Source organism: Centroberyx affinis, unplaced genomic scaffold (assembly GCF_046629955.1).
Source record: "Centroberyx affinis isolate AG114_WGS23_722 - 3 ecotype Tasmania unplaced genomic scaffold, CSIRO-AGI_Caff_v1 ptg007582l_1, whole genome shotgun sequence".
NCBI lineage: Eukaryota > Metazoa > Chordata > Actinopteri > Beryciformes > Berycidae > Centroberyx > Centroberyx affinis.
Window position 1 is genome coordinate 27,834 of NW_027283826.1, and position 71,749 is coordinate 99,582.

At 42.9% G+C, this 71,749-nt stretch overlaps 5 protein-coding genes and 1 pseudogene across 5 annotated transcripts; all 6 read right to left on the minus strand.

The window, feature by feature from the left end:
* Positions 1–1,285: 1,285 nt before the first annotated feature.
* LOC139639703 (olfactory receptor 52N5-like) lies at positions 1,286–10,163 on the minus strand. The gene is made up of 2 exons (XM_071513851.1): positions 10,137–10,163; positions 1,286–2,230 (listed from the first exon to the last, which is right to left on the minus strand). The coding sequence occupies exons 1-2, from the start codon at positions 10,155–10,157 to the stop codon at positions 1,286–1,288; spliced, it is 966 nt and encodes a 321-aa protein (XP_071369952.1). The 5' UTR covers positions 10,158–10,163.
* Positions 10,164–25,899: 15,736 nt separating this feature from the next.
* Positions 25,900–26,844, minus strand: LOC139639709 (putative olfactory receptor 52L2). The gene is made up of 2 exons (XM_071513858.1): positions 26,493–26,844; positions 25,900–26,363 (listed from the first exon to the last, which is right to left on the minus strand). The coding sequence occupies exons 1-2, from the start codon at positions 26,842–26,844 to the stop codon at positions 25,900–25,902; spliced, it is 816 nt and encodes a 271-aa protein (XP_071369959.1).
* Positions 26,844–38,930, minus strand: LOC139639710 (olfactory receptor 8G17-like). The gene is made up of 4 exons (XM_071513859.1): positions 38,579–38,930; positions 38,039–38,449; positions 27,846–28,055; positions 26,844–26,848 (listed from the first exon to the last, which is right to left on the minus strand). The coding sequence occupies exons 1-4, from the start codon at positions 38,928–38,930 to the stop codon at positions 26,844–26,846; spliced, it is 978 nt and encodes a 325-aa protein (XP_071369960.1).
* Positions 38,931–47,362: 8,432 nt separating this feature from the next.
* Positions 47,363–48,308, minus strand: LOC139639711 (olfactory receptor 8G17-like; annotated as a pseudogene).
* A 3,467-nt stretch (positions 48,309–51,775) lies between these two features.
* Positions 51,776–54,424, minus strand: LOC139639712 (olfactory receptor 52K2-like). Its single transcript, XM_071513860.1, has 3 exons — positions 53,988–54,424; positions 53,108–53,334; positions 51,776–52,155 (listed from the first exon to the last, which is right to left on the minus strand). Exons 1-3 carry the CDS (start codon positions 54,422–54,424, stop codon positions 51,776–51,778), a joined length of 1,044 nt encoding a protein of 347 aa, XP_071369961.1.
* A 7,795-nt stretch (positions 54,425–62,219) lies between these two features.
* LOC139639713 (olfactory receptor 2K2-like) lies at positions 62,220–64,890 on the minus strand. Its single transcript, XM_071513861.1, has 3 exons — positions 64,454–64,890; positions 63,575–63,801; positions 62,220–62,599 (listed from the first exon to the last, which is right to left on the minus strand). The coding sequence occupies exons 1-3, from the start codon at positions 64,888–64,890 to the stop codon at positions 62,220–62,222; spliced, it is 1,044 nt and encodes a 347-aa protein (XP_071369962.1).
* Positions 64,891–71,749: the final 6,859 nt, after the last annotated feature.

The window sequence follows — 71,749 nt, forward strand, 5'->3', positions numbered from 1 at the left end:
CTGACAGCCCAACTGTGTCCTGGCAACCCAGCATTCTTTGTGTGTCATTCATAATGTGCTACAAAAACACATCAATACATTAACAAAACACTAAATATTTTGGGATTTTGTGTTTGTGTTTTGTATATGTTTTTTTGATATTGTAATATAATAAGCTCACTGATGGGTCAGTTGTCTGGCTACTGCAGATTTCTTAGACACATTCACACTCATGGAAGGCCACAACCAGAGTGTGGACTCTACCAGACGGCTCAGATACGCCTTGTAAGAGTTTAGAGAAATGGATGAATGCTGATTCTTTGGAATAATTGCTATGATGACACAAGAAATACAGTAGCTCCTATAAACTGGGGCCAAACCATTTATTGCTCAAAGGGGGACTATCCTGGAGAGTAGCATTTTCCCAGTATTTGGTATATTTTTTTGTATTCTGAGATATACAGAAGTAACAGTGAAAGTTTGAAATATGTATTCATTACCATTTTGTCATAGTTCCTAACCGCGTAAATCAACTCTTTTTATCAGCCATGTAGACTTTGCTCCAGTGTTTGTGTAGACATTAGATATAAGTGAAATCAAACAATCAGCTATAAGTGAAATCAACCAATCAATTTGTCTATCCTGGCTCTAAGAGCCGCCCCATGGTCCAACTCGGTGTCATAAAATTTCATGAAATGAGCATGTTCTCTGAAACGCAGTGTTGTAAACATGACTTCTGTTCAGATCAGATTCCTCCACCATGAAAGGATTATGTGACAGCAGGAATTGGAAACAACATTTTCAGCTGTTGGTCACATGAAAATGTTAGCTAACACTTCAGTTTAACAGCTAAAACAGTTTGGTTAGGGTTTGGGTGGAAGTTAGGGTCACGCAACTAAAACTATGGTCAATGTTAGGTAACTCAAACAATTCACTTCAGGTAGAAAACTTGTTGCCATGAGTTGGGAATTGAACCTGAGTCTTCCATTGGTGGCCAATTGATTCAATTGGTGAAATATGATTTCATAACTTTCACGTGGATTCATCTCGTCGGTGCAGGTGTTCCTTATTTTCTGCACTCACTGTATATCAAAGTTAATATTATATTAATCTATACAAATTTCTATGCACAACTGTGCTTACAAGGCAAACACCTAGTGGGACTGCAAAAGGACATTCGCCCAGTGTAACCTCAAGAAAAGCAGAGAAAGGCAAAAACAAAATTACGATAAGACTCACCGAGATCAGCAATACCAAGAAATTCCAGATATTTTTTTTCCAAAAATATCTGGAATATAGGCCTATATTAAAATAATGGCAAAACCTTTCTGAATCGGAATACATTTGACAAGGATTTGCGGATCTCTTGGGACTGCACCCCATAGATGATGGGGTTGAGGCTGCCAGGGACAATGTTAAAGAGAATGGCAGAAATCTTCCTATAGTCTGAGTATTGGGGGAAGCGATGGAGGGCAATGAGAATCATTCCACTGACAAGCATGATCAGATACAGGCACAGATGAGTGCTGCAAGTTTTTAAGGCTTTACTGTTCAAAGACTTGTTCTTACTAGTCAGGCAGACAGCCGTGATCTTTGTATAGGTGAGGAGTATACTGCCTATAGAGGTGGTCAGCAAGACTACAGTGAAAGTGAGGCCATAGATGTTATTGATTAACACATTCTCACAGGAGAGTTTAAACAACGAGGGATTGTCACAGTAAGGGTTTGTGATCACAGTTCTGCATCGGTTCAGCCGTATGGTCAGGCCGAGGAGAATAGCCACCAAAACAAAGGCCACCCCCCAGGCAGAAATAGTCAACTTGATCACCATTTTGTTACTCATGATAGTGGTGTAGTGGAAGGGGTTGCAGATGGCCACATATCTGTCAAAAGCCATGATCATGAGTACTGTGTGTGCATTGGTGCCGAACATATGTGTGGTGAAGGCCTGCATCAAACACTCATAGTAGTTGATGAGACGCTCAGAAGGAGGCACCAAGATGTCAGCAATCACCCGGGGAACCAAGAGAGAGTTGCCCATAACATCATTGATTGACAGGTTACAGAAGAGGAAATACATTGGCTGGTGAAGGTTCCTTTCTGTGCATATCAGAACTACAATGCTCACATTGGCAACTAAGATGAATACATAGGCAAGGAGCAGGAATAAGAAGACAGGGTACTTAGTAGTCTTTGTGACCTTCAACCCCTCAAGCTGAAGTGTGAGGCTGTTGTACGTGTAGTTTTCCATCTGATAAAAGGGAAATAAAAAGACATGGGGAAAAAAAATGATGAATGACTTATTGCACACAAGTTACAGTAATCTAGTAAAGACGTGCCAAGATCATTTTGTTGAATAAAATAAATTAGTAATGGGGTTACTGTGGATTTACTTACTTTGCTGCTATATGAATTTAATCTCTCATTCTAGCCATTACTTTCAGCGGGACTGACATCCATCTATTCTAGTTGATATACATGTAACACTAGACAAACCACTGGCTAAATATATATGTTGATAGCTTTAGGGAAAACAAGTTTGATTTTCTTGTAAATATAAGCCAAAAGCTATCCAGTTGCAGCTGAATTTTATTTCCCTTTTTTTTTAATGTAAATTGTTGCAAAAAAAAAAAAAAAAGAACCAGCTGACTACCCCAGACATTTCTGTTTTGAGTAGTATTATCAAAAAGCATGACATGATCTACTGGTAATAATTCGATAATGATCAACTTGCTTACCTCACCCATCTTCAGTCCCCTCTCGTGGTGGACAATCTCTTTGTCTTCTTCTATTTTATGAGCATGACTTTATCCTCAGAGGACAAAGATCTTTATCCTCACCTAAGAAACCATGATGTAATGTTAATGGAGTTAGTGGAAACTGTCAACAGGCTTACTAAGTAGAAGTGAATGAAAAACCCCTTGTGTTTTCATCATATTAGAATATGAGGGCCACATACCACCAATGGAGGTCTGTAGTGGCTAAAAATAGTCAAGGGGCCCCACAGAAAATATTTTATATATTACAATAGTGATAATGTCAAAAGCGGTGGTTTTATAATTGCAATTATATTTAACACTAATAATTATGAAATAGCTACTATTTCAAGGTTGAAGGTTATCTTTATTATCCCCGAGGGGCAATTTGTTGTACAGCCAGCAGTAACCACATAACCATCACAAACAACAATAAATAGACAACAAATACAATACAAAAGTCACATTGAGTTAATTAAAAGGCCAATGGCAGCAGGGACAAATAAGTTCTTAAGTCTATTGGTCCTGCATCTTGGCAGATTGTATCTGCGGCCAGACGGAAGCAACTTGAACTCCTTGGACAGGGGGTGGTTAGGATCAGCCAGGATTGACTGGGCCTTCTTCAAAGTCCTAACCTTGTACAGATGAGGAAGGTCATTCAAGGCAGTGCCTGCAATTTTGCTGCACACTTTGACGATACCCTGCAATCTGTTTCTATTTTTGAGGATAAGTGACCCGTACCAGCTGACAAAGGAGAATGTGAGGACTGATTCAATAAAACAGGAATAAAACATTTTCATGAAGGTACTGTCAACATTAAAACTTTGACGCTTACGATAAAAGTACATGCACTGATGGGCTTTTCCACACACAGCATCCACATGAAGCTCGAAGGTCAGCTTGTCATCAATTACAGTGCCAAGATATTTGTAGTGCTGTACAACCTCAACAGCCTGATCATTAATCACCACAGGAGAGGTGACCGTAGAATTCTTACTAAAATCTATTGTCATCTCTTTGGTTTTGGACACACTGATGTCCAAGAAGGACGACTTGCACCAGTATGTGAATTCCGCCACTACAGGGCCATGATCAGGGTCATCAATGCTGAGAAGAGACACCATGACAGAATCGTCGGCGAACTTAATGATATGACGCCTCACATATTGGCTTTGGCATGCGTTAGTGTACAAGACAAATAAAAGAGGCGAGAGGACGCACCCCTGGTAAATCTGATAAAACGCCATTAACCTTCACACGTTGCGACCTTACAGTTAAGAAGTCCATCAGCCAACATATCAGGCCAGGATCAATGTTGTGGATGCTCTCTAACCTTTCTCCTAAATTGAAGCTTACCTAGCGAGTTTCAGGAGCAGGACCACACCTCAACCGCGCCTCTTCCGGCACCCCTTAAATATACCATCCTAACCCTCTGTTCCCCTTTCGCTCTCGTATTCTGCGCCAGTACAGAGAACAAGCAACTTCGCTCTAAAGCACTTCCACGGCGTACGAGCAACTTAATTCATCCACTCACCTCATTCAGGGAATGGATTTCATCTCCCTCTCCCCGTCGGACGATGACCTTTTCAACAGGAACCAGGACGGCCCAGCCCAAAGCTCCCTCCAGCCCACTGCATCAGCACCGGCAACAGAAGCCGACAACTTCCCCGTCGCCACGGTGCCTGAAACCCCGCTTACTACGGCCCGAAAGCTGGCCAGGTCGCGGGCGAGCTCGGCTGGTTCAGTCCCTTCCATGGTCCACATCCCGCCCGGTTCATCGCTCCTCAACATACGAGACTACTACAGTTCACCGGATGAATCCACGCGTCTCCCAGCCCACCACCTTCCTCAGGAAAAAGAGGACGCGGCGATTCAAGGCCAATCCATCGCCGTCGCCGCAGTTCTCCAACTCCTTCGCCCTCGAGGATAACTCCAGCCCCCTGCCGTCGTTCCGCTCATGTCGGCCTCACAACTCGGAGCCGGTCGCAGCGTCACCACGCTCCAGCGAGGTCCCCCGTCGGCCAGCCTCCATCTAAGATCTCCGACTGGACCGTTGCCACCCTCCAAAAAACTCTCAAGGATAAAGGAATTCCTTTCCATCGCACAGACAACAAAGCAAAACTATTCAACAACCTCATGTCTGCCTGCCGTGCCCACCGCTCCGTCAACACCAGCGCTCTTCCGGGTGACGTCATCACGCGCACCCCAACGACACGTCACGACGTCAGCCTTCCAGCTCGAAGGCAGCAAAAAGTGCAGCAACAAATCGGGTCATCAGCAAGACCACACAACACCAGGGCTTCAGCAACCACCTCCCGTCAATACTTCGCACAATCAGCCACGTCAGTTGGAGCGCCTGACACCGAAGTTCCAGGACCCTCCACCTCCCACCTAGGTTCTCATCACCAGCACCGGCAGCCTACACCATCCAGGGCAAATGACACAGCACCCCCCGCCATCCAGTTCCAGCATTTGCAACAGCTCGCTCTAGCCGGGGCTTCCGGCACCGGGATGCCGGCGCCCCCCGCCGCCTACTTCCAGCAACCGCAGCAGCTCGCTCCAGCCGGGGCTTCCGGCACCGGGATGCCGGCGCCCCCCGCCGCCTACTACCAGCAACCGCAGCAGCTCGCTCCAGCCGGGGCTTCCGGCACCGGGATGCCGGCGCCCCCCGCCGCCTACTTCCAGCAACCGCAGCAGCTCGCTCCAGCCGGGGCTTCCGGCACCGGGATGCCGGCGCCCCCCGCCGCCTACTTCCAGCAACCGCAGCAGCTCGCTCCAGCCGGGGCTTCCGGCACCGGGATGCCGGCGCCCCCCGCAGCCTACTTCCAGCAACCGCAGCAGCTCGCTCCAGCCGGGGCTTCCGGCACCGGGATGCCGGCGCCCCCCGCCGCCTACTACCAGCAACCGCAGCAGCTCGCTCCAGCCGGGGGTTCCGGCACCGGGTTGCCGGCGCCCCCCGCCGCCTACTACCAGCAACCGCAGCAGCTCGCTCTAGCCGGGGCTTCCGGCACCGGGATGCCGGCACCCAGCTTTCCTCCACAGCTCTCGCTGCAGCAAGTTCCTGCTGCACCTAACTCCGGTCTTCTCTCCCAACCCATTCCAGCCCAGCAGGCAACCGTCAACTTCACCCTGTCTACAGCTAATCCTCCCATTCGTCCTCCTTACACTTTCGCCTCCCGTCCTTCTCTGGTTCCCACTAATCTACGTAAACAAATCATCGACGGTAATTACATAGATCTCGCACGCCTTCTCATGCCTTCCCTCCACCAACCACCCGTTGATAGATTCCTCGAAGGACACGAAGGCACCCTTCTCCGCCTGAAAGAGGGAACACCCGCCCGTTCCAGAGAACTTACACCCGCCGAGTTCGCATACGCCTTCTCTCTCTACAGAGACGTTCTCTGCTCTCAATTTCCCACCCGCCACCAGGAACTTGACGACTACATGGCCACCGTCCTTAATCTGGCCCTCCGTTTTGGAGGCAATGGTTTTTACCAGTACCACATCCACTTCGCCTCCGAAGCCGCCGCCCGCCTTCAACAGTTCAACGAGGCCACATACTGGGGCGTTCTCGACACAGAAACCTACTGCCGTATCTTCGCGGCCCGTGCAGCCCTTACATGCCCCCTTTGTGGAGCCCCGTCTCACCCAGCCTCTTCCTGTTCCATCCCCGCTCCCGCCGAGCCAAATCAAAACCGAACCAGGGCTTCAGCGTTCTCTCGCCTGTCATCAGCGGCCCCACCAGCACCCATACCTCCAAAGCCTGTTTCATCTGCCCCATCCGTCACCTTCCCCATAACCAAGGGCATTGATAAAAAAGGCAGGCCCGTCATGCACCAAGGAGGTCGCACCATATGCAACAACTTCAATGATGCCGGTTGCAACATGTCCCAGTGCCGCTTCCTCCACGTCTGCTCCTTCTGCGGTGGTGGCCACGCTCGCCCTGCATGCCCGCACAACCCCACTCCGCAGAAGCTAGGTAGGCACCTTTCGACACCTATTAACATCCCTGCCTTGGCAGCAGCTCTTCGCAACCACCCCGATCTAGCTTTCGTCAAGTTCCTCCTAAACGGATTTAAAGAAGGTTTCCACCCCGGAATTTCCGCACAACCTTCCATTACTTTCGAGGCCAAAAATCTTCTGTCGGCCTCAAACGAGCCAGAGTTAGTCGATAGTCTGCTCGCCAAGGAAGTTAAAGAAGGCTTCATGATCGGCCCATTCGCTCATCCTCCTTTTCCTAACTTCCGCATCAGCCCCCTCGGTATCGCAACCAGGAAATACTCCGGAAAGAAACGCATCATCATCGATCTTTCAGCACCCCACGGCAGTTCCATCCCTAGCATCAACAGCTTGATTCCGAGCGAGGACTTCTCCCTTAACTACGCCACCATCAACCATGCCATTGCCCTCATTAAACTCGCCGGCAAAGGGTCGTGGCTCTCAAAAGCGGACATCACCAGTGCCTTCAAGGTTCTCCCTATTCACCCCGACTTCTGGCGGTTCTTCGGTGTCCGCTGGCGAGGTGCATACTACTTCGCGGTCAGGCTCACTTTCGGGTGCAAAAGCAGCCCCAAAATCTTCGACACCCTGTCCGAAGCCCTCTGCTGGATCCTGTCCAACAACCATAAAATTCCGTTCCTCGTCCATCTCTTGGACGATTTCCTTATCATTTCCCCTCCCTCATCGCCACCCGCTTCTGGCCTGGTCACTCTGACTTCAGTTTTCTCCGACCTCGGGGTTCCCCTGTCTGCAGAGAAAACAGAGGGCCCCTCCACATCCCTCGAGTTCCTCGGAATCACTCTCGACACAATCCTGTTTCAGGCTTCTCTCCCAGTCGAAAAGCTTAATCGAATCAGCCTTCTGATCTCAAATTTCCTGCTTGCCCCGTGCTGCTCCAAACGCCAACTTCTCTCCCTCCTAGGCCATCTCAACTTCGCCCTTCGCATCATTCCTCAAGGGCGGGCCTTTATCTCTCACCTGCTATCCATCGCTTCTTCCGCCCCATCTCTCTTGACCTCCATCTCCCTGGACAGTCCAAGCCGCGCCAAACTCCGTCTGTGGCTCAACCTCCTCGCCAACTGGAACGGGATCACCTTCTTTTATGATGACCATCTGACTCACCCGCATGACATCAACCTGTACACGGATGCAGCTCCTTCCGCCGGTTTTGGGGGTTTCTACAACGGCAGATGGTTCGCAACAGAATGGCCCCCAGAGCTTGCAAACGAATGCCAGGTCGCTTCCTCCGCTCTCTTCGAGATCTACCCCATAATAGCCGCTGCTATTCTGTGGGGTCACGAATGGTCCCGCAAGGCCATCCTCATCTACTCAGACAACCTCGCAGTCGTTGACATAATCAACAAAGGACGCTCCAACTCTCCATCCATCATGCCGTTCATGCGCCGCCTCGTCTGGCACTCCGTTACTCACCAATATATTCTCCGCGCAGCTCACGTTCCTGGTCATTCCAACGCCATCGCTGACTCTCTTTCTCGTTTCTCGTTTCAGAAGTTCAGAAGCTTGGCACCTCATGCAGATCCCTTCCCAACACCGGTTCCTCCATATTCAGCACTGACTTTCAACTTGTAAATCCTGTCCTAATACCCCTGATCGTCGAATCCCAGAACTCCATCATCAACAGCCTATCACCCACAACCCTATCATCCTACTGGACAGCTTGGAAACGTTTCCGCTACTTTCACGTACAGCATAATATAACCTTCCCGTCATTCGATCTCATCACCCTGACTAGCTTCATCACCTACGCCCATTCCGTGATGGCCATCAAAACACACACCATCAAAGATCCTCGCCGCCTTCCTCTAACTGCCGACTTACTGTCGGCCTGCATCCACACCATCCGCTCCGGATACGGCACTCCCCACGTAGCTCGAACCCTAGAAGCCATGTTCCTACTCGCTTTCTTCGGTTTCCTCAGATGCTCTGAATTCACCACCTCAACCATCCACTTCGACTTACGTCGCCACGCTTGCATTTCAGACTTGTCTCATTTTTCAGAAGACACCATGGTATTCTACCTAAAACAAACCAAAACCAACCAATCCGGTCCGCCTACACCCATCTTCTACTTCCAAGCCCAATCGCCACTGAATCCCTTCCAGACCCTCGCAGACTACTCCGCGTTCCGGAAATCCCAGAACGCAACACCTTCAGATCCTCTCTTCATCTCCGAATCCGGACAAGTGGCTACTCGATTCTGGTTCCACCATCACCTCCGCCACGTACTCTCCTTGTCCGCCATTTCTCCCGTCCACTACTCCGGACACTCCTTCCGGATCGGAGCCGCCACTTCAGCCTCCCGCAATGGCGTCCCAGAACACTTCATTCAACTCATGGGCCGCTGGTCTTCCCAAATATATCACCGCTACATCCGTTCAGATCTCAAAGATCTCAGATCCGCCCAATCTCATCTCCTTAAGTAACTGGAGGTTTTTGGGGGTCTGTCATTGCCCGGGCGCTGCGGCGGATTCCCCAAGAAGCCTCCCCACAACGCATGCGACTACCAGAACCACGCTCATCATCGTCCTCAATAAATCATTTAAATACATCTTGTTGATGGTGTGGTCCTTGCTAGTGAATTGAAGCTTACCTAGCGAGTTTCAGGAGCAGGACCACACCTCAACCGCGCCTCTTCCGGCACCCCTTAAATATACCATCCTAACCCTCTGTTCCCCTTTCGCTCTCGTATTCTGCGCCCCTCCCCCCGCCCTATTCTTTCTTCCTCTCCTTCCTCCTTCTTATAGGGTCCTGAGGGGGTCCGTCATTGCCCGGGCGCTGCGGCGGATTCCTCAAGAAGCCTCCCCACAACGCATGCGACTACCAGAACCACGCTCATCATCGTCCTCAATAAATCATTTAAATACATCTTGTTGATGGTGTGGTCCTTGCTAGTGAAATGTGAGGCTGGATACAATTAAAAGCTGAGGAGAAATCAATAAAACCTAGTCGCACTAAAGTCTTTGCACCCTCTAGGTGTGCCAGAATCATGTTTAATAGGGTGCCCGTCGCATCGTCAACACCCCTGCCTGACCTGCAAGCAAATTGAAGCGGGTCCAAATTTGAATGAACCGTGGTCAGAAGCACATCCTCAAATCATCTTCTCAAATTATTTCATAATAAGAGAGGTAAGCGCCACAGGCCTGTAGTCATTAAGTGACTTTGGAGCTTTATTTTTTGGCACAGGTACAATGATGGAATCCTTCCAAAGACAAGGAACCCTATGGAGTTGGAGTGTCAACATGAAGATAAAGCAGAATATATCTGCCAACTGTTCGGCACAATTCTTAACTATACAACTTCCAATGCCATCAGGGCCGGGACTTTTCCTTTCCTTTACACCCCGGAAAGGTTTCAGGACCTTGCCCCTATCAACATGCATACTGTTCTGCTCGGGAACAACATTTTTGAAGACTGACAGCTCCTCACTATAATCATGGACATTAAAACGATTATAAAAAGTGTTCAGTTCATTAGAAAGGTCAAGGTCAGGCTTGCCATTAAGGGAAATTGGACACTTCTTGGACTGCATCCCCATCATAGACTTCACACCCTCCCATGCAGGGCGTGAATTTTGAGTAGTATTATCTAAAAGCGTGAGTTTTTGTTTACAATACATCATACCTTCAATTCTAAGTTTCATTATTTAATTTAATTCCAACACAAAAAATAAAGGCATGTGGCCTATTTTCCATGTGTATGAGGAAATTATTTTGTTACTATAATAGTAGACAAGAAAGAAAAAAAAATCAACACACTTGCAGTGAGCAGATCATATGAAGTGCCATTGTTAACTGTTATGCTTATCCACTGAAGCTTCATGCAAGTTACTACATTTACCATTAGCATTTTAGAAAGTAGAACTGTAATGTGTGCTAACAAAATTCTCAGTCAGTGCAATTAAGCTAAGTGCAGTTCTATGTCCCATTTTATGCAGCATCACTTTTCGCAATGCCATCAGAAGGCAAAACTGTTGCAGTCATGTTACTCACTCAAGTCAGTGTGATTGCTGTGACTGAATACTGTCTGCGAGTGCTTTCATCTGTGAGGTGTCTGTCAGTAAAGCGGCTCCTGTACTTTGATTTGATTATTTTCATCTGTGAAAATGCCATTTCACAGAGGTAAGTGGATCCAAAGTAGGCACTCACTCTTAGTGCACATGCGGTGAGGAGAGGAAACTTCTCTCTGCTGACAAGTCCCCAAAAGTCACTGTCCCTTGATCTGGCTTTCAGCTCTATGTCATTTTGCAAAACCATCTCCATGTCAACTCCACTTGGCAAAGCAAATACTTGCTGGAATTTGGCTGCTACCTGTTCTATATCAATGGGCAGGAATGGGTTTGAGACGAATGCAGCAATATCTTCCGTGACGTCTAACTCACCAAAACGCCGATTGAACTCTGTTGCCACTTTGTCCAGGTGAGCACAGTACTGCCCAGGGTGAAAAGTATCCTTGTCTTTGATGGCCTGTGACATTTTCTCCAGGTTGGGAAAGTGTGTCAGCCTCCCGTTCTTTAGATGTGTGGTCCAAACACCGAGCTTGGCCTTGAACGCATTCACTGCACTTATCATGTGGGGCAGGTGTTGGTCTTTTCCCTGGAGCTTGTTGTTGAGTGCATTCAGTTTTGCCGTTAGGTCTGTCAGAAACCCCAGGTCCAGTAGCCACGCATCATCCTCGTGCTGCTCATTCCTTGTCGACAGAAAAGTCTTTATCTCAGGCAACAAGTCAACAAATCGCTGCAGCACTTTGCCGCGACTCAACCACCGGACATCAGCATGGAGAAGTAGCTCTCCGTAAGCGGCATCGAGCTCATCCAATAACGCCTTGAATAAGCGGTGCTGAAGCGCTTTTGCTCGAATCGAGTTTATCAGTTTGACCACCAGTGTCATTACATGAGAAAAGTCCACGACCTTCCCAGCCAAGGCCTGCTGATGAATCACACAGTGATAATTCACGAAGTCGGGAAAATCAGGGTCATTACGGCACAGTGCTATAAAACCAGCGCGCACACTGCATTGCCGGGGCCCCATCAGTAGTAATTGCTACCAGTTTATGAATGAGGATGTTATTTTCACTGGCATATTTTTTAAACTCATTGTAAATATCCTCACCTCTCGTTCTCTCCTTTAAGTGCAAAAGAGTGAGGAAGTCCTCCTTTCTGGTAGAATCCTGGAAAGCCATTCTGACAAATACAACAAGCTGAGCTGTGTCCATTATATCCAGGGATTCATCGAACTGTAGTGAAAAATATTCACAGAGTGACAAGTCCTTTACCACTTGTCGATCCACGTCCTCTGACAGTGACTCGACCCTCCCTGTTACTGTTGTAGGGCCAAGCTGTACACCACGGAGTGCGGTTTTGATGTCGTCTTTGTTTTTGAAGCCGTTGAAAACAGTCTCTGTGGTAATGGCCATTGCTTCCTTGAATAAATCACCATCTGTAAAAGGCTTCTTGTGTTTAGCCAAAAGGTGACTTACACGAAATGATGCTTCAGTAGCAGCCTTATTTTGAGCAGCAGGTTTTGTGAAAAGCGATTGCTGGGCCTTCAACCCCGATTTCAGCTCGTCAACATTCCTTGCACGGATTGCGCTCTTTGGGGGATAGCTGTCTTTGAATTTCTGGTGGTTGGTGTAGTGGTGCCGCTCCAGATTTCCTCTTTTAGACAGTGCTTGTGTTTGGTGGTACAACATACATACACACTTGTCTTTCACCAAGGTAAAAAGAAATTCCTCTTCCCATTCTGGATGGAAATTGTACGTTTTCGCCTTCTTTCGTGGAGCCTCCGCCATGCTAGCTAGCTACCTCACTGGCTATCACCAGCGAGTGCCGTATATTGACGTTTGCGACAGTTAACGTACCGGCGGTACTCTTCTCTTATCTCATTGGTCACTTTAATGCAGCACCTGCTATGCTGAAAAAAATACAACAGCTGGATCAAGAGAGAGAGGCGCTCGCAAAACTGAACATTAATCAGGCATAATGTATTTGTGTATTTATTTTTCTATTATTTTCGGGAGCTACAGGGAAAGTCTCAAAGATCTACCAGTCGATCGCGATCGACGGGTTGGCGACCACTGCAGTAGACCTACAACTTCCACATACCACATACCACATCCATATACTCAATATTTCCTCAAAATTGGCTCAACTTCCTCCTGCTAGAGGAAACATGACATGACAAAAAACTTGATTCTGATTGGCTGGAGGGGTATTAATTTCAGATAACCATATGGCTCTGACATAGGCTAGTAGTGCTTATCACTGGTCTAAATGAATGCACCATGTTGAGACTTGCTTACACATTGAATATTATTGGGAAGTCAGCTGCTGTTGTTGTTGGAGCTACCCGTCTGTCTCTGGTCTCGCCCTCACGATCACTGGCAAATCGCCTTTTTTCTGTCTCCTTTCTGCAATCAAATCCACGGGATATTCAGCATTTTTCTGTGGATTTTACCGCGATTTTGAACCAACCCTGCGTGAGTAGTCTTTGTACTTTGCTCATCGTGGTTGGTTGTACAGAATTTTTGCTGAAGCGCGGTGGCTGGGTGGTGCAGCCGAGGCGGGCTACAAACCCTCATCTCGATAGCAATCAAGCATCTTTTATGTGATCTTACATTACGAAGACACCTCCGGAAAATTCTGTTGACTACACTCTCAGACCTTGCACATCCAACTCTGCTAGCCTGCCATGCTAACTTGCACTAGCCTACAAGCCTGGAGCCTGGAGCCTACTCTGTTTACACCTGCAGTATGGCAGGGCAAGTCCGGAGAAGGAGAAGGTTTTAAAATGTGAACTCTGCGACATGTTTACCATAGTTTTAGAAGAGGATTTTATCGATTGTGTTTTTACCTGCAGTAAATGCATCAAATACTCAGATATGCAAAATAGGCTAATTGATGCTATGGGACTTGTCAAAACACTCAAGGAAAGTAATGCAATTCTTAAGGAACAGTCCAGACTGCAGGACAATTTTAATACAACTGGCCCCCCGGCCTGCTGGGCATCCTGGGAGACTCCACCGCTGCACTCTTCTATCCTCTCCACCAAGCATACAGCTCACCAACCGTTTCCGTTTCTTACAAAGTCCACTGTTTCCCTGGTGTGCGGGTGCGGGACATTCACCGCAGGCTACCCCACATCCTGGCCAACTACAACAACATTCATCATCAATCATCATCCATGTGGGCGCCAATAACATTAAAGCGCGACAGTCAGAGGTCTTAAAGGCAGACTTCCAAACACTAATTGCTGCTCTTCTTGATACAGGAAAGCAAATCCTCATCTCAGGCCCTCTCCCCACCCACCAGAGAGGTATAGAGAGATGGTCAAGACTGTTTGGACTTCATTCATAGCTAAAGGACCACTGTGCCTCCATTGGGCTCCCTTACATTAATAACTTTGACCTGTTCTGGGCAAGACCTATATTACTTCAGCATGGTGGTCTTCACCCAAACAGGAGGGGGGCCCTCAAGCTGTCTGATAACATGGACTCCTGCCTCACAGCATGACGTGTTGGTGTGGTAGGACCAGCCATTGTTTTCATTACCTATATTCCCCATCGATACTGTCATTTCCTACCATAGATTCAGAGCAGCTCCCTGTGCAATAAAACCGACAGCTGCCAATGTATCTGATTCATATTCGTGCTTATACTCCCACCTCCGACCTAGTTGTCAGGTTTGGACTTCTGAATGTTAGATCTCTCTCTAACAAGTCTTATCTGTAATGATTTTATTAATTCTTTTAATTTCGATTTTTTTATGATTACTGAAACTTGGTTGAGTCTAGTAGGAGATTCCACTCCATTGATTGAAGCTACACCCCCTGGTTTTATTCATTTCCATCAACCCAGGCTGATCGTGGTGTTGGGGTAGCTGTTATTCACAAAAATCATATAAAATGTTCCCCTATCTGTATTGGCACTTTTCACACTTTTGAATCACCATCAATAGTTTCCTAGTCAATGGTAAGGCTCCCTTGCTATGTGTCCTAGTCTACAGACCCCCTAAATTGAACCATGATTTCATCCAGGAATTCTTTGACCTTCTGTCTCTTATCATGCCTAACTATGATAAAATTTTAATACTTGGTGATTTTAACATCATTGTGTGTTGCCCATCACATGCACTTGTCACTGATTTTATGCAGCTTATTGAGTCTTTTAACCTTATTCAATTTGTTAGTGAGCCTACTCATGTAAAGGGCCATACTCTTGACCTTGTACTGTACATTGGTTTGCCCCTAAATCTTGAGACAAAGGATATGTGTGTGTCTGACCACAAGACAATTGCATTTGATGCATGGCTACTTCCTTCTACCTCTGCAAGAAACCTCTGCAACCAAATTATCTGAGGCTTTCTTGGCGACTTGCAGTGATATATCTGTCATGACATCTCACAGTCACACTGATGAGCTAGTCACTCATTTCAATCAAACCTGTTTGGTAGCACTCGACTCCATTGCTCCTCTCAAAAACAAGAGGTCAAAACCTCGAGCTCTTCCCTGGCTCAATGATACAACTCGGGCTTCTCTAAGAGAATGCAGAAAAGCTGAGCGTAAATGGAAAGCTAATAAATTATACATCTTCCATGACATTTTGAGAAATTGAATGCTCACATATCAGAAAATGGTTAAGGATGCAAAAGCTTTTCTCAGACCTTATATCTAAAAACTGTTACGGTTTGTTTTCTTGGACCCAAATGCAGACACAGACAAAAGGTGGATGGCAAAGGAAAAAGGTTTATTGGAAGGTAGGTGGTTGGTTTGGGTGAATGAGACGAATAGAAGGGTTGTGGCAGAAGGCAGCGAGGTGGAGTGATGTAGGTGATTCGGACCGAGCTGGCTGGCAGGCAGATGAGCAGATGAGCAGGCAGGCAAACAGATGAGCTGACAGGCTGGCTGGTAGACAAGCAGATGAGCAGGCACGCGGACAAGCAGATGAGCTGACAGGCTGGCTAGAGTGGCGTGGGCAGGCGGAGAGACACACAGAGAAATCCACGACTTAGGCAGAACAATCTGGTGGATGGCAAACTGGGGATGATATACTGTGGGCTGAGGAGATGATGGGAAGCAGGTGAGCAGACTGGAGACGAGCTGATTGCAGGCAGGTGTGTAGGACGAGCTGGGAGCCAGGATAACAAGGGGAGACCATGCCCACACACAAACAAGACAGAGAGAGAGACAGACAAGGGAGCACTGGGAACACAGGGAAGGGAAACACAAGGGCTAGGCTGGGACCATGACAGTATCCCCCCCCCCTCAAGGGACGCTCCTGATGTCCCATCAAGCCGATCAGGAACACCGAGCAGGGTGGGTGCAGGGGGCCCAGAGGAGGGACTCGGAGGCAAGTGGACCGGGGGCTGGACAGGGGAAACCTCAGGCAGACGGCCTGGAGGCAGGACGGAGGCCGAGCAGGACGCCTCAGGCAGATGGCCTGGAGGCAGGACAGAGGCTGAGCAGGAAGCCTCAGGCGGACGGCCTGGAGGCAGGACATAGGCTGAGCAGGAAACCTCAGGCGGATGACCAGAGTGGCACAGGAACAGGAGACAACTGCGGCTCAGGAACAGGGGACTGCTGCGACTCAGGCTCAGGGGACTTTTGCAGCTCAGGAACAGAAGACTGCTGCAGATCAGCAGGGACAGGAGATTGCTGCAGCTCAGCAGGGACAGGAGGTTGCGGCAGCTCAGCAGGGACAGGCGACGGCTGTAGCTCAGGAACAGAAGGCTTTTGCAGCTCAGGAACAGAAGACTGATGCAGCTCAGCAGGAACAGGAGACTGCTGCAGCTCAGCAGAGACAGGAGATTGCTGCAGCTCAGCAGGAACAGGTGACTGCTGCAGCTCAGCAGGAACTGGAGACTGCTGCAGCTCAGCAGGAACTGGAGACTGCTGCAGCTCAGCTTGAACAGGAGATTGCTGCAGCTTAACAGGGACAGGAGGCTGCTGCAGTTCAGCAGGGACAGGAGGTTGCTGCAGCTCAGCAGGGACAGGAAGCTTTCGCGGCGCTGGAACAGCGGACCGCTGCAGATCAGGAAGAACAGGGGATTGCTGCAGCCCAGCCGACTGGAGTGCAGGCTGGTAGCGAGCAGTCCGAAGTGCAGGCTGAAGGCTAGCAGGTCCAAAGCTAGCAAACTGGGAGACAGGCTGGTGGCTAGCAGGCTCAAAGCTAGCAAACTGGGAGGCAGGCTGAAGGCTAGGAGGCCCAAAGCTAGCAGACTGGGAGACAGGCTGTTGGCTAGTAGGCCCAAAGCTAGCTGACAGAGAGGCTGGCTGGTGACTAGCAGGCCCAGCACAGGCTGCTAAATGGGCAAGGTACGCAGGCAGGGAAAGGGGCTGAAACCTCCCGGAGCTTTCTTCCACTGCCGGGACACGAGAGGGTTGGGGCTTGAGTGCGCTGGGGATTGAGAGCACAGGAGAGACAGACAAGCGGGCAGGGAAAGGGGCTGAAACCCCCCAGAACCCCCCGGAGCTTTCTTCCTCTGCCGGGACATGATGGGGTAGGGGCTTGAGTGCGCTGGGGAGCCCTGGAGGTAAATGACCGCAAAGTCTTGATCACGTCGCGGAAAGTGTCAGTGTCTGCTGGGTCCATTACTCCACTGAGTGACTCAAACAACTTCCTTTTAGGATAACAAGAGAGAAGTTCACTTATCTAGGAATTGTGATAACTAAGAAATACACCTCCCTATTTGAAGCTAATTTCACTCCCCTAATAGACAAACTCAAAAACAACATTGAGTTTTGAAGGACACTTCCAATCTCTTTATTATATAAAGTAAATATGATTGTGTTCCTCCCACAGTTGCTGTATCTTTTCCAAAGTATACCCATATATCTCACTAAATAATGTCTCACTAATGTCCTTCTTGTTACCCATATCATCAAACCCCTCTTTTACTCCTTGGAATCTGGAGGTTTGATTTACGCCATTTTCGCTCTGCTTTCCGGCACTCCCTTTTCTGTGCCCTTACAGAATGAGTGTTTCTCCATGGTGCCTTTTGCTTACTAGCATTCATTTTAACCTTAGCAGGAGCAATGGCATCAATTACATTCAAAATTTTAGAATTGAAGGTATTCAGTAGATCATCAACATGATTTGAAGCTGGGGCAGTTCCAGATTTGATGGCTTCCATAAAAAGTGTTCTGGTATTCTCATTAATGTACCTTTTTTTAACAGTTTCAGATCTAATGTTAATTTTTGGTGTAATAGACAGATCAAAGAATACACAGAAATGATCTGATAGAGCAACGACAAGCACAGTGACATTTGAAATGTTAACACCCTTAGTAATAACCAGATCTAGAGTGTGTCCTCTAGTATGGGTCGGCCCTTTCACATGTTGAGACAGATCAGACGTGTCAAGTATGGATGAAAGTTCTTTGGCATTTTTGTAACGCTGTAGCATAACCTATGCTCAGTTTGCATTAGTTATTTCTTCATTCTGAGCGTTGTTGTATTGCCAGCCTTTAGGAATATCATTAATTAATTTTACTTCAGTCACAGATGCTGAAACCCTTGCCTTAATAAAGGCCTGTATCAGCCATAACAACTTTAGCTATTATATGCATAGGCTTATAATCAGATCATAATCAGCATATTAACCATAACACAGAAGTCTGTCTGTCAAGAAAAAGGGATATGAGACGTTTTTAGCCAGATGATGTTTTTAATTCAACATGTTTGAAACTTAAGAATGATGATATGTACAGTAGTAGATTTGTAGGCCTAACATGTTATGCCTTGCATCTTGCATGAATTTAACAATTATTTTCATACAATCATACTAATTGGGATTCATGTCGATAAATATGAGATATGAGTGGACAGGAGGGTGAGCGTGAGCAACCATTCTCAATGTGACAACCATTTTGTTTCACTTTTGTGACTGGTAGCCTATATTCCTGTTTTATTTCAATTCCAACCTTGGTGATGAAGCAATATTTTTCACTGGGTTGTCCACGTTTATATAGCCTGCATGAAACAACATGGTAAGAACGCACGGGGCGAAGTATCTAAGATGCGCTTTTAGTAGTCCATCTTCGGAACATTGTAGTTTCACCACGGCAGACCCACGTCATTGACATCCACCGTCGCATAATTACATAGCCTAGTGTAAGTGCAGTCAGATTCTCTTAGCACCGCGGTTGTCTTTTCCTAAGCTCTTATGAATTCTCCTTCACATCTTTCCTTGACCTCATGACGTTTTCCAACAGGGTCAAGGAAAAGTGGTTAGGAATAGGAGTTAGGACGTATTTTTTTGACTATTCGACCGCAGCCCCTGTCTCTGCCTTGGGGCATTGGGGATATTATTCATGAGACCAGAGGGAAGAGCACCTCCTACTGGTCCTCCAACACCACTTCCAGCACCAGGTGGTCTCCCATCGAAGGACTAACCACAGCCAAACCTGCTCAGCTTCCCAGGCAAGCTAGCGATGTGATGCAGGAGCTATGGTGCTGGCAGGTGTTGAAGAAGCAGACAGGGAACACAGCCAATCTGCAATTTAAAAAAAAGGCAACACTCATGTTCACTTTGTTTTTGAACGGGCCTTGTCTGCTGCATCTTTAGCTTTGCTGTTTTTTTTTTCTTACTGCTTGTTGTTGCTATGATTTTCCTGTGCTAGCCACAACCCAGCTCACTGCTGGTCGCACCGATATGACAAACCCACATTGTATATGTCCAAAAACAATTTCAGGCAAACATGGGATTTTGGCATGAATACACAGGGTTACAGACTGATAAGGTATAATATAACCTGTTTTTAGAGGATTCAATCCGCAGAGCTGAAACCCTAATGTTTGTTAAGATTCTTCTTCTTCTTCCTCTTCTTTTTCTGCCCTAAAACGATCTATACCTCAGAGACCTTAAGGCCTAGAGCAACAAAATTTGGTGGATACATTTCAAATCTCCCCCACTACTCAGGCATAAAAATTACACTGATCAGCCAAATGGTGATGCTGTAACAAGCAACTTTATATTTTGGTCAATAACTCCTAAACTGTATGGGCTAGAATAAATTTTTACCTTCGCCAATGGCGTTGGACTGGGGTTATGTTTTTGCCCCCTTCCGTCTGTCTGTTTGTCTGTTAGCAGGATGACTCCAAAACTTATGAATGGATTTGCATGAAACTTTGTGGAAAGTTTAGTCGGGGAGCAAGGAAGAACTGACTTTTCACACCGTTTGGCCGCAGGGAGGCATGGCTTCTCATAAATAGGCACGTAACTTACAAATGGATTCATGTAACACCATGAAACTTTGTGTGCCTATCAGCTGACATAAAAAGATGGGGGTACTGGGGAGCTCATTTCCTGTTTAGACATATCCACCCAGCAAATTTTTCCAAAACTTGGTCCAGTGGTAGAAGGGCAGCCGTAATGGCCACTGAACAGATATGGTGCTGATTGGCCACGTGGTGTTGAGATAATCAGACAAAATGCTTAAAAGTGGCTATAATTTGAACAGGCAGATCTCATTGGCGGAGGTATGCGCTCTAGTGAGTGCTATCTAGTTTTTCTGAGATTCATCGGCTCAATCCAAATACATTGAACATATAGGTTGTCATTTGCACCATGATAGTTTTTCCGTCAGAATTTTTTGCAAAACCTATTATTTGCTATTTCTCCTGTATAGTTGATCCAATCTCAACAAGGTTTTGTGCACAACATACTGTGTATGGACTTAATTCCTAAACACTTGATGCTAGAGCAACCAAACCACATTTGGTCACACTCCATAGTGTCACCTTCAGGCAAAACTATTTTTTCAAATTTGTCCCATAAATTTGACTCAATCTCAACCAAATGGTACACAGAACATAGTTCAGTTGCCTACATTATGTCTTACACCATGCAGTTACCCGACTCTCACCAAATGTTTATGTTTAAGATGCAGAACCTTTCCATAATGATGAAGAAATCTTCTCTTCTCATTGTGAAATTATTTGCCCCAAAGGCTTGGACCCCACTACTGTCTGCTGCTTACACGCAATAACAGAGAGGTTACTAACCTCAAAGAAGATATCCGTAGGCTCTCTGCGGAGCTGCGGAAGAAGGACTCCATGCTTTCCAGTTATATGGACACGGCAGCCGCTCAGGCTAGGAGGATTTCGGCATGAACTCCGCCATCTCGGATACCATTCTGTGGGATCCAGTACGCCCTCGGCCATCCTCTTGCTCGACCCCCAATCCACAGGCCACCTGGTCGGAGGTGGTGGTCAGGGGAGGTAGGAAAGGGGGGCGGGCGGTCGTTTCTCCCCCACCACTCCACCTGTCAAATCGCTACGCAACGCTGCCAGACGAAGCTCCGGACCACCCAGGTGATGCTGGTGTAACCTGCCCAGCTCCAGACCGTGTCTCCACTGGAGCGTCTCCCGATCCTGCTAACTGTCCAGCGGCGTCTGCTCCTGCTTCTGCTCCTGCTAGATCCAGCGGTGGCAGATCCTCTGTCAAAGCTGCGTCGCACACCTCCGCTGTCACTGCCCCTGCGGCGATAAACATTCAGCCGCGCTCTCAAGATCGTGGCCAGCAGTGTCCACCGTTGGGCAGGACTGGAAGGTCCTCCAGTTGTTGTTCCGGTGTCGACAGCTCCTCCCATCCACCTGGTAGACCAGAGCCATCCAGTCAGGCAGCACGACAGTCTCCCCCCAAACCCGAGGGGCGTGAAACACGGAAGGGGCCCAGACGTCGCCCTCGCTCCCGGGAGACTCACCACCAACCACCGGCTGTTCAGCTCGGACCTCCATCTGTGCTCGTTGTCGGCTCATCTATTGTTCGACACATCACCCTGCCTGCGGCTAAAACCTTCTGCTACCCGGGTGCCCGAGTCCAGGATATAGACTCCAAAATCCCACAGCTGCTGGATCAAAACCCATCTGCTTCAACCGTTGTCATCCATGTGGGAATTAACGACCTCCGGAATAAACAGTCGGAGACACTTAAAGACGACTTCACGAACCTTATTGACAGCCTTTTACAATCAGACCGCCGGTTCATCATCTCCGGCCCACTGCCCTGTCCCAGCTTTGGAGACGTCAAATTCAGCCGTGTCCGACAACTTCATACATGGCTCAAGGGATACTGCTGCTCGCTCAGCGTACCGTTTGTAGACAACTTTATTACCCTCTTCAACCGCCCATACCTCTTCAGACACGATGGAGTACATCCAAATTCTCACGGATCACGTCTTCTCGCCATGAACATGGAACTTGCATTAAACTCCTCCAACGCACTACGAAACTGATGTTTGGTGAGTCCGATTCATTATACTAATGACTGTCACTCTGCTACACAAATTCCTGTAATTATAAGTCATAGACACAGACCCCGTAATCTCTCTGTAACATACAGGAATCTAAACAATTTATTACTGGTTCGGACTCCAATTATCAGTCCCCCACAAAGCCATGCACCTCGAACAATAAAAATGGCTTTATTAAACGTCAGGTCGCTAACGAATAAGTCATTTTTAGTTAATGATCTTATAAGTACACATAACCTAGACTTCACCCTACTGACCGAGACCTGGCTGATAGACCTATCAGCCAGGTCTCGGTCAGTAGGGTCAATGAGCGCGACTGCGCCATATCTATATGGCGCAGTCGCGCTCATTGAGACTGCACCTCCTAACTTCAAGTTCATCCATACCACTAGATCTGATAAGAGGGGCGGTGGAATAGCTACTGTCTTCTCTGATATATATAACTGCAAGGAAATCTCCCTCGGGGAATTCACGTCTTTTGAATACCTTGCTGTATCTATACACTGTAGTGCTGCGATTTTAATAATTACTGTCTATCGGCCACCAAAATCTAAATGTGGCTTTCTTGATGAACTCTCTGAGCTACTGTCCAAGGTCTCCACTGACTACGATTGTTTAATTATCTCAGGTGATTTTAATATTCACGTTGACAATCAAACAGACCCTGATGCCAGAAACTTAATAAGCCTACTGGAGGCATTTGACCTCACTCAGCATGTTTCTGGCCCCACCCACAATAAGGGGCATACTCTGGACTTGGTCATATCAAAAGGACTTAATATTTCCGTACCCTGTGTCATGGATGTTGCTATCTCAGATCACTGTTGCATATTTTTTGATGTGTCTGCTTTTCCTGTACAACAGAAGAGTACTCGAACAATCAAAAAACGTACCATTGATAATGACACAATTGAAACCTTTAAGAAAACTGTAAATGAGTTACCGTTGTTCATGGCATCACCAACTGAGGATCCTGTGAACAACTTCAACTCAAAAGTACGAAATATCATTGACAGCATTGCACCTGTTAAAACTAAAAACATAAAAAAACAAAAAGCCCCCTGGAGAAATGGAGTGGTTGTTAGGCAGTTTAAGAGAAAGTGTCGCCAGGCAGAACGACAGTGGAGAAAGACAAAACTTCAGGTTCACTATGAAATCTACAAGGATAGACTGAGTTACTACAACAAAGAAATTAAACAGGCCAGAGAATCCTTCTTCTCTAAAATCATTAATGAAAATATCAACAATAGTAAAGTGCTCTTCTCTACTGTTGATCGACTTATTAATCCACCATGTCCAACCCCATCAGAGATGCTGTCCACTAAAAAATGTGAGCAATTCGCCACATTCTTCAATAACAAAATTATTGCCATCAGACAGAACATTAGTGCCTCAAGTTCTATAAATGAACCTACCCTCCAGTTCTCCAGGAATATTACTTGTGCCATGTCTCATTTTGACCCTCTAGACCTACAACAACTACACAATTTTGTTGGGCAGCTCAGGTCCTCCACCTGCTGCTTGGATCCTCTCCCTACCACATTTTTTAAAACTGTTTTTGACTGCTTAGCACCTGAGGTATTGGAAATGATTAACTGCTCTCTTCAGTCAGGTATATTTCCTGCAGCGCTTAAAACAGCTGTCATTAAACCACTTCTGAAGAAGAGTAACCTTGATGCAACAGTTATTGCTAACTACAGGCCCATCTCCAACTTACCTTTCCTCAGCAAAATACTTGAAAAAACAGTTTATTCTCAGCTTAATAACTATCTAACATCAAACAGCCTTCTAGACACTTATCAATCTGGTTTTTGATCCCACCATAGCACAGAAACAGCACTTATCAAAGTTGTGAATGATCTGCATATAAACACAGACTCCAATAAACTATCTGTTCTTGTGCTTCTGGATCTCAGTGCCGCTTTCGACACTGTTGACCATGACATTTTACTACAGAGGTTAGAAAAATGGGTCGGCCTATCCGGCCCGGTTCTAAACTGGTTCAGATCCTACCTACAGGACAGGCAGTTCTTTGTGTCCATTGGTGACTTTGCCTCGGAAAGAGTGAGTATTATGTGTGGAGTACCCCAAGGTTCGATTCTTGGACCACTACCGTTTAATCTGTATATGCTCCCACTCGCACATGTCATACAGAAACACAAAATAAACTACCATAATTATGCAGATGATTCACAACTGTACATATCCCTGTCCCACGAGGACCTAGATCCCATACATTCCCTAACTCAGTGTATTGATGATATTAATCTATGGATGTCACAGAACTTTTTACAACTGAACAAAGACAAAACAGAAATACTCATCTTTGGTGCAAAGGCTCAGAGACAGAAAATTGCAGCTCATCTCAGTTCTCTGTCTCTGGAGAGCAAAAGTGAAGCTAGAAATCTGGGTGTAATCATAGACGGCGATCTAAATTTTAAGAGCCATATCAATCAACTCACAAGATCAGCCTTCTACCATCTAAAAAACATTTCAAAACTGAGGGGCTTTCTATCAAAATCAGACTCTGCGAAATTAATTCATGCATTTATAACAAGTAGACTAGACTACTGTAATGGTCTTTTCACCGGCCTCCCAAAATCAGCTGTGCGGCGACTACAGTTAATTCAAAATGCAGCTGCACGCGTTCTCACCGGAACTAAAAAGTCTGAACACATTACGCCGGTTCTTAGATCCCTGCATTGGCTCCCTGTCAAAACTAGAATCGATTTTAAAATTCTACTACTTGTTTACAAAGCTCTAAATGGCCTTGCACCTCAGTATATAACAGACATGCTAATTAGATACAAACCAGCAAGAACTCTCAGGTCCACAGGCAGCGGTCTTTTAACTGTCCCTCGTACTAACTCCAAAGCAGGGGATGCTGCCTTTTGTATTTATGCCCCAAGTAGATGGAACGCCCTGCCTGAGGACCTGAGAGAGGCCCCCACACTGAACACCTTTAAAACCAGGTTAAAAACCTTTCTTTTCACAACAATCTATGGCTAAGTTCTTAATGTGTATGTGTGTGTGTGTGTGTGTGTGTGTGTGTGAGTCTGTGTGTGTGTGTTTTGTATATTTTGCCATTGGCATATTCTGCACTGATTCTTGTGTAACTGCACTAACACTTGTTGATGCATATTGCATATGCATACTGTATTGTCTTTTTATGTAAAGCACATTGTGTTGCCCTGTGTATGAAATGTGCTGTATAAATAAATTTGACTTGACTTGACTTGACTAATGGCCACTTGCTGCTGTATTTAATTGTTATTTAAATGTCACAAAAGTTTAAGATGTATTACTACTATCATCTTTTATATGCATTTAGCTCTATTAATGGGATTAAAATAGATTATGAAACACCTAATGAAGCTGTGTTGTAACCTCTCAATAAGGTTAAAGCTTTACAGCATGCCTCCATCAATGATGATAAACAAAATTCTTTTAAGATACTAAATACTGATCAAAAAAAGTTAAAAACACAGCAGTATCTCAAAATGAAAGAAACAAATCACAATTGCCAAATATGCCTCAGTCTGAAAACCGAGAGAAGATAGCGAAGCTCAAACTGAAGCTCAAGCTGAGGGTGGAATCTGTCATATGTTAGGCCTGTCAAGTACATTAAAGACTTACACAGTGAGATGAACTAGAAGGGTTTCCAAAATGCTTCCATTTTTAGAAAAAGTCAAGTTTATTTATATCGCCCTTAATCACAGTTAGAGTCTCACTGGGTTTCACAATGCCCACATTATGAAACAATAAATGAAAACAATCCCCCAACCTCTACACATTAATTTACATATTTACAGGCACTTACATACTGTATATACAAACACAAAACTTGTGGATTGTTAAAAGGTTGGTCTGGTTTAGGTTTTATGTGACCTATCATGTTATAGTAATAGTACATTTTTTTTCAACTGGAATATATTTGATAATAATTTGCGTATCTCTTTGGACTGTACACCATAAATAATAGGGTTGAGACTGCCAGGGATTATGTGAAACAGAATACTTGAGACTTTCCTTTCATATATATACTGTGGGAAACGATGGAGGATAATGGGAATCATTCCACTGAAAAACATGATCAGATACAGGCAGAGATGAGTGCTGCAAGTCGTCAAGGCTTTACTGTTCAAAGACTTGTTCTTACTAGTCAGGCAGACAGCTGTAATCTTAATATAGGTGAGAACCATACTGCCTATAGAGGCAGTAAGCAGAACCACACTGAAGGTGAGGCCATAGACGTTATTGATAAAGACACTCTCACAGGAGAGTTTAAACAATGATGCATTGTCACAGAAAGGGTTTGTGATCAGAGTCCTGCATCGGCTCAGCCGTATGGTCAGGCCGAGCAGAATAGCCACCAAAACAAAGGCCACCCCCCAGGCAGAAACAGTTAATTTTATCACCATTTTAATACTCATGATGGTAGCATAGCGCAGAGGATTGCAGATGGCCACATATCTGTCAAAGGCCATGATCATGAGTATCGTGTGAGAGGCGGTAGCGAACATGTGTGTGGTGAAAGCCTGGACCACACACTCATAATAGCTGATGAGGCGTTCAGAGGGAGGCACCAACATGTCTGTAAGCAGCCGGGGCAGCATGTTGGAATTGCCAAGGATGTCATTGATTGAAAGATTACAAAATAGGAGATACATAGGCTGGTGAAGGCTCTTCTCAATGCACACCAGGACTACAATGCCCACGTTGGCAAATATAATAAATAAGTAGGAGAACAAGAAAAATAGAAAGACAGGGTACATGGAATCCTGTGCGACCTTTAAGCCCTCCAGCTGGAGTGTGAAGCTGTTGTAGGTGTAGTTTTCCATCAACCTGAAACAAGAAACACAAGAGTGGATATTGTTATGTCACATATAAAGTCTAAGCAGTCTAGTAATATCAGTGATATGTTCTATGACAAAGTATTTCCTGTAAATATATATTTTTTAAGTTTTTGTCAGACAAGCTCAAAAATGACTAGACAAAGTCAGTAGATGATAAAAAACATACTGCTTAATAAGAAAAACTGAAGAGCTATATGACTTTCTGGCATGATTTGACCTGTATTTCTAATTATTCAAAGGAACTTTTAGAAAGACCAATTATGGTTAGTACAATAGTGCCCACCTTGCCTCTTTCAGCTCATTCAGTTCTCAGTCTTATCCTTGTTGTCTCTTCGGTTACCTAATATTCACCAGCCTACCTTCAGTGAGAATGAAGAGCTCTCTCTCTGTCACTGGTTTTGTAGATGCGATTTTATCACCAGGGGAAGCATTTAAATTTACATCAGATAATGGATGATGTAACTTTGTCATAAATACATACCTGCCAACATTAGGCTGTGGAAAAGAGGGAGATTTTCTTACGAATGGATAGGCTATACATTGTCTGTTGTCGGGGGGGGGGGGGGAATCAAAATCTGCCTTTAACAACTATTTTCTGGTGCGTTTTGTACATTTATTGTACATTATTGTACAATATAGTTGCATTTGTGACCTCCCACAGAGATTAATAGCCTATGTAATCCAATCTAGAAATAACAGAATGAAATGCAGTATGAAATGTAAAAAAAAAACAGCACTTAAAATATCAAATATGACCCTACCAAAGTAGTTTGTTTGTTTACCATGGTAGTTTCCATTTCCATTTTCCAGTAACTAAGAAAAAATCTGTTTCTATACCAGATAAGCAAGCATTCAGTCAGTGTTGATATTTCTAGATTATGTCACTTGGTTTATACAAAATAGTTCGTAAATAGCTAGTACATTTACAAGTTTGCTGATGTGGCTCGCGGTTAGAAAGGGGAAGGTCTCGCACCAAGTGGACTGACGTGTGGAAGTGTATTTCTTCTTCTTGGGACCTGGTTTCAGTGGCAAACTGAGCGGAGCGGAGCGGGGGGGCTTGAGCGAGCGCAGTGACGAGTGACACACGTCAGGCAGGGTCGTCCGCGCACGCTCACCTCTGCCTCTGGGCTGGGTTGCCAGGTACCACGACACATATCCCCCACAGAAACTGAGAAACACCCATTTGATTTGTATCACTATGGAATCGGGAGATTAACGGGAGAAATTACCAATCAGGAGCACAGCGGGAGAAAGGGTTAAAAATAGGGAGACTCCCGCGAAAATCGGGAGTGTTGGCAGGTATGTAAATATGAGGTTGACAACAGGCTAAAGTCAGAGTCACATTTATTTGTAGAGCACATTTTATACAAGAAAGCAACACAATGTGCTTCACAAGGCCAAGAGCAATACATTTATAATAAAATAAAATATGAACATACACGTCATCATACATAAAAACATACATACATACACACGCACACATGCGGAGGACAAAAACAATTTAAAGTGCATATAAATTCAGGTAAAACAGGAGCAGACATTTGCTCTAAAACGCAACATTAGTGTGTTTTGAACACACTTCCATGCAGGCTGATCACCTGGGAGGAAGAGCGCTGGAAAACGCCGAGGGAGGTGGACCTGAACTGGGCCTAGTGGGAGCAACGCCATCCCACAGGGAGTACGTTGCGGGACAGGCTGAAAAACAGGGACCATACCTGCCCTTGGTATGGACGCCTTCGGATGATTCAGATTCATGCCTGGATGTTATGAGCGTGGACTCGCTTTTCTCCAAGAGGGGACTGCATCTGCTTCATTTGAATATCAGAAGCCTTCTACCTAAGAACGAAATACGACTCATCTGCAAAAGCAACCGGTTAGGACTTCTATGCATTAGCAAGTCCTGGCTGGATAACTCAATTAAGGACGCTGAAATTGAAATTGAGAATTATGTTTTAGTCAGGAAAGATCGTAATCGCAAAGGCGGAGGAGTGTGTTTTTATATAAGAGCGGATATTGGTTTTAATCAGAGAGAAGACCTAATAGATGACCAAATTGAAGCGGTGTGGCTAGATATTCTTTTACCGAAGAGCAAGCCTATTTTAGTTGGAACTTGTTACAGGCCTCCTGATCAGAGAAACTTTTATGAGCTTTTGGAAGATGTTTGTACAAAGTGTGAAGACTTTGTTAAATCTGAAGTGATCATGATTGGTGATTTTAATACTGACATTAAGAAGACAGATCTTTCGGGGTACAAAGCTCTAATTAATTTCTGTCGCCTGTTTGGTCTTCACCAACTGATTAATGAACCGACATGTGTCTGTTCTTCCACTCAAACTATTATTGACCTTGTTTTAGTGTCCGACAAGGCTAGGATAGCAAATAGTGGTGTTTTACATTATGGGTTGAGTGATCATTCCTTTGTTTTCTGTACAAGGAAGATTAAGAAAAATGTGCTGAACTGCCACAACTCTATAAAAATCAGATCTCTGAAAAACTATAGCAAAGAAGCACTCACCCATGAACTGGTCCCTTGTATTGCATTGTACTGACATGGATAAAGCATGGTGTTTTTTTAAATGTATGTTTTTAGAAGCTATAGACAAACTGGCCCCATTAAGAGAGGTAAGAATAAAACAGAGGACAGAGCCCTGGATGAATGGTGATATTCTAGAGGCTATTAAGATGAGAAATATACAATATTTTAAATACAGGAAAAACAGGGATGATCAGAGTTCGGCACAATACAAAAAGTTAAGGAATGAAGCGAGAAGATTAACGGATAGTACCAAAAAGGCTTATTTTAATGAGAAGATTGTTGAACATAGGGATGACTCAGGTAAGCTATGGAAATCTCTTAAGCAGCTTGGCTTCAGTAAAAGGCCAAAAACAAAAACCAGTAACATCAGTTTAAATATTGAGAAAAGGGTTACAGATAAAAAGGAGGTGGCGGATAGTCTCAATAATTATTTTACATCAGTTGCCAGAAGGCTTGTGGAAAAGCTACCGGGCCAGACAGGACAATGTAGGGAGAGTCATGTCCATCAGTACTACTCTCAGCAAAGGGTTCAAGCTGATGGCTTCTCCTTGACACAGGTGTCTGAGGCAGTTGTGCTTGAGATGCTCAACAAGCTCAACTGCTCCAAAGCAACTGGTTTTGATAATATTTCAGCCAGATTCTTAAGAGATGCGGCTGAAATCATTACTCCATGCATCACCCATATTGTGAATCTGTCTATTGAGCAAGGTCTTTTCCCCAGTGATCTTAATCTTGCTAGAGTGATTCCTCTCTACAAGAAAGGGAGTAAACTGGATCATGGAAACTATAGGCCTGTTTCTATTTTGTGTACTCTGTCTAAGATCATTGAGAAGATCATTTTTAATCAGATTGACAACTACCTGTCCTCACACAATTTACTATATGAATTTTAGTCTGGCTTTCGAAAATCCTACTCCACCGACACCTGTTTATTGTATTTAATTGACTACATCAGGAGGGAGGTTGACAAAGGGAATTTTTGTGGTATGGCAATGTTAGATCTACAGAAGGCATTTGATACGGTGGATCATGCTATTTTATTGCCCAAACTGAAAGCCATTGGTTTTAATGATGCAGCAGTCAGATGGGTTAGCTCTTATCTTAAAGATAGGAAGCAGGTGGTAGATGTTGGCGGGACAATGTCTCATCCTATGTCTATAGATTGTGGGGTCCCACAAGGGAGTGTACTCGGACCACTCTTTTTCCTTTTATTTATAAATAAATGTACCTTAAAAACAGACTTCAGACTTCTCAAAACAAGATAGTTAGGGTTATTCTGAAACTTCCCATGAGAACTCATCTTGACCCTTTTCATTTTGAGAGCCTTGGGTGGTTGAAAGTACAGGAAAGAGTCTCTCAGATCGAGTTGTGCATGGTACATAAGATTGTGCATGGTGCTGTCCCTCAACACCTAAAAAATTATTTAATCCAGGTGAGGGATATTCACAGCTATTCCACTAGGGGCAGTTCCACTGATTTTGTTCCTCCCAGGTTTAAGAGTAACCTGGGGAAGGAAACTTTTTTGTACATGGCAGTTAATCTGTGGAATAGATTGCCAGGAAATCTTAAAATCATAAGCAGCTTGGGAGGTTTCAAGCTGGCACTTAAGAATTGGCTCAGAGGTTATTTATAGTATGATATTATGTCTGATAATAGGGTGTCTTTCTATGTTTTATTTTCTTGGTTTGTTTTTGATGTAGCTTATTTATTTTTATTATTATGGACAGACCCAGACTTGCATATAATCTGCTGAGGGGGCTGCATTATAATGTTATATTGATGTATTTATCTCTGATGTACAAAGTTTTTAATTAGTTTTATTAACAGAGTGGCGAGTGGGGCCAAGCATTGTCTAAAGCAGCACTGAGGTAGTGTTTGATGCTGTTAATACTGTGAATAACTTGCTGAGTCTATTGTATTATTGTTTTGATTAATGTTTTGTGTCATTCTTGCCAGGTCAGATCTGCCGTCCTGACCCCTCCCCTACACACACCCCATCCCCAAATCGACCACAATGGAAATAAGCCTCTGGGCTTTATTGTGTTATCCTGACTTTTTCCTTTTATGTATGCACTCAATGCCTTGGCAGAGCCGGTGTTTTTAAAAAAAAAAATGAAACTGTCAAATAAAATCAATCAATCAATCAATCATCGGGAGAGAGGGAGATGTAAAGTTGTGTGTCGTCCGCGTAATTATGTTATTGTATATTGTGTTTCTGTATGATATGTCCAAGTGGAAGCATATATAAATTGAACAGAAGAGGGCCAAGGATTGAGCCCTGTGGAACCCACAGGTCACAGCGACTTTATCACATGCAAAATTTTTCAATAGAGACAAAAAAATCCCTGTCTAGTAGGTAGGTCCTGAACCAATTTAGAACAGGACCAGACAGTCCTACCCTGTTTTGTAGTCTGTCCACAGTGTCGAACGCAGCACTGAGATCTAAGTGTACGAGGATTGAGAGTTTACCGGAGTCAGTGTTCATGTGGAGATCATTTACAACTTTAACAAGGGCAGTTTCTGTGCTGTGGTGAGATCTAAATCCAGACTGAAAAACATCAAACAGGCCATTTGTTATTAGGTAGCTATTCAATTGATTAAACACAATTTTTTTCAAGAATCTTACTGAGAAACGGGAGATTTGAGATTGGTCTGTATCAAAGGATCTAGATTGTTCTTTTTTAGCTAAGGTTTTATGACAGCAGTTTTGCACTGTGGAAAACACCGGGCTGGAGGGAGCAGTTAACAACTTGTAGTACCTCCGTATTTAAACAGTTGAGTACAGTTTTAAAAAAGGTTGTAGGAAGTGGGTCCATGCAGCAGGTGGAGGATTTGAGCTTCAGCACAGTATCCTCCAGTGCCGTGGAGTCCACAGTAGTGAAATGTGACATACCACAAGTCCTATTCTTGTGAGTAGGTAACACCTCTTCCTTGCCAAAACTCAAAGAACTTATATTTTTTTCTGAGGAAAGTGATTTTGCTATTGAAAAATGTTGCAAATTCCTTGCATTTTGTGGTAGAAAGTAGCTCAGGGTGGGTTGAAGATGATGGATTAATGACCCGATCAACAGTGGAGAAAAGCACTTTTCAGGTTTATTCAGCATTATTCACGTTATTGTTTATGATTTTAGAGAAAAACGATTGTCTGGCACTTTCTATTACCTTGTTATATTTGTTGAGGCAGTCTTTGTAAATCTGAAGCTTAGTTTTTCTACGTTTATGTTTTGCCTGTCTACTTTGTTTTTTTAGTTGTTTTACAGAAATGTAATTTGTCCAAGGAGCTTTTTGTTTCCAGAGATTATTTTTGTTTCAAGGGTGCAATACTGTCATTAAGACTTTTTACTTTCGAGTTAAAATTGTCGACCAGAACATCTGGTGATGATGAAGTAGACAGTACCTGATCGGACATTGAGTTAGCAAAGGCTTCAGCAGTGTCATTATCAATATGCCGTTTTTTCACAGTTTTCATCCTCATTCATTTTTCGGGAGTAAAACAAACATCAAAACAAATACAAAAATGGTCTGATACCGTGATATCCTTGATTAAGGTTACAGTAACATTAAGTCCCTTGGCAATAATCAGATCCAAAGTGTGGCCTCGATTGTGGGTGGGTCCAGAAACATGCTGAGAGAAGTCCAAAGCTTCTAGTAGGCTTATGAACTCTCTCGAATCATGGTCAGTTGGGTTATCAACATGGATATTAAAGTCACCTGATATGATGATATGATCAAAGTCTGTAGAAATTTTTAGCAGTAGCTCGAAAAACTCTTCATGGAAAGCATTTTTACATTTTGGCGGACGGTATGACAATACAAAGAACAGAGCTCGTAGTACAAATAATCTTAAAAGCAAGTATTTCAAAAGTGGAGAAAGCACCAAAATTTACAGAGCTACATTTGAAGTGGCTCCTAAAAACAACAGCGAGACCACCACCACGGCCATAGGATCTGGGAGAGTTAATGAACTTGTAGCTTTGGGGGCATAGTTCAATCAACTGACTGTGTTCGTCACATTTCAGCCAAGTTTCTGTCAGTAATAAAAAGTCCAAGTTAAAAGAGGCAACAATGTCATTAAAAATGAAAGTTTTGTTTGAAAGTGATCTAGCATTAATCAATGCCATTTTAACACTGATATCACGAGAAGCAGCACGAGAAGCAGCACGAGAATCTTATCTGAAGGAGCTAGAATAACATTATGGTTCAGAGAGTTAACACCTCTAGTTCTGCAAGGTCTAGAGGGCCTGATAGTTAATATGGTCTGAATGGGGAATGAAGTGGGCGAAGCAAACATGGGACATTGTCTGATTTTCAGCAAGTGAGGCTTTGATTGATTGATTGATTGACTATTGGATACAGACAATAGTACATCCCAGAGGATAACAAGTAAAACTTAAACACTTAAACACTTGTTTCCAATATGGTCCTCGATGGAGAACAACAAAGAAAAACAGTACACAGAACATACAATATTACAATAACAATACAATTAGATATTTAGTACAAATAGAAGAAATTTCACACTACACACCTAAACACCTAAAACTAAACTATCAAGTGTGAGAGTATATGAAGTATATGTGGAAGTGTGTGTATTATGGTGAGTGTAGTCATGCACACCTGTTTAAAAAAAAGAACTCCTAGCGGCAGCACTATTCACTGTAGCCACCGTGCAAGAGCATACACTGGCTCTATGCTGGGAGTGGACCATCCTAACTTGGCTGCTCAGATAAGCTGGGGCAGTCCCGTTTATATCACAACCTCCACTGGCTCCCGGTTAAATACAGGATTGACTTTAAAATACTACTCATCACCTACAAAGCCATAAACAACCTGGCCCCTCCCTACCTCTCCGACCTCCTCCCCCGCCACATCCCTACCCGATGCCTCAGGTCTGCAGCCGCAACTACTCTCAAGACCACCAGGACCAAGCTCCGGACCTGGGGCGACAGGGCCTTTTCAGTTGCTGCACCCTCCCTCTGGAACGCCCTCCCCAACCATATCCGACAGGCTAACACCCTACCATCTTTCAAACAGGCCCTCAAAACCCACCTCTTCAAGCTCGCTTTCACCTGTTAACCTCCTTCCCTCTCTCTCCCTTCCCTCCATCTCATGATTCCTCTAGTTTTAACTACCTACTTTTATTCTTGTCTTTTATTTTTTATTATAAATGTACCTATTAAATGATTTTACCCTGTATGTGAAGCGTCTTTGAGTACCTTGAAAAGCGCTATACAAGACTAATGTATTATTATTATTATATCACTGAACATAAGGTTAAACTTGAAGCTGTTCAACACGCAGCTCTACTGGAAGCATGTTGACTGCTCTAAATTCCTGAACCCCAAAATGGGTTCTGGAGGGAACATTCAGCATGTAAGGGATGATGTTGTTTTGCATTACCTGTAACTTATGTTTTAGCTTGGCTGACAATCCACTAAGCCAGGCTGAGCAGGTGTAATCGAAATGACACTGTATCAACGCAGACACAGGCAGCTTTTTGATTTTAGTGTCAAACTCCCTGGTTTTATGATATAGAAACTTTTGTTTGTTTGCGCTCTTTAAAAGAATCCTTTCAGGGCTTTTCCTGCATAGAGGAATTTTTGGCGCCCCCCCAAAGAGGTTTTAGCCAGCGCCAAAGGAAAATCACCAGCGCCAAAATAAGAATTGAGAATAAAAATAGCAAATCCTCTCCAAATGTGTTTAATAGCAATTTATCAAACAACTGTTGAACAAGCAGAACATAAACTTAAATACGACATCTTTGACTTCCAGCAGTCAACTCCCCTCTCATCCACAGCCGCTATATTTTACACATGTGGCTAGCGCTGGATAAAACGCAGCCAGCTAAGCTGCATTGTTTTGACTGGGCCTGAACACTCCGCTGTGAAGCTAGCGCTAATGGGAGAGAGGACTTCCTGTGATTTCTTGTAAAATAAAAGCTGTTTTATTTCTGGTGAAAATCTTAAAAACGCTAAATTACAACCGCAGCGTACTTTTTGCGTCATGTCCTGCCTCCTGCACCCCTCGCCTAAACCAAACGGGGTATTTCCAGTAGGTGAGAACGCGTCTGACACGGACAATCTCCTGTTGTGTGTGTTACATGTGTGAAAGGGTAACTCTGGAAAATGTCTGGACCGATTCTCCGGACATTGTCCGGAGTTCATATGTGAAAACGGCTAGAGACAGCTAGCAGAGCTTTGACGGCCTTCGAATAATAACCTGTTGTTTTTGCCCCTAACTGTATTGTTTTTGCTTGGATTATTATTATTATTACGCTGTTTCTTCTTCTTCTGCCCCAAAAGTATCTGGATTTCAGAAGCCGTAAGATCTAAAGCAACCAAACTTGGCAGATAGGTCCAAAGTCTCAGCCACTACTCAGGCAACAAAAACCATGTCAGTCGGCCTCATGGTGGTGCTATAAGAAGCAACTTTATGTTTTGGCCTATAACTTTGTTTTGGCCTACAAAATTCATGTTTCCCTGAATTCCTTGGGTCCTTAGGCATCTACTGATATAGGCCGTGGCTATTTATGTCAACAAGATTTTCCACCATTTTGCCAAAAATTTTTTGCTACCTCTCCTACAAATTTTGTCCAATCTTCACCAAATTTGGCCCACAGCATATCTGGACTGACCTGCACAAAAGTTATGGAGCAGTTTTTTGATATTCCATACCGTTTTGATATAATTTGCTTTCAAAATTTGTAGGCTTAATATACAAAAAATGCCGTAACTCATGAACACGTTGTGCTACCCTAACCAAATTTGGTACACATGTGCACCGATCGATTCTTCTTCTTTTTTTTTGGTGGTACTTCGCCCATATGTGGTGCTATAGTAACATCATAAGTTTAAAGGCCATGCACATCCATTGTATTTATATCTCAGTCATTGTATACAGTACAAACTCTGTTCAAATTTCAAAATACTCAGCATGCCACCATGGTTGTTCCTCTTTGGTTCCTAGGACTGGAGAGGGCAAGGAGATGTCTCAATGAGGAGCTCTCCAAATTCACGGCCTGCCTGTGCTGATGAGATGTCCAATAAAGTATACATTTTTATAACAGTCTAACTGTCTACATAAAATTTAAAAGACATCTAAGTTTAAAAGTACAATTCTTATTAGGTATGAAGTCTGTTTGATCTGAATGCACCATTTTCACCGGTAGAGTGTTCAACCGGCTAATCCATTTGATTTAAGAGGGAAATTGGGGAAGTATGGACCCTCTTCCTGTGGGTCTTCCCATTCTTATATATCACAGCTTCAGTTAAGGTTGGTGGCAAAATCCCATCTGTCTGGTCTTGTTCAATTTTTGCAAATGAGGTGATAAAATGTTGCTTCATCTGTTATATTTTTTGTCTGGGAGCCCATCTGGGCCTGGTGCTTTGCCACTTTTGATTGAAGTAATGGCGTTCTGCATCTTCTCCTTACTAAGTTGTGGGAGATCAGGTCCATTAGACCTCTGGTCTGCTGACGGCAACTTCATGCGCCCCCCCCCCCCCCCCCCCAAGTACCAAGTACCAAGTACCAAGTACCAAGTACCGGACCTGGGGCGACAGGGCTTTCTCGATTGCCGCTCCCTCCCTCTGGAACTCTCTCCCAAAAAACACATTCAAAAAATCCCTTAAAACACACCTTTTTAAAACTGCTTTTAACTTTCTTTCGGCCCCCTGGTCTTTTAATTTTAACTTTCTTGTCTTTCTTCCTATCTGAAATGTTCTATTCTCTGTCTTTTTTATTGACGTTGTCTGTAATGTGTTTCGTATCTCCTTTACTATGTAAAGCGTTTTTGACTGTTTAGAAAAGCGTTATACAAATATAATGTATTATTATTATCTAGGAATTCATGCATTACTGAAGGTCGCATGGTGCTCTTTGATGTGTACAGTCTAGTATACAATTCTAGAAATCTGTCATTAATGTCCTTGGGCTTTGTCAGTATGGTACCATAAGCAGTTCTTGTCTTTGTTCTTTGATTGTCTCCAAATTCAACGTGTTTCTGTTTAATGTGTAAAAAACACTTTGCTTATTTTTGCAGATATAATTTTATTGTATTCATACTTAAGGGTTGCCTTTTATTTCTGATTGTCCTATGTTCTCATATAGTTATGTGGACCTACAGGACCTAAACAACAATACAAGAATATTATAAACTCCAAATTAACTAACATTTAAATTAATTTAATTCTTGAGAAACTGTGACTGTTTCTGTATCAATAGCTTAGTCAAATTCAGAGTGATAAATATCTATGAAATATTACAATAAAATACTTCACTATCTCAATTTACATATATCTCTATAAAAAGTTAACTTCCTTAAAATGCATAGAGCTCAAGGAATCTATCATGTGTCAGGCCTGTGAAGTACATTAAAGACTTAAATAGTGAGATGAACTTGAGGGGTTTCATCCCAAAATGCTGAAACAAAATGAAACAAATGAATGAAAAAGACCCCCCCAACATCTAAAGATTAATTTACATATTTACAAGATACTTACATACTGTATATTCAAACACAAACATTGTGGATTGCTAATGCACTTTTATGTGCCCAGGCTTTTACAAAAAAAACAACATAAAATTCTTATTTTAAAATAATTGTAAAAGTATTTTTGGCATGGAATACATTTGACAAGAATTTGCGTATCTCTTTGGACTGCACCCCATAAATCATAGGGTTGAGGCCACCAGGAATTACATGAAACAGAATACTTGAGACTTTCCTTTGATACGTATACTCTGGGAAACGATGGAGGGCAATAGAAATCATTCCACTGCAAAACATGATCAGATACAGGCAGAGATGAGTGCTGCAAGTTTTCAAGGCTTTACTGTTCAAAGACTTGTTCTTACTAGTCAGGCAGACAGCTGTAATCTTAATATAGGTGAGAACCATACTGCCTATAGAGGCAGTAAGCAGAACCACACTGAAGGTGAGGCCATAGACGTTATTGATAAAGACACTCTCACAGGAGAGTTTAAACAACGATGCATTGTCACAGTAAGGATTTGCGATCACAGTCCTGCATCGGCTCAGCCGTATGGTCAGGCCGAGCAGAATAGCCACCAAAACAAAGGCCACCCCCCAGGCAGAAACAGTCAACTTGATTACCATTTTGTTACTCATAATGGTAGAGTAGTGCAAGGGGTTGCAGATGGCCACATATCTGTCAAAGGCCATGATCATGAGTATTGTGTGACAGGCGGTGGCAAACAATTGTGTGGTGAAGGCCTGGACCACACACTCATAATAGCTGATGAGGCGTTCAGAGGGAGGCACCAACATGTCTGTAAGCAGCCGGGGCAGCATGTTGGAATTGCCAAGGATGTCATTGATTGAAAGATTACAAAATAGGAGATACATAGGCTGGTGAAGGCTCTTCTCAATGCACACCAGGACTACAATGCCCACATTGGCAAATATAATAAATAAGTAGGAGAACAAGAAAAATAGAAAGACAGGGTACATGGAATCCTCTGTGACCTTTAAGCCCTCCAGCTGGAGTGTGAAGCTGTTGTAGGTGTAGTTTTCCATCAACCTGAAACAAGAAAAACAACAGGGGATATTGGTATGTCACAAGTAAAGTCTAGGCAATCTCAATATATGATATCAATGAAGGTATGACAAAGTAGCACCTGTAAATCTAAACAAAAGAGTCATTTAAGCTTTTGCCAGACAAGTTCAAAATAATAAAAAACTTACCACTAATAATAGGAATTCAACAGTGCCCACTTTGCTTCCTTCAGCTCAGTCAGTTGGTCTTCTCTTTGTTGTCTCTGTGGTCACTTAATATTCACCAGCCTACCTTAAGTGTGAATCAAGACCTGTTTCTCATTCACTATTTTTATAGATTTGATTTTATCATCAGGGGAAGCATTTTACTTTGCCTCAGATAATTGGTGGTGTAACTGTATGTCATTAATATGAGGTTCATGGCAACTTACAACAGGCTCTCCAGGTGTAAATAAATAAAATTGATTTGTCTTATTGTGTCAATAAAGCTAATGTACTATTAAATTCCTAGAGGTGAGGGGCTAATGTACTGTAAAATGCCTAGAGGCCAGGGTGTCATCTAGGCTAATTTACAAAGTAAGGTAAACTTGGAGGGTTTCATTCAAAAACATTTTTTATAAAAATAATTAAAACTATTTATTTTATTGTTCAAAAATATAGATGATTCAGTCCTTAAAACTGTTTGTGTTTGGTAAGGAGAGATCTTAAATATAACTAGAAAAGGCTACATTTTCTGAGTTTGTTCTCGTGTAGTTTCTGAAAAAACTACACTAAACTAAACTAAATCTCTTTGAAAAGTAATAGCAACTTCCCCTCAATAAACCGCACGTTTTGATGTCATATGTCTATGTACTGTAAAAACTGTTGCGTGCAACTTTTGTCCGGAAGAATACGGAAAAGCACACTAATAACTACAATAATAACAATATCTCTACTATGAGTTTTACTTTCATGTCAGCATGTCATTTTGTGTGAATGGTTCTAAATGGTGGGTATTTCATTTTGAAACAGAACTCTTCACTTAGGCCTAGTAAGTTGAACTCAAAGACTTTTAATGAGTATGTCATTGCAAGCAGGAACATTTCAGGAGCGCACTGCTATGTTTCCATCGTTGGAGAGAATTAACATTTCTACCATAAAGACGACAAGAAATGTCAATGCATGTTAATTTTATTTGCTAGATTGGCCAGGATGAGATACTGGAAGGAAATGTAATATGGTGAAACTGAACATATGATCATCACTAAGAAAGGGGATCAGCAATTAGTGGATTAAAAGAATGCCACCAGACCACCAGTGATTGCTAGAAATTTTAAGGTGGAAAAAATCTTTATTGGGTATATGGTCATTGATTTCTGGGTGACGGACACCACTGAAAGATCTGGCCTCACATAAGATTCATAAGCTGCTGAAGACCACTGCCCAGGGAGTTTTACAGTAGAAGTGGAAATGCCCTGCTGAAATTCATCATAGGTGCTACTTATGATGTGTTACCCTCTCCCCAAAATCCTAGCCAATGTGAGGATTCTGCCTGCCCACTGTGTTCAGGCATAGCTACACTTAGGCTATATACTATCAGGTTGTAAAACAAGTTTGTCTCAGTGAAGATACACCTGGAGACATAATCAAGTGCTTAGGTGCCTAGCAGCAATTGAAGGTAAGCGATTAGTGATGAATTCATTGCCTGATAGGAAAAAGGGTACTAAGATTAAGTTTGTCAGAGAGGGAGAAAAGATCAGGAGGGAAGCCATTTTAGGCAGGCAGGTCGTATGGCAGCTAGGGGCGGGGCTAGGGGCAGGGCGGGCAAATGGCAGTGGATTTATGGAAACAGCTTGTGATCCACAGAGCGATAGTTGGCTCAAATTTAAGACCAGACTTGGTGTTGTGGTCAGAGTCACAGCGGATTGTGTATTTTGTAGAGCTCACAGTGCCATGGGAAGATGCAGTAGATGAAGCTTATGAGAGGAAGATACTCAAGTATTCTGATCTGGCGGCTGAGGTGGAGCAGTGATGTTGGAATGTGCGACTGAAGCCTGTTGAGGTTGCAGAGGATTTGTAGACAGATCAATGTTAGCACTTCTTGGTGAATTAGGCATCCGTGGACAGAGTTTAAAGCAGGCAATGAAGACTGTGTCAGAAGCAGCCATCAGAGCTAGTGAGTGGTCATGGATGAGGAGAACACATGCTAACTGGGGCACAAAGTAGCCTAGGTATCTGAGTTAGCCTTTTGGTAGCATGCTTGGGTTAGCCTTGATTCAGCATTGGCTTGATAACATACTTGGGTTAGCCTTGTGCAAGCATTAGCTTGGTAGCATGCCTGGGGCAGCTTTGTGTTAGCATTAGCTTGGTAGCATGAGTTAGCTTTCTGTCAGCATTAGCTTGGTAGCATGCTTGTGTAGGCCTTGTGTTAGCATTGGCTCGGTACCATGTTTGTGTTAGCCTTGTGCTAGCATTAGCTTGGTAGCATGCCTGGGGCAGCCTTGTGTTAGCATCAGATAGCTAGCATGTTTGGGTCAATCTTGTTTTAGCATTAGCTCGGTAGCCTAAGTGTTGCCTTGTGCTAGAATTTGCAACCATACACACAAATGGGGCCTCTGATTAATCGTGTGACTTAGATAAACATTGAGGGTGGCTGGACAGCTGATTGGGCCCTAGCATTCAATGAGAAGCTGCCAGACAAGCCAGCAGGGCCAGACGTAGCTTAGCCTAAGCAGATACAATGTGGATATGCGGACTGCTGAGACGGTTGGGTATCTGCTCTCTGCTTGGACTAACTTTCATAGTGTGACTTGGTAGGGTTTAGATGTAGTGTGTAACTCAATGTTCTCAATAGAAAGGGATATTGTAAGTATGTATTGTAAAGTAGTGTTGTAAAGTAGTGTTGTTGATAACAACAAGGTGCAGGTGACAGCAGCAGCAATGTAGTGGACTTGGGTCTGCTGAGTCTGGGCAAAGAGGGAGGTGTTTCTGGGACGCTGAAATACACTGTTGAGCCTTCTTGAGGTGTCGTGGGCCTAATTCAATGAAACATCGGTGAAGGAAGGTGCCTACTTGATAACCCCAATGATTTGCCTACACTCACTCACCTTGAAGCTAAAGTAGGTAGCTGGTGAATGTTGCTGCTTGTCTTATGGTGCTGTAGATTTTCTGACAGTTTTCTATGGTACACATTGGTATGGTAGTATATCATTCTGTTAAACTCTGAATTGGGCCTCTATATGAATGCTCCTGGGTAAGATGTTAAACTGTATCCAATTTCCCCGCTGCCAGGCGGGTCAGTAGAATGTCACTAGGCAGGCTAGGGCTGGAGTCCCAACAGATCCTCCTCTGCGTCCTGCAGGGTAGGTTTGCCTACAACAGGATGGCACAGGTAGGAGCAGCGACCGCCCGATGCTCTATTTTCGCTACTGAAAGGCTATTATGATGATGAATTCGGACACAAATCCTATATTGCCAGCTGCGGGAGTCAGCAGGATGCCAGCCGCAGGAACCAGTGCACGCCCGCTAGTCGTGCCTGATGAAGACGCTCCTTCAAACCTACTGAGGAGGGGAGCGGCTGAAGTGTGCACTCTGGGACCTAAGGTGAAATTGCTCAAGTGCAAGCGGAACCTCATCCTTGCTACGATGAACGTCCAAACCATCCAGGATGTGAGCAGGGCGGAGGAGCTGGCACGGAGCATGAAAGAACAGGGTATTGCCATCTGCGGCATCCAGGAGCACCGGATTGTCCATGAGGATGGCATGCTCACAACTTTGAAGACCAGCAAAGTGCTTGACCAGTACATGATCACTGCATCGGCCTGGAGGAATGAGGCTCAAGCAGCTACTGGAGGGGTTGGAATTATGCTGAACCAGGCAGCTCAGAGGACACTGATTGGCGTGACACGTGTATCAGACCATATCATCACAGCTTCCTTCAAAAGCAATCCAATCCTGACAGTTATCGTGTCCTACGCGAGGACAGCAAGAAAAAGGCCTTCTACGACAAGCTCAGAGAGACAGTAGAGACAGTTCCCGAACACAACTTCCTCATGATCCTCAGTGACTCAACGCTCGCCTGGGGCCAAGCGATGCTCGCTTCACTTATGGTGATGAAATCAATGTCAACGGGACCCGCCTACTGGAGCTGATGGAAGACTACTCCTTGCTGGCCTCCAACACTCTGTTTGAAAACAGGAGAGGCAAGATCTGGACTTGGCTCTCACCCCACAACACCAATCATCAGATTGATTTCATTTTAACTCGCAAGAAGTGGAGGAACAGCATTGTAAACTCACAAGCCTACCGTATTTTCGCTACAATTGGTTCAGACCATCGTGTTGTTGCAACAAGAGTCAGACTTAGTCTGAGAGCCAAGAGGAAGGAGACCACCAAGAGGGTGAAGTACAACTGGAAACAGCTTGAGGACAACCTGGAACTACAAGAGCAGTATGCAGTGGAGATCCATAACAGGTTCCAGCTGCTTGGCAGAGAGGAGGGGGAGACAGCAACGCTGTCAGGGCAAACGAGGAGGCGGCTGAGGTCTGTCTCAAGAAGATCCCCAAGGCGAAGAAGAGAGTGAGGTCCTCTGATCCTCGTGTGGTCAAGGCACGAGAAGAGATGGTCACAGCTTACAACACCTTTGTAGCCGACTGCAGTTCGATCAGCAGACAGGCGTACGCTGAGAAGAAGACGGCGCTCTTCAACATCTACAACGCCGTCGAGGAAGAACATCTCACTCAGAAGGTCAGAGAAGTGGAGGAGGCTCATGTGAATCAACAGCACGCAAAGAGTTGGCAGCTGATAAATGAGATTTCTGGGAGAAGATCGGCACAGGCGACTCAAATCAAGGGAGAAAGTGACGAACAGCGTGTTGAAGCCTGGTACAATCATTTCAAGAATCTCCTTGGCAACCCCCCAACTGTCCTTGATGAAGATGAAGAAATTGGCCAAGTTTTCACAGACCTCCCTATTGATGATTGCCCATTTACACAGGCAGAGTATGTGAAGGCAAAGGCATCCCTGAAGAGTGGCAAGAGCTGCGGTGAGGATGGAGTGGTTCCAGAGGTGCTGAAGTATGTTCCAGTTGACAACATCATACTGGACTTCATCAACCAAGCCTATGATGCCGGAGAACTACTGGACCAATGGGGCCTTCTCAATATCATCCCGATCCCAAAGTCTGGTGACCTAACAAGCACAGACAACTACAGAGGGATCAGCCTCAGCTCAGTTCCTGCAACCTTTAACAGGTTGATTCTCAACCGCCTTCGGCCTGTGCTAGACCCCCTGCTGAGACCTCAGCAGAGCAGCTTTCGAGAGAAGTGGACAACCGTCGAGCAGGTCTTGGCTCAGAGAAGGATCATCGAGAGAGTGCGGAACAGAAACCTCCCAGCAATCATGACCTTTATCGATTTCAAGAAGGCCTTTGATACAATCCACCGAGGAAAACTCATCCGCATTCTGAGGGCATACGGCATTCCTGAGAAGCTAGTGCAAGCTATCAGCAGGTCGTACGAGCACACTCACGCCAAGGTCAACTCACCTGACGGCGAGACAGACACCTTCAACATCCTCGCCGGCGTGCTTCAGGGCGACACTCTCGCTCCCTACCTCTTCATTATTGTACTCGACCACGCGTTGAGGAAGGCCATCACTGGACGTGAAGAGGAGCTCGGGGTCACCCTAGCACCCAGGAGGAGTCGTCGTGTACCAGCTGTCACAGTTACGGACCTCGACTATGCCGACAACAATCTTGCTCATCTCAAACACCGCTGAGCAAGCTCGCAAGCTCCTGCTGGCAGTCGAAATGGAATGCCTAATAGTGGGACTTCAGCTGAACTCAAAGAAAACCAAGGTCTTGGCCTTCAACACCGACGACACAGTCGTGTGCACCAGCAGTGGAGAGACCCTCAAAGTGGAGGAGGACTTCAGGTACCTCGGTGCCTGGATCTTATCCTCCCTGAAGGACCTCAAGACCAGAAGGGCAATCGCTTGAAAGGTGCTGCACAACATGAGGAAAATGTGGAAGTCTGAGCTCAGCAGGAAGATCAAGCGCAACCTCTTCGTCTCCACTGTTGAATCCGTCCTGCTGTATGGGGCAGAAACATGGACACTCACCGCTGCCCAGGAGAAATTGCTGGACGGGTGTTACGCTGGTCTACCGCTGGTGACCACAAAGATGCGTCAAAGGAGACTGAGGCTCGCCGGCCATAGTGCGCCATCCTGACCTCATCGCTTCAAAACTTGTCCTCTGGGAACCCATGCACGGTAAAGCCACAGGTGGTGCTAGGAGGATAACATACGTGGACGTGCTGAAGAAGGACACTGGCTATGCCAGCGCTGATGAACCGCGCTCTGGCATGCTGGACCGGGATGTGTGGAGAGGTGTCATCTCAAGAGCCCGAGTTGCCCCAGGGGACTCGACATGACGATGATGATGATGATGAATGCTCACCTTGGATTATGGCACAAGGGATAGTAATAACATATCCTGTGTATTGATAAATGACAACAGCACCAATTCTTCTCAGGTTAATTTTATTTAAGAGGTGGAAATGAGGGCAATTTTTCATTGTCTTGGTCAAATCAACATCATAAACAATTACAATGCAAATGCAAGTTGACTGCGCTAAATATGCACCTAAGCTGTGCCTCGCCACCAGAGTGCTTAAAGGATAACGCTGATATTTTTTAATGTATTTCTTGCCGTCAACAAATCCTATGAAAATATCAGAATCAACAATTCATTTGCTCTACTCCCACCTACTTTCCGACTTCCCACGTTCCCTTTTTAGCCTTCAACCCAGAAGTCATTGGCTCCAATTGTAAGTTAAAAATCTTTAAATACAGCTCACAAAGACATAGTTTCAATTTTAAAAATCCCTAACTGTTACCTCGTGCTACGGAACTACTTCCCTGAGATAGAAAACGTGTTTACGGTTGGCTTATTAAGTTGTTTGAGGAAAAAGTCGTTTTTTTTTATACAATGGAGTTCTATGGCTTTATTGGGCATCGGCTACATGAACGAGACTTGTTAGCAAAACAAATTCATTGCTGATTTTGTTATTTTCATAGGATTTGTTGACGGTAAGAATTGCATTAAAAAACACCAACCTTATCCTGGGAACCGTGGGAAAAGTGGAGTATTAGTAGTTTCTAAATGCAATACAGTTTTTGTTTCTTGGGTGATTGTCTCAGTCCCCCTATTCAATGGTGGAAATGCCTGACACAAATCCAGCATTCATATGCCGATAATCCATCCATCCATCCATCTATTTTGTATCTGCTTGGGTGAAAATAGGGCATTCAGAGCAGCCCAGATGTCCTTTCTGGTGGGGATCAATAACCCGGGGTGTCAGTGATGATCGTGCAGTACAGTGCAATTTCGGTATCAAGAAATGCAGGGATTTGTGCTTGCGTCACCCGGCTGTTTAGTCCATGTCAAAAACGCACAGCGCAAAGCACAGTTTGTTCCGTGGCTCAACCAGGCAATGTGCATGTGAACAAATCATATTCAAAAGCTTAGTAAGCCTTTTCGTGGATGATATGTTGACCATTTTCACTTTGATATAAATCCCTCAAGCAAATTGTTCATTTTAACTGTATACACATGTGGCTGTGGTGATGATGAATGATTGTCATCCAACATAGAACTGTCAGTATGTGCCATGACACATGGAGTGGGGATTGTGGAGACGGACACATCCTTTATATATGTCAGGGACTGGCTGGTGGATGCCCCCCTCCCGTCACCAAACTGTCCTTGTGGTTTGCTGCCAATTTCTGTTTGGCTTTTTCAAATGTCACTGAACCATGTCCTACATTGGGCAACAGTTTCCCTAGGACTAGAGCAACACATGTTAACCAAATTTAACATCATCTGCCATCTGCCCATGACGGCTTATTTAAGCTGCTGTATAATTGCTTGTGGCAGTTCTGCACCTCCCGCATAAAGACATCAGTTTCTTCTTGGGAGAAGCTTTTATGGTGGAACTGCTCTGGACTGTTCGCTTCTATCCCAAACTTGTCAGTGCACTGTGGCGCAGAGCACACTGCCTGGAAGGTAAATGAAAAGATATGATTTTATTGGTCATGATTGAAGCCAGGGCCACGACACCTACTGATAATGTATTCCTCCTAATCCAGCCCTGTTCCCAGCTATGCCACAGGTATGCCGTATGTTTCTGGCCACCGAATTATCAAAACTCAGATGCCACATCCTGTGCACCAAGTCATGTTTATTTATATAGCTCTTTATCACAAGCATGTTTCAAAGGGCTTAACATACCATCATATAGATACTACATCACTATATACCATACTACATCACATTCTACAACATTTACATCATATTCTACATCATATACATCCACATGACGCTCATGTATATACATACTGTACAAACACAAAACTTGTGGACTGCTAAAATGTACTTCTGTGTGGCCCATGCTTTTACAAAAGCATTTATTTTCTTATTTTAAAATAATAGTAAAGGTTTTTTTGGGCTGGAATACAGAGAAGAATTTCCGTATCTCTTTGGACTGCACTCCATAAATCATAGGGTTGAGACTGCCAGGGATTATGTGAAACAGAATACTTGAGACTTTCCTTTCATATATATACTGTGGGAAACGATGGAGGATAATGGGAATCATTCCACTGAAAAACATGATCAGATACAGGCAGAGATGAGTGCTGCAAGTCGTCAAGGCTTTACTGTTCAAAGACTTGTGCTTACTAGTCAGGCAAACAGCTGTAATCTTAATATAGGTGAGAACCATACTGCCTATAGAGGCAGTAAGCAGAACCACACTGAAGGTGAGGGCATAGACGTTATTGATAAAGACACTCTCACAGGAGAGTTTAAACAATGATGCATTGTCACAGAAAGGGTTTGTGATCAGAGTCCTGCATCGGCTCAGCCGTATGGTCAGGCCGAGCAGAATAGCCACCAAAACAAAGGCCACCCCCCAGGCAGAAACAGTTAATTTTATCACCATTTTAATACTCATGATGGTAGCATAGCGCAGAGGATTGCAGATGGCCACATATCTGTCAAAGGCCATGATCATGAGTATCGTGTGAGAGGCAGTGGCAAACGTGTGTGGTGAAAGCCTGGACCACACACTCATAATAGCTCATGAGGCGTTCAGAGGGAGGCACCAACATGTCTGTAAGCAGCCGGGGCAGCATGTTGGAATTGCCAAGGATGTCATTGATTGAAAGATTACAAAATAGGAGATACATAGGCTGGTGAAGGCTCTTCTCAATGCACACCAGGACTACAATGCCCACGTTGGCAAATATAATAAATAAGTAGGAGAACAAGAAAAATAGAAAGGTAGGGTACATGGAAACCTCTGTGACCTTTAAGCCCTCCAGCTGGAGTGTGAAGCTGTTGTAGGTGTAGTTTTCCATCAACCTGAAACAAGAAACACAGGAGGGGATATTGTTATGTCACGAGTAAAGTCTAGGCAATCTAGATATATCAATGATATACTCTATGACAAAGTAGCGCCTGTAAATCTAAACAAAAGTGACATTTAAGCTTTTGCCAGACAACCCAAGCCTAACCCAAACCCAAACTTACCACTAATAATAGGAATTCAACAGTGCCCACTTTGCTTCCTTCAGCTCAGTCAGTTCTTGGTCTTCTCTTTGTTGTCTCTGCAGTCACTTAATATTCACCAGCCTACTTTAAGTGTGAATCAAGACCTGTTTCTCATTCACTATTTTTATAGATTTGATTTTATCATCAGGGGAAGCATTTTACTTTGCCTCAGATAATGGGTGATGTAACTGTATGTCATTAATATGAGGTTCATGGCAACTGACAACAGGCTCTCCAGGTGTAAATAAATAAAAAATGATTTTTCTTATTGTGTAAATAAAGCTAATGTACTATTAAATTCCTAGAGGTGAGAGGCTAATGTACTATAAAATGCCTAGAGGCCAGGGTGCCATCTGGGCTAATTTACAGAGTAAGGTAAACTTGGAATAAATCTTGGCGAATAAATCGTTCAGTATGAAAGATTTATTCGCCAAGATTTATTCCAAAAGACTTGGATTTCCTGTTTCTGACAGAGACTTGGCAGAGGAGCATGGAATATGGCCCCCTAATCGAAGTGTGCCTGTCCGTTTGTACTTTTATCAGCACTCCCAGGACCTCGGGCCGGGGTGGAGGATTTGCTGTGGTGTTTAGGAGCTGCTTTGCAAGTCGGACAGTGAGCACTGGGTCTTTCTCCTCATTTGAACTGCAGATGACCAAAGTTAGTCATTCAAATCCGTTTTATTGTATTTTATTTACCGCCCCCCTGGTTCAAATTGTTCTTTTATGTCTGAATGCAGTGATTTTTTTTTTTTTTATCCTCTATCATTAGGTTGGACTGAGTTATTATGGTTATCACTTCATTCTGATCGAAAGGTTTAGGCAGTGGGTGGGTGTCTCTGGGAGCGCCCTGGACTACTCCTATCTCTCGGATAGGAGTTTTTCTGTGTCGGTTGGTCCCTACATGTCTGCAACTACTGCCCTATCCTGCGGTGTGCCCCAGGGTTCTGTTTTGGGTCCTATCTTATTTGCTTTATATATGTTTCCCGTAGGACTGATTATTAGCCAATTTAAAGGTATTTCTTATCACTGCTACGCTGATGATATTCAGCTGCAGATCTCTTTTAAGCCAGATAAGACTGACAAACTGTTTTGCACGATTGTCTGATTTCCATTAAGGACTGGATGGCTAACAACTCGACAGACCTACTTGGAACTGACATGCCTGGCCCTGGAATTTAAACCGCAGGAAGGGTCTGTGACATGGCCAAATGGTACATGGAAGTACACATCTTTGAGATCCAAAAACCACTCCCCTGGTTTGGGCAGTGTGCAGCATATTGAAGTGGAGGACCTTGAGACAAAAGTTTAATGGGCGGAGGTCCAGCCTTGGCCGAAAACCCCATCTTTCTTGGGAGTCAAAAATGCATTGTCATTCGGAGCTTGGCACCTACAACTGGGTGGTAATGGATTCCTAAAGAAACAGTTCAGCAAGCACAATCGACATTTAGACACAGTGCTATTGAAGCGCATATGCAACAGGAGCATGGAGGCCTTGGTCGTGGCACAAGCAAACGTGTATGGAACAAAGCAACACACACAGAAAAGAGGAAATTGATAGTGAAGCAAATACATTGCCAAGAGGACATGAGAAGGTGTGCCAAAGCAGCTTCTGGAGCTAAGCGGGGTCAGTGGATGAACTGGGGAAATGGAGAGAAAGGAGGAAAATTTGGTTTAAAGTGTTTTGGAATACAAATACATCTAGGATTAGATTTGTTATTGGAACACTGATATGGTGCTGTCAACCCAAAACCTCAACCAGAGGTTAGCTGAATACCTTAATATCCTGTTCAGAAAAAGTACTATTTGGGTCAGGGTCATAGGCACAGTTTGACATATCAGCTCGGGGGGGCAAACTGCATGAGGAACATGTCGAGGTTAACTCTCCTTTATTGATAGGCACTGGTTCAATACGCTTTGACTGTTGAATAGAAATTTATAACACAGAGACAAAGAGCATAATTCTCTCTCTTTTATTTCTTATTATTCTCTTTCTTATTCTCTCTCTCTATAGGAGAAATCACCGTGTTCACCGTTGCTTTGTTTGGTGCGTAAGAACCATTCAAATGTCTACAGTGGAGAAAGAGGTTCGCACTCAAAGAAGAAATACGTTTTCCAAGACCTTTTATGTTCTCATTATATTCTTCAGTGAAGAAGGCACCAGCCGAAACATCTGTGCATGATTTCCCTTCTGCATTTATATAAAAAACAAACAAAAAAAAACAAATATAATGAGAACATAAAAGTTCTTGGAAAACGTATTCTCTCTCTCTGCCTGTTGTGTCTTTGAACCAATAACCACAGCCATGGCTTCCTCAGGATGACAAGTTAGGACAAAGCGCGAAGTGCTTGTTGATTAGTAGATCAGAATCAGCACTTTTTCTGCACACAACTGCATTAATGCCAGTCAATATGTGTTTCTGATGATAAACTGGTATAAATGTGCAATATTTCCTTTGCCATTCATTGTTTGCTGATCCAATTAGATTTCTGAACTGCTGAACGGTCTGTTTCAAGCCAGCAGTGTCATGTTGCTTGAGATGTTGCTTGGTGAGATTAGAAATGTATTGATTGAGATAATTGAGATATTGCAGAGTAACCCTAACCCTAACCACCTACTCTGCAATATCTCAGTCAATAAATTTGAAGTGTAAGTGCAATGTTGCGGAAATGCAGGTAAAAAGGTAGATGAGTAGGTCTCCAGTGATCAGTGTTGGTTCTAGGTCCTATATTTTTCAACAAAATATCTATGATGGCAAGTGTCAACTTGACACGTGCCGTGACTCCAATTGCATACTGTCCTCACCCTCTCCCCTTTCCTCTAATATCCAAGCTATATTTATGAATAACCTCAACAACCCTAAATAACACCAAGTTTGTTACATTATGTCCTGTGAAAAATTGGCTGATTAATTGAAATCATTTTTCTCTCCTGAAAATTGGTGTTTACAATATTTAAGCTTCTACCACCCTCACTTTGATCGGTTTCACTGCATAAATCAGAACAAAGCATCTTTTTATTCATATTGTGATGCAAACAGTGCAGTACATTTGTCTGACAAGAAATTACATGAATCAACTGATGAGAAGAATAACGGTTAACAAAAAGCACAATAGTTGCACAATAGATCTATTACACTAACATTTAGAGCAGAGCAGTATATAGCTTACACATGCGGTGTACATAACTTAAAAAAAATTTTTACACTTATTTTAATGTATACAAGTATGCATAAGTACACTTATTTCAAAATTGCTCGGGTCATTAGCGATATAATCATCTGAAGGGATTGACCCGCTGCAGCTGTTTGGGTGAGACTCGTGTGGTGAACTGCTTGATGATGCTTGTGCGTAACTCTCTAGTGACCAGACCATAGATAATGGGGTTGATGGCCGGTGGAACAATGATAACCAAAATGCTAAAGAACTTCTTGATGTTATTGGAGACTGAGGGGAACCTGTGGGCCACAATTATGATTGCTGAGGCAATTTCATATAGTACATACACAGCAAGGTGTGATGCACACGTCTGAAAGGCCTTGCTACGGACGCCATTTTCACTCCTGCCTTGTTTTATGCAAGCATGCAGGATTCTGATGTAGGAAAATGCGATGATGAGGAAGGTGCCTGTGCTCAGAGACCAGGACATGCACAAGCCTAGAACACGATAGAAATCCACAATTAGCTTTTTGGTTACAGTTCATGTAAGTTTCCCATCACTCATTTGTCTAATTCACCCTCCATTAACACTGCTGACAACTCTTTCTTGAATGATGTACAGTTCAATATAATGAGTGTATTTTAACACAAAACTAACTCAAACAGCATTCTGGCAGACTATTTCTTGTGCCAGGAAACAGCTGAAAAGAGTCATATAAATTCTTTCAGGTGTGAAGCAATAATGCAGTGGTGGGCATCATTAAAATAATTTTAATTTAGCTGGATTGGAACAGAGGTGGAAAGTAACTAAATACATATACTGTACTTAAGTACAATTTTGAGGTACATTTAATGCTACTTTATACTTCTACTCCACTACATTTCAGAGGGAAATATTGTACTTTTTACTCCTCTACCTTTATTTGATAACTTAAATTACTAGTTACTTTGCAGATTCAGATTATTAATACAAAACATAATCAACTAATAAATTGTGATGTATTATTATAGATTACTGTAAGCTACCCAGCAGTATATAAAGTAGTGGAAATCAGCCCCACCTTTTCCAGCTGCAACATTAAAATGATGCTTACACATTAATGCATCAATAATTATAATTCACTTATATAATATATACTGTATTATTCTGAAATGGGCCATTCTGCATAATGAGTACTTTTACTTTTGTTGCTTTAAGTAAATTTTGATGCTAATACTTTTGTACTTTTTCTTAAGTAACATTTTGAATGCAGGACTTTTACTTGTAACAGAGTATTTTTATACTGTGGTATTTCTACTTTTACTGAAGTAAAAGATCTGAGTACTTCTTCCACCACTGGTTGTGAAATAGTTCATGGATCATATCTTCAGTGAATATCACTGAGGTTGTCTGTGATAGTATCATTATCTGTCTCTAGCCTCTGATCATTATTTCACATTAGGAACTGACCATAAATGTTGTTTATGGGAGTGGGCCCACAGGCCAGTCTCAGAATAGAGCGGTTGCTGCAGTAGACGTGCTTGATGGTGGTGCCGCACAGGGGCGTGCCCACGTTGAGGGCGAAGAGCACGCCGATACAGAGCAAAGCAACCAGCCAGGCCAGGGCGCAGCAGAGGAGCAGCCGTGCTGATGTCATGATGGCGTGATACCTCAGCGGTTCACACACAGCCATGTACCTGCAGAGGCAGAGGAGCAGCAAACACAATATCGTCGCAATAACCTCGTATCACCAAACTGTTGAAAGACATGAAAGACAGCCTTGTTTTCAGCTTGACCACCATGCATTTTTGAGTTTATCCAACAGGTTATGATAGGGTTTCAACAGCCCGAGGGTCATAGAATTTTCAATTTTCAATTTAAAGGATACGGTTGGTGTTTTTAAATACATTTCTTATTGTCAATAAATCCTAGGAAAATAACAAAATCAACAATGCGTTTGCTCTACTCCCGTTACTTTGTGACTCCCCACGTTCCCTTTTTAGCCTAACAAATTCATTGCTGATTTTGTTATTTTCATAGGATTTGTTGACGGTAAGAAATGGATTAAAAAATACCCTTATCATTTAGGTTATAACATGAAAATAAACTAAATTAGGAGGTTGATATGTCATTTAACAGGTAGATACTGAAGTTTCCTTTAAACTGAAACACTGGACATTTAGAAACAGTAAAAAACAGGATAAGGGAAGAGATTACCTGGATTGGGTTTGTGTCATCTGAGTCAACATATATTTACCAAATTAATAAATAATGAACAAACAAAAAATAACCAATACTAAACCTAAATCTGTGACCAATTTTCTCACAACATGCCCGTGCATTCTGATACCTGTCATAGGCCATTGCAGCAAGAATAGTCTGCACTGCAGCACCGTACATGTGCACAGAGAAGGCCTGGGCGATGGCGGTGATGTAGGGGATCTTCTTCTGCCCCGTTAAGAAATGGATCATGAGGCGGATTAGCACGGCCGTGCCTCCCAGCAGGTCGCAGGCTGCTAAGTTACAAATCATCACGTACATGGGTTTGTGCAGGACCCTGTTGGATACGATGATGCTCATCACCACCCCGTTCCCCAGCAGCACCACCATGTAGTTGAGCAGAGCCAAGAAGAACAGTAAAGACCCCTGGCCTTGTGGTACATGGAACCCCTCCAGCTCAAACACGATAGGCTGTGTCAGAGGTGTTACCATGGTTACGTTCTCCATCCAAACCAGCAGAGCTCTGTAAAAAACAAAATACAGGAGATGATTTGAAAAGCCTTGCATTATAAGATGGTTTGCTCATCTCATTAATTAATATATCACTGCTGTAATGGACCATGTAAACCTTTAGAACAAAATTGGAGTTTCATACGACAAGTATATGATATCTGATATGATATATGACATGATTGGCCTATGGCCTTACATTGCTTTCCTTTAATACCCTTTATCTTCCTTTGTAAATGTAAAAATAGTTAACTACCTCATAGTAGCTACAATAAAACAGACAACTACAGCTTAATCTCAAAATGTCTCATTGCAATTAAAATTCAACATTTCATATAGCAAATAACACGGAAAACTAAACCCAGAATCCATTGTTATAATTGCTGCAATACCCACAGTAAATGAAAGGTGTTGGAGAAAAGCTGAGCTGTGCTGTGCTGCTGTCCGCCTGTCTGAGCAAGTTGTGGCGAACTTGAGAAAGAATCTCCTTTTATGTGTTGTGATCCAAATAACAACAGCACCACTTTGACTGTCCATCAATAACAGGGTAATGAGCACGCCCTCCAACAGCTATACACAGTCAGGATCAGTGTTATTGTAACCATCAACAGCTATCCCCATCATCACACTGTGATAGTACTAGTAGTACTTTCAAGTTTGCTCATTGAAAACTTGTTGGTACGTTTTCATGCACACAATAGGCCTACTGATGCTGCTGTGAATTTGATTATTTATAAAACATTCTAAAGATTGATCAGAAATCCAGGCGTGTTAATCGGGTTACGCTTTCACCAATTGTGACCTTCCTCGGATTAAAATAATCAGAATAAAGTGTTTACCTGACAGTTACTATGGCCAGAGTATTGGCTTAAGATTAGATTGTTATTAACTGAAAATTACTTTTAAATTTTTCTGAAAAAAATTAACAGATAAAGAAAGGCACACAACATTTTACTTTTCATTGAATAACTGAAAGCACAAGAGGCAGCATATCATACCCGAATTTCCCAAAGGGGATCTTCTTATCTGATCTGATCTGATCTGATTGTATCGTATCGTATCGTATCGTATCGTATCTTATCTAAGTAGAAATAGTTGACACAAATCTACCATCTCATGCCGATAATGGGTATCGCTGCAAAAAATGACAGGCTGTCCAGTGATTTTCTCTTGTTTCCAGACCTTTCAAGCTTATTTCATGATATTTTTAGTCAAATTATCTCACTGCACTGGCAATAAATTTCACTTGATTCATGCTAATATGACTTCTTTCAAGAAATCATCATAAAACAATGAAGAAAATCTGGAAACAAGAAAACGTTTACCAAGTAAATGTCCTGAAACAAGTTACATTCTTCTGAAAATAAATGGTTCAGTTCACAAACTTATGATGTATGCGGACGATATTCTCTTAATTGTATCAGACCCAGTTAAATTAGTTTCAGTTCTCCTTGGTTGCATCAATTCATTCTCAATGTTGTCTGGATACAAGGCGAACTGGTCAAAATCGGAAGCTCTTCCATTAACCTCCTACTGCCCAAAAACTATTCCAAGAAGGGTCATGTCAGTCGCCGTCAGAGGGCATAAAATACCTAGGTGTTCTTTTTGCACAACAAATTAGTCATATAGTCGCTAAAAATTTGGATCCCCTTTTGAAAAAATTTCCTCAGATATGCAAAGATGGTCATCACTGCTCCTCTCTTTGTGGGGTAAGGTAAATGTACTAAAGATGAATAGTATACCTAAACTAAATTATTTGCTCCAGTCCCTCCCCATTAATATTCCAGGAAAATACTTTAAACAGTTTGATAAGATATGCAAAGACTTCCGACCCAGGATGCATCTAGAGAGGCTCCAGATTCCTGTGGAGCAGGGAGGCTTGGGACTTCCCAGGCTTCTTGTCTATTACCATGCATATACTGTTAGACAGATGGTAAAATGGGCATTACCTCCAGAAAGAGCTCCGCCCTGGTGCGAAATAGAACATAACCTGCTATATCCTCTCCCTCCTCTTGCTTGTTTGTCATGCAAATTATCACCTGAACTACAAACTCATCCCATTATATCTCATTTACAGACAGTATGGAGGAGGGTTTCAGGAATATTTAATATAAATCCATTTCTTAATTTGGAATCCTCTATTTGGTTAAACTCCAAGCTTTATAGGAGAATCTTCCTTTTTATGGAAAGAATGGATTAATAAGGGGATTCTCAGATTAGGGGATTTATATGAAGGTGATATTATGAAGTAATTTGATAATTTAATTGAAGAGTCTGGTCTTCCCGTTGTGCAAGTATCTTAGATGTGGTTCATGAAGCCTCTTATTTTCTACTGGGGTATCATATGCATTGAAGATAGCATGGGAAAAAGATTTAAATGTTGTATTTACCAAGAAAGAATGGGACAAGCACCATAGCTCCAGCACCAGCACCATAACTCCTGCATCACATTGCTAGCTTCTCTGGGAAACTAAGCAGGTCTGGCTGTGGTTAGTCCTTGGATGGGAGACCACCTGGTGCTGGAACTGGTGTTGGAGGACCAGTAGGAGGTGTTCTTCCCTCAGGTCTCATGAATAATATCCCCAATGCCCCAGGGCAGAGACAGGGACTCTGTCCTGTGAGTGAGCACCGTCCTTCGGATGAGACGTTAAACCGAGGTCCTGACTCTGTGGTCAGTAAAGATCCCATTGGCACTCATCGCAGAGTAGGGGTGTAACCCCAGTGCCCTGGCAAAAATTCCCAAACAGACCTTCCTTTCATCTTCCATCATGGCCACCTAATCATCCCTCGTTACCTAATTGGCTCTTTCAGTCCTCTACTCTCCACTGAGATAGCTGATGTGTGGTGAGCGTTCTGGCGCAAACTGGCTGCCGTGCATCACCCAGGTGGGTGCTACACACCTGTGGTGGATGAGTTGAGTTGAGTTGAGTCCACCCCCCCACCCCCCCACCCCCCGCCCTATGTGAAGCACTTTGAGTACATAGAAAAGCGCTATATAAATGTAATCAATTATTATTATTACAATATTGGCAAGAATAATATAAAAATTTCGAGAGATATTAGAACTAGAATTATTCAATGTAAGATTCTAAATCGCTACTATTGGACACCCTCAAGATTACATAAACTGGGATTTAAGGATACTGCTAAATGCTGGAAGTGTTAAAGTTCTGTAGGATCTCTAGTACACGCACTCTGGGACTGGGAGTGCCCTTTAATCCAGAACTATTGGTGTCAGATACATGATAGGGTTCAGGAGATTACAGATGTTCATTTTGATTTTTGCCCAACAATGTATATACTAGGAGATTCCAAGGAAATTGCCCAATCCGGTGCCTCAGAATGGATTCAGACTAGTATCATGGTTGGGAGGCAGATAATGCTGAGAGGGTGGAAATCACAAAGATTGGTTCTCAGAACTTGCTAGAGTACCCGCATACGAACAGGTGTCTTATCGATTAAGGGACAGGACAGAACAATATATATTAAAATGGGGCAAATATCTTAAGTATATCTATAGTTAAAAATGATATGGGAATGGCATCATATATGCAAAATTTGCCACTAGATTAGTATTGAGCCATAAGGTATGAGAATGCTGCTTTTTCCATGTATTGTACACTGTAATGAACTTTATGACATGAAAAATGCTACATTAATGATGCCAGAGAGAATGTAGTTTATTTTAGTTTTTTTATTATTATTTTTATTATTATTATTATGTTGCTTCAATGTGTATGTATGGGTGTGTATGTATGTACATGTATGTGTATGGATGTGTACATGTATATATGTATATATATATTTTGTATTATATCCCTCATTATTTGTTTGTATATGTTATAAAACCAGAAAATTCAATAAAATAAAAATCATAAAAAATAAATAAAAAAAGAGTTCTACCGGAGAGACTACGAGAAATGCCAATGCAGCTTAAAAAGATTCTATTTACTAGATAGGCCAGGATGAGATTCTGGAAAGAAATGTACAATGGTGAAATTGAGCATCTGAAAGAACGAAACATAGGGCATCGTCATGATCACCAAGAAAAGGGATCTGTAATTAATCAACTACAAGACCACAACCAGAAAAGAAGAAATTTTGAGGTGGAAAAAATCATTACTGGTTAGCTGGTCATTGTGAGGGCTACTCTCATAGAAACTCAAATAGGCTTGAAACTCAAACCTACAAATGTCACCTGCTGTCTGGGCCCCAAGTTGCTCTTTCACCTTGAATCCCAAGGCTTGGATATGAGACAGCACCGCCTGTGTATCTGCTATGACCTGATCTAGAGATGGAGCACACACTAGCCAGTCGTCGAACTTGTCATGGGCTGCGGTCGAATAGTCAAAAAAATACGTCCTAACTCCTATTCCTAACCACTTTTCCTCGACCTCGTTGGAAAACGTCATGAGGTCAAGGAAAGATGTGAAGCAGAATTCATAAGGGCTTAGGAAAAGACAACCGCGGTGCTAAGAGAATCCGACTGCACTTACACTAGGCTACATAATTATGCGACAGCGGATGTTAATGACATGGGTCTGCCGTGGGGAAACTACAGTGTTCCGATGATGGACTACTAAAAGCACATCTTAGATACTTCGCCCCGTGCGTTCTTACCGTGTTGTTTCATACAGGCTATATAAACGTGGACGACCCGGTGAAAAGTAGGCTATTGCTTCATCACCAAGGTTGGAATTGAAATAAAAAAGGAATATAGGCTACCAGTCACAAAAGTGAAACGAAATGGTTGTCACATTTAGAATGGTTGCTCACGCTCACCCTCCTGTCCACTCATATTTATCGACATGAATCCCAATTAGTATGATTGTATGAAAATAATTGTTAAATTCATGCAAGATAGGCATAACATGTTAGGCCTACAAATCTACTACTGTACATATCATCATTCTTAGTTTCAAACATGTTGAATTAAAAACATCATCTGACTAAAAACGTCTCCTATCCCTTTTTCTTGAAAGACAGACTTCTGTGTTATGGTTAATATACTGATTATGATCTGATTAGAAGCCTATGCATATAATAGCTTAAGAACCACCACACAACTCAGTAAACACCTTGAAATGTTGACTTTATTGTGCTTTGAATTTGTTATGGCTGATACAGGCCTTTATTACAGTAAGGCAAGGGTTTCAGCATCTGTGCAAAAATTAATGAATGATATTCCTAAAGTCTGCAATACAACAACGCTCAGAATGAAGAAATAACTAATGCAAACTGAGCAGAGGTTACGCTACAACGTTAACTTCACTTTGATCATTTTACAACAGCAACGTAGCGTTTATAGTTCTCCTCTGGGTTTAACATATTGTTGAAAGTTCAAAACATATTAGCAAGTTATGGCATAAGATGGAAAATGCTTAATAAGCAACGGTAACTTGCATGATGATCTGCGTCCCTTGTCGGTCATGATCGTTTGTTTTCGTGAACGGCCGAATGGTACGTCGCTTTAAATGTTGCTGCCGCAAGGAATTGTGGGACGGCATTATCTCCTTTCCTTTCGTAAAGGATGGTCCAGTGTATCCTATGCTAAAGGAGCTAAGTAAGGAAGCATTGAAGCACCTTTCCTTAGCATTTAGAGAATTCAAACAGCTCTTATCATGCCACTTAGATACTTCCGGGTCATTTCACTCAGTTAGGAACCTTCCTAAGCAAAAAGACTATTCGACCGCAGCCCCCCTACCTGTCCTGATCCGGCATTTCCTGAACCCCAGGAGTCTACTGTGGAGCAGCTGAGGAGCTATCATAACGTCCAGCGGTCACCCTATGAAGGGACTCGCCTAGTCATTTTCACAGGGAACCGCGGAGTCTCCAGAAGGAGGCGAGGTCTCCATGGCTCCCGACACCACTGGCTCTCTCAGCAGCCCAGCGCCACAGAGTCTCCGCTGCCCAGCGCCACTACTGAGGTCCAGTCTGTTCCTGTTGAGCTGCGGCGGTCTCCTGTTCCTGCGCCGCGGAAGCTCCCAGTCCCTGCTGGGCCACAGCAATCTCCTGTTCCTGCTGGGCCGCAGCAGCTCCCTGTTCCCGAGCTGCGGCAGTTTCCTGTTCCTGTGCCGCGGCGGTTTCCTGTTCCTGCGCCGCAAAAGCTTCCTGTTCCTGAGCTGCGGCGGTCTCCTGTTCCTGCACCACGGAAGCTCCCTGTCGCCGAGCTGCGGCAGTCACCTGTTCCTGAACTGCTAAAGCCTTCTGTTCCTGGGCTGCAGCTGTCTCCTGTTCCTGTGCTGCAAAAGCCTTCTGTTCCTGTGCTATTAAAGCCTTCTGTTCCTGTGTTGCAGCAATCCGCTGAGCCTGAGTTGCAGAAAATTTCTGTTCCTGTTCTGCTGCAGTCTCCTGTGGCTGTGTTTCAGCAACCCCCTGGTTTCCTGGCTTCACCGGCTCACCTGCCGGGCTTCCAGCTGACACAGTCTGCTCTGCAGCCAAATCCCCAGTCGTCGGCCGCGTCTGCCGACGCCTTGCCATTCCCCGTCGGCTGTCTCCGACAGCCGTTGCAGGACTCCGGTCCGGCATTCCAGTCTCTGGTCAACTCCAGTGACTCTAATGATTATTCTCTCTCTCTCTATAGGAGAAATCACTGTGTTCACCTTTGCTTTGTTTGGTGCGTAAGAACCATTCAAATGTCTACAGTGGAGAAAGAGGTTCACACTCAAAGAAATACGTTTTCCAAGACCTTTTATGTTCTCAATATATTCTTTAGTGAGGAAGGCACCAGCCGAAACGTCATGATTTGCCTTCTGCATTTATAAAAAAAACCCAATATAATACACATGTGTATATATATATATATATATATATATATATATATATATACAAAGACATAACCGCAGAGAGAGAGAATAAGTTTTCCAAGAACTTTTATGTATATATATAGATCTCTGCCTGTTGTGTCTTTGAACCAATAACCAGCAGCCATGGCTTCCTCAGGATGACAAGTTAGGACAAAGCACAAAGTGCTTGTTGATTAGTAGATCAGAATCAGCACTTTTTCTGCACACAACTGCATTAATGCCATAGTCAATATGTGTTTCTGATGATAAACTGGTATGAATGTGCACTATTTTCTTTCCCATTCATTGTTTGCTGATCCAATTAGATTTCTGAACTGCTGAACGGTCTGTTTCAAGCCAGCAGTGTCATGTTGCTTGAGATGTCGCTTGGTGAGATTAGAAATGTATTGATTGAGATATTGCAGAGTAACCCTAACCCTAACCACCTACTCTGCAATATCTCAGTCAATACATTTGAAGTGTAGGTGCAATGTTGCAGAAATGCAGGTAAAAAGGTAGATGAGTATAGGTCTCCAGTGATCAGTGTTGGTTCTAGGATGCCATAAGTCCTGTATTTTTCAACAAAATATCTATGATGGCAGGTGTCAACTTCTAATATCCAAGCTATATTTATGAATAACCTCAACAACCCTAAATAACACCAAGTTTGTTACATTATGTCCTGTGAAAAATTGGCTGATTAATTGAAATCATTTTTCTCTCCTGAAAATTGGTGTTTACAATATTTAAGCTTCTACCACCCTCACTTTGATCGGTTTCACTGCATAAATCAGAACAAAGCATCTTTTTATTCATATTGTGATGCAAACAGTGCAGTACATTTGTCTAACAAGAAATTACATGACTCAACTGATGAGAAGAATAACGGTTAACAAAAAGCACAATAGTTGCACAATAGATCTATTACACTAACATTTAGAGCAGAGCAGTATATAGCTTACACATGTGGTGTATATAACTTTAAAAAAAATGTACACTTATTTTAATGTATACAAGTATGCATAAGTACACTTATTTCAAAATTGTTCAGGTCATTAGCGATATAATCATCTGAAGGGATTGACCCACTGCAGCTGTTTGGGTGAGACTCGTGTGGTGAACTGCTTGATGATGCTTGTGCGTAACTCTCTAGTGACCAGACCATAGATAATGGGGTTGATGGCCGGTGGAACAATGATAAACAAAATGCTAAAGAACTTCTTGATGTTATTGGAGACTGAGGGGAACCTGTAGGCCACAATTATGATTGCCGAGGCAATTTCATATAGTACATACACAACAAGGTGTGATGCACACGTCTGAAAGGCCTTGCTACGGACGCCATTTTCACTCCTGCCTTGTTTTATGCAAGCATGCAGGATTCTGATGTAGGAAAATGCGATGATGAGGAAGGTGCCTGTGCTCAGAGACCAGGACATGCACAGGCCTAGAAAAAGATAGAAATCCACAATTAGCTTTTTGGTTACAGTTCATGTAAGTTTCCCATCACTCATTTGTCTAATTCACCCTCCATTAACATTGCTGACAACTCTTTCTTGAATGATGTACAGTTCAATATAATGAGTGTATTTTAACACAAAACTAACTCAAACAGCATTCTGGCAGACTATTTCTTGTGCCAGGAAACAGCTGAAAAGAGTCAATTTTTCATATAAATTCTTTCAGGTGTGAAGCAATAATGCAGTGGTGTGATAGCAAGGAGGCATCATTAAAATAATTTTAATTTAGCTGGATTGTGAACAGAGGTGGAAAGTAACTAAATACATATACTGTACTTAAGTACAATTTTGAGGTACATTTAATGCTACTTTATACTTCTACTCCACTACATTTCAGGGGGAAATATTGTACTTTTTACTCCTCTACCTTTATTTGATAACTTAAGTTACTAGTTACTTTGCAGATTCAGATTATTAATACAAAACATAATCAACTAATAAATTGTGATGTATTATTATAGATTACTGTAAGCTACCCAGCAGTATATAAAGTAGTGGAAATCAGCCCCACCTTTTCCAGCTGCAACATTAAAATGATGCTTACACATTAATGCATCAATAATTATAATTCAATTATATAATATATACTGTATTATTCTGAAATGGGCCATTCTGCATAATGAGTACTTTTACTTTTGTTGCTTTAAGTACATTTTGATGCTAATACTTTTGTACTTTTACTTAAGTAACATTTTGAATGCAGGACTTTTACTTGTAACAGAGTATTTTTATACTGTGGTATTTCTACTTTTACTGAAGTAAAAAGATCTGAGTACTTCTTCCCACCACTGGTTGTGAAATAGTTCATGGATCATATCTTCAGTGAATATCACTGAGGTTGTCTGTGATAGTATCATTATCTGTCTCTAGCCTCTGATCATTATTTCACATTAGGAACTGACCATAAATGTTGTTTATGGGAGTGGGCCCACAGGCCAGTCTCAGAATAGAGCGGTTGCTGCAGTAGACGTGCTTGATGGTGGTGCCGCACAGGGGCGTGCCCACGTTGAGGGCGAAGAGCACGCCGATACAGAGCAAAGCAACCAGCCAGGCCAGGGCGCAGCAGAGGAGCAGCCGTGCTGATGTCATGATGGCGTGATACCTCAGCGGTTCACACACAGCCATGTACCTGCAGAGGCAGAGGAGCAGCAAACACAATATCGTCGCAATAACCTCGTATCACCAAACTGTTGAAAGACATGAAAGACAGCCTTGTTTTCAGCTTGACCACCATGCATTTTTGAGTTTATCCAACAGGTTATGATAGGGTTTCAACAGCCCGAGGGTCATAGAATTTTCAATTTTCAATTCAAAGGATACGGTTGGTGTTTTTAAATACATTTCTTATCGTCAATAAATCCTAGGAAAATAACAAAATCAACAATGCGTTTGCTCTACTCCCGTTACTTTGTGACTCCCCACGTTCCCTTTTTAGCCTAACAAATTCATTGCTGATTTTGTTATTTTCATAGGATTTGTTGACGGTAAGAAATGGATTAAAAAATACCCTTATCATTTGGTTATAACATGAAAATAAACTAAATTAGGAGGTTGATATGTCATTTAACAGGTAGATACTGAAGTTTCCTTTAAACTGAAACACTGGACATTTGGAAACAGTAAAAAACAGGATAAGGGAAGAGATTACCTGGATTGGGTTTGTGTCATCTGAGTCAACATATATTTACCAAATGAATAAATAATGAACAAACAAAAAATAACCAATACTAAACATAAATCTGTGACCAATTTTCTCACAACATGCCCATGCATTCTGATACCTGTCATAGGCCATTGCAGCAAGAATAGTCTGCACTGCAGCACCGTACATGTGCACAGAGAAGGCCTGGGCGATGGCGGTGATGTAGGGGATCTTCTTCTGCCCCGTTAAGAAATGGATCATGAGGCGGATTAGCACGGCCGTGCCTCCCAGCAGGTCGCAGGCTGCTAAGTTACAAATCATCACGTACATGGGTTTGTGCAGGACCCTGTTGGATACGATGATGCTCATCACCACCCCGTTCCCCAGCAGCACCACCATGTAGTTGAGCAGAGCCAAGAAGAACAGTAAAGACCCCTGGCCTTGTGGTACATGGAACCCCTCCAGCTCAAACACGATAGGCTGTGTCAGAGGTGTTACCATGGTTACGTTCTCCATCCAAACCAGCAGAGCTCTGTAAAAAACAAAATACAGGAGATGATTTGAAAAGCCTTGCATTATAAGATGGTTTGCTCATCTCATTAATTAATATATCACTGCTGTTCAAATATCACCTAAGGTGATATTTGCTCAACCTGTAATGGACCATGTAAACCTTTAGAACAAAATTGGAGTTTCATACGACAAGTATATGATATCTGATATGATATATGACATGATTGGCCTATGGCCTTACATTGCTTTCCTTTAATACCCTTTATCTTCATTGTAAATGTAAAAATAGTTAACTACCTCATAGTAGCTACAATAAAGCAGACAACTACAGCTTAATCTCAAAATGTCTCATTGCAATTAAAATTCAACATTTCATATAGCAAATAACACGGAAAACTAAACCCAGAATCCATTGTTATAATTGCAGCAATACCCACAGTAAATGAAAGGTGTTGGAGAAAAGCTGAGCTGTGCTGTGCTGCTGTCCGCCTGTCTGAGCAAGTTGTGGCGAACTTGAGAAAGAATCTCCTTTTATGTGTTGTGATCCAAATAACAACAGCACCACTTTGACTGTCCATCAATAACAGGGTAATGAGCACGCCCTCCAACAGCTATACACAGTCAGGATCAGTGTTATTGTAACCATCAACAGCTATCCCCATCATCACACTGTGATAGTACTTTCAAGTTCAAGTTCAATTTGCTCATTGAAAACTTGTTGGTACGTTTTCACGCAAAACAAAACAGCACAGAAGTACGAGATCATGGCAGTTCACAAGTGATTAAAACACATACAGACATTTGTTCCAATGTTTCCAAAAACAAGAGGAATACCTTGTGTCACTTTGTGTAGGCTCAGTCAAAGCCATTATGATTACATTTTTTTAATCAATTAGCCGACACATAAATTTATACATGAAATTCCTTAACACAGCATGGAAGGTGGGAACATTGCTAGTCACAAACATGTGACTTGCACTTGTCCATCTTGGGAGCTTAAGCAAGATTCTGAATGCATCATTAAACGCCACCTGAAGCTTTCTCATTTTTGCTTTACTATAACTGCACCACAGGTGGGCTTTATAGAGTGGAGTACAGTAGGCTTTAAAAAGAGCTGTTTTAACATCATCTGTACACATATGAAATTTGCATGCCAGCATACTGGCTTGTGCATACAGTTTGCAACACTGGCGCTGCACATGGTTGTCATCACATACATTTTGTTTATTTTGTTTATTTTAAGGATCCCCATTAGCTGAATGCCTTGGCAATCAGCTAGTCTTCCTGGGGTCCACACCTTACATACAATATATTACACTACATTACATGTAAAACATCCAATTTCATCAATTTACATGAATAAATACTAAACTTATGTTTATGTAAAATTTAAACAAAAAAAGAAAATAAAGAAGAAAGATTGAAAAAAGGAATTACATTCAGTCATTTCAGTTCAGTATTGGGTACACTGTAGGCTACATACATTAAAAGTAGAATACTAAATAAATCAATATATTGAAAATATTTTTATTTTAAAAGACAAAAGACAAAGAAAAGATTGCACCACTTGTAGAAACACACAATATTGTAAACACACGCACAAGTATACCTTCTACTTTTTCCCACTCATCTACAGGCCAGCAGATGCCTCTGCATGTCCTTTTTAAAGGATAATTTATTTTTAATTAAACAAATTTTGAAAGGTAAACTATTCCAGTATGTTATGGCTCTGTAAATGACAGTTTTTTGCGATGAGTTAGTCCTTAGACTGGGAACCACAATATGACCATTACTGGCAAATCTGGTGTTGTGTTTATGTGTGTTATTGCAATAAATTATTTGGTCAAATAAAAATACAGGTTTTTTTAAGTTAATAATACAGCCAAAAAAATTGGCCATGGTTGAAAAAATCCTTTGCTCAATGGTGAGCCAAGAAAGGCTAGAATGCAACTTTTCAGTGCTAGTTCTTATTGAGCAGCCCAGAACAAGTCTAGCAGCCCTATTTTGTGTGACTTGTAATTTTGCAAGATTAGTTTTGGATGCAGACGACCATACTATTGAACAATAGTCCAAGTGGCTCAAAATTAATGATTTAGACACTTGACCCAGCATGTGTGATTGTACATAAGGAGAACACTTTCTTGTAACTGCAATGCCTCGGCCCATTTTACTGACAACTGTATTGATGTGCTCAGTCCATGATAGATGACTATCAAGGACTAGGCCCAGCAATTTAGCTTTATCCACCTGTTTTATGGGTTCACCAGATATGGATAGCTCCAGTTTAGGCTTAGAAATCAATTTATATCGTGACCCAAAAACAATACCTTTACATTTGGATATATTTAGGACTAATTTATTTGTTTTAATCCAGTCATATACTATATTTAACTCACTAGATAAAACTTGATTTAATTCTTGACATGTCGTTGCTGCATAATACACAGTAGAATCGTCTGCATACATTGTTATACCTGCATTATTCACAGCTAGGGGCAGATCATTAATAAAAATTGAGAACAGAAGTGGTCCCAGACAACTTCCTTGGGGTATACCGCATATTAAACTACTGCAATCTGATAAACTACCGTTATAAAAAACCTTCTGAGTTCCAGAGGAAAGATAACTCTTCATCAAGGTAGTTGCAGCCTGGCTAAAACCATAACACTTCAGCTTGTCAATTAAAATGTCATGATCAATGACATCAAATGCGGCACTGAAATCTAACATAACTGCTCCTGCTATTTTAAAGTCAGCAATCCCCCTCAACCAATCATCAGTCATTTGTATAAGAGCTGTACAAGTCGAGTAACCTTTTCTGTATTTTCTGTATTTCTAGTGATCACAAAGTGATCACTAGAAAATATTTTGTATGATCGTCTATATACAACTTTTGCTCTTGCTTTAGGAATTTTGGCCTTCCTGCTGAAAGCAACCAAATTGTGGTCACTAAAACCTACAGGTACAGAGACTGTATTAGAGCATAGCTCAGGTACATTGGTATATATATGATCGATACATGTAGAGGAAGTATGGCCTGCTTGATTGGTAAAGATTCTAGTTGGTGAGGAAACAATTTGTGATATATTACAAGCACTAATTAATGATGATATTTTTTTCTTCCTTGGACAGGTACTGGCTATCCAGTCTATATTCATATCACCAAGCAAGTATATTTCACTGTTCACATCGGAGACTCTGTCAATCATTTCACATAATAGGGCAAGATAGTCGGCATCAGCATCAGGAGGTCTATAGCAGCAGCCCACCACAATTGGTTTCAGGTGGGGTAGATGTACCTGAATACACAATGCTTCTACATCCTTCAGCATGAAATCAGAACATAATTTAACAGGAAGGTGGTTTTGTACAAAAATTGCAACCCCCCCACCATGTATATTTCTATCCCTCCTGAAAAGTGAGAAACCGTTAACCAATAATTCTGAATTCTGAATAGATGAATCCAAATGATTAACCAATAATTCTGAATTCTGAATAGATGAATCCAAATGAGACTCTGATACTGCCAATATATTAATTGAATTAACAAGCACCAAATCATTTAAGTCATGTATCTTATTCCATATGCTACAAATGTTCACATGTGCAATTACCAAGCCTTTATTTGGGAGCTTTAAAGGTCCCGATGTCATTATTTAGGATGAGAAAGTCAGAAGTCAGATGTACATAGTTCAGGAACTTTTTCTGGGTTTGATGATCAACTTGTCGTACCTCAGCACTGCAGAATCACCTCTCTCCCATGCGGCCCGCAGCTCAGGCATCAACTCCTTCCTTTTTTTCTTGATAAGGTCGGAGTAGTCTTCATTAATGTAAATCCATGTACCTTTGAGTTTCTTTGCCTGTGATTGTATCATCTGTTTGTCGTTGTAACATAGGAGTTTGACTATGATCTGTCTCGGCCTGCTTTCATCAAACTTCCCGACTCTATGGGCCAGTTCTATTTCAATATCCTTTACATTCAAGCCCAATTTCTTTCCCAGTATCTCTTGTACTTTCATTTCTGACTTTTCCCAATTTTCACCTTTATCCTCAGGGACACCGTCAATAATTATATTGTTCCTCCGTGATTGATTTTCCAAATAGTCAATTTTTCTCTCAATCCCATCAAGGAACTCGACAGATTTTGCCAGATCTTCCTCCAGTTGTTTCAGTTTTTTTACATTCTCACGTAGCACTTTGTCCTGACTCTCCAGTTTTCCATGAGCAAACTCCAGACTAGTCTTGAGTTCATGTATCTCTTTGATTGCACTGTCCACTCTCTTATGCACACCATCTGAGATAATTTCAACACAAGATTTAAAGTTCTTACTTTGCTGCTCCAGCAGCTCTCTGTAAAAGTCATTTTGTTGCTCCATCATAGTCACATAGTCACCAACTCATCTTCTGGATATTTCTGAGCTTTTGGTGGCATCTTGTAGAGAAAACTCAGATGCACCTCTGTCAGTGGCTTGAGTATCCAACACAGAGGAGTAGGCCTTGATTTCAAGGATCTGTCCAAAATCCCTCTTTGTGAACTGCATCCACGGCTCTTAAAGGGTAACTTCGGTATTTTTCAACCTGGACCCTATTTTCCCAACTGCGGGTGTCTAAGAAACTAATGGGGACAACAATTTTTGAAATTGGTCCAGTATTGAGCGAGATCGCTTCAGCCGGCAGCCGCGAAACAGGCTGCAATGTAATCCGACGGGGCAAATGCGCACCGTCAATGTACGTCCACTAAAAGTGCTTGTTTTTGCCACTGACTGGCTCAGATTGTTATTATAAGTGTCTGACACAATATGGAAAGGACCCTATACAGAAATGAAACGTACTTCCTTACCTTTAGCTTGATCCCGTCTGTGTGTAACCAAGTCTCGCCCAAGTCCCGCGAGAGCTTAGTTGTTGCAGGAAGTCACCTGTGGAAACGTGAGTGAGAGTTGGAGAGAGGAGTGCCACCGGGAGGAGTTTGTTGTGTTGGAGTACAGAGATTGTAGCTTAGCGTTATCTAAAAGATCTAAATAAAAAAAACAAAAAAAACAATGGTTCGTGTTTGCGCATTTCCGAATTGTGCCAACAAAATGTCGCGCAACACTTCGCGCAGCTTTCACAGACTGCCTTTGTTGGATAGTGACCCGCTGAAGTTGTGGCTAGTTGTGCTACAAATGGATGCCAACACTCCTGTCCATACGCTGCGCCTTGCAGACCATCGGGTCTGCAGTGACCATTTTGACCGGGATGACTACAGCCAGCCAAAGAGGAGACGAAATCCTATCCCAAAGCACTTTTCCTAAAGAAAAATGCTGTCCCAAGAGTGGAGAGACCTGCTGCAGACAGAGTGGAGGTAATGTTATTAGCTAAAGTTATTGTGTTGTCCTGGCATCAGTACACACGGCAAAAACAATCACTAAACTAGAAAGGCACTCGGAGAGCGCAGACCTCCGCTAAGGTTCATGCCTACATTTGTATATCCTATACATTAGCAGATATCATAGAGATACTTACTGGCAATGAATGATGATGGTAGCTCTTCAATGAGTAGGAGCTCTTCATCCGTATACTCTGGCTCAAATAAATACGGGCCGCCATCGAATTCAAAGGCCTCTTCCACGTTGTCGAAATCAGGTAAATATTCAGCCATGACTTAGAAAATCTTTTAGATAACGCTAAGCTACGATCTCTGTACTCCAACACAACAAACTCCTCCCGGTGGCACTGCTCTCTCCAACTCTCACTCACGTTTCCACAGGTGACTTCCTGCAACAACTAAGCTCTCGCGGGACTTGGGCGAGACTTGGTTACACACAGACGGGATCAAGCTAAAGGTAAGGAAGTACGTTTCATTTCTGTATAGGGTCCTTTCCATATTGTGTCAGACACTTATAATAACAATCTGAGCCGGTCAGTGGCAAAAACAAGCTCTTTTAGTGGACGTACATTGACGGTGCGCATTTGCCCCGTCGGATTACATTGCAGCCCGTTTCTCGGCTGCCGGCTGAAGCGATCTCGCTCAATACTGGACCAATTTCAAAAATTGTTGTCCCCATTAGTTTCTTAGACACCCGCAGTTGGGAAAATAGGGTCCAGGTTGAAAAATACCGAAGTTACCCTTTAACTCCACAAAAGACTATGTTTAACTTGCACAAATCATTCCTGATGATATGACCCAGATATCTTACTTTGTTCACCACATTTAGCGCTTGGTCTGCCATAAAGTATGTAGGAACATTTTGCTTCTGATCCTCCTTGGTTTTAGCAATCATGACAACACTCTTTTTAGAGTTACTGAAAAGCTTGAAATCTCAATGCATTGGTATGACCTCACTATTTCACCATCAATGTTTGTTTGCCTGTTGTTGCAGCAACTTTCACAGTGTGTTAATTAACTGCATGTACCAAGAGGCACTAGGAGCTCTGTAGGGACCCCTGTCCTGCAGAGTGTGTGTGTGTGTGTGTGTGTGTCCACACACACACACACAGCCGAACTGACTCAACAATGTCCAGTCAATAACGCAAAACAAGTCAACTTTGTGGAAGAAAGTTTCTCTCTTTAAACTTGATCACTCAACAGATCATCATCATTATACAGATTTTTAACAGACAGAAGGGAGTTCCAAGGCATTCGCAAACACTTTAAAAGCTGCCACAATGCATGGCTATGGTAGCAGTTTTTAACATGCTCTAATCCAGCTAATTGTATTTATTGGCTTTATTTAATGAGAACCAATTCTCATTTACAATGACGACCTGGCCAAGAGGCAATAACAGTATACAAGTCTATACAAATAGTGAAAACATAACCATAATAAACAAACAGCATGAGTCAGTTTAGAACGTCACCATACTGGACTTTGGGGATGGTCTGAGTTGGGCGGAGCGTAGATTACGGTTGCTGGTGGAGACGCTGAGTGATGAACAGAGGCAT

Coding starts and splice junctions, on each gene's coding strand:
- LOC139639703 (XM_071513851.1), bottom strand. CDS start 10,157: ATGTTGTTCCCGAGCAGAACA. Junction 2,231..10,136: donor TGTTGTTCCCGAGCAGAACA/GTATGCATGTTG, acceptor CCCTTTTATCAG/ATGGAAAACTACACGTACAA.
- LOC139639709 (XM_071513858.1), bottom strand. CDS start 26,844: ATGGAAAACTACACCTACAACAGCTTCACACTCCAGCTGGAGGGCTTA. Junction 26,364..26,492: donor CTCTCACACGATACTCATGA/TCATGGCCTTTG, acceptor TGGCTATTCTGC/TCGGCCTGACCATACGGCTG.
- LOC139639712 (XM_071513860.1), bottom strand. CDS start 54,424: ATGCAAGGCTTTTCAAATCATCTCCTGTATTTTGTTTTTTACAGAGCT. Junction 53,335..53,987: donor GCTGCAATGGCCTATGACAG/GTATCAGAATGC, acceptor CTGCCTCTGCAG/GTACATGGCTGTGTGTGAAC. Junction 52,156..53,107: donor TCCCATAAACAACATTTATG/GTCAGTTCCTAA, acceptor ATCGTGTTCTAG/GCTTGTGCATGTCCTGGTCT.
- LOC139639713 (XM_071513861.1), bottom strand. CDS start 64,890: ATGCAAGGCTTTTCAAATCATCTCCTGTATTTTGTTTTTTACAGAGCT. Junction 63,802..64,453: donor GCTGCAATGGCCTATGACAG/GTATCAGAATGC, acceptor CTGCCTCTGCAG/GTACATGGCTGTGTGTGAAC. Junction 62,600..63,574: donor TCCCATAAACAACATTTATG/GTCAGTTCCTAA, acceptor ATCTTTTTCTAG/GCCTGTGCATGTCCTGGTCT.
- LOC139639710 (XM_071513859.1), bottom strand. CDS start 38,930: ATGGAAAACTACACCTACAACAGCTTCACACTCCAGCTGGAGGGCTTA. Junction 38,450..38,578: donor CTGTCACACAATACTCATGA/TCATGGCCTTTG, acceptor TGGCTATTCTGC/TCGGCCTGACCATACGGCTG. Junction 28,056..38,038: donor GGTGCAGTCCAAAGAGATAC/GCAAATTCTTGT, acceptor CCGATTCCATAG/TGATACAAATCAAATGGGTG.